General features: G+C 43.9%; 1 protein-coding gene and 1 non-coding gene across 2 annotated transcripts; both read right to left on the bottom strand.

Annotated features, from left to right (window-relative positions):
• Positions 1 to 9,664: 9,664 nt before the first annotated feature.
• TRNAK-UUU lies at positions 9,665 to 9,737 on the bottom strand. Its single transcript has one exon. It is a non-coding gene; the product is annotated as a tRNA-Lys (tRNA).
• Positions 9,738 to 32,253: 22,516 nt separating this feature from the next.
• C3H10orf71 (chromosome 3 C10orf71 homolog) lies at positions 32,254 to 41,203 on the bottom strand. The gene is made up of 2 exons (XM_038744142.1): positions 41,118 to 41,203; positions 32,254 to 36,955 (listed from the first exon to the last, which is right to left on the bottom strand). Exon 2 carries the CDS (start codon positions 36,793 to 36,795, stop codon positions 32,413 to 32,415), a length of 4,383 nt encoding a protein of 1,460 aa, XP_038600070.1. The 5' UTR covers positions 36,796 to 36,955; positions 41,118 to 41,203; the 3' UTR covers positions 32,254 to 32,412.
• Between the last annotated feature and the right edge of the window lie 30,886 nt (positions 41,204 to 72,089).

Here is a 72,089-nt window from a genome sequence, read left to right on the forward strand (position 1 = left end):
ACAGTGTAGAAAGCACGTGAGAGGTTGAGGAGGATTAGAATGGAGAAGAAGCCATTGGGTTTAGCTATAAGGAGATCATTTCGTGACTTTGAGGGCTGCTACCATGGAGTGAAGCAGGCAGAAGCCAGATTGGAGGGGATTCATTCATTCAATCGTATTTATTGAGCACTTACTGTGTGCAGAGCACTGTACTAAGTGCTTGGGAAGTACAAGCTGGTAAAATATAGAGACCTTCCCTACCCAGCAGTGGGCTCACAGTCTAGAAGGGGGAGACAGAGAACAAAACAAAACATATTAACAAAATAAAATAAATAGAATAAATATGTACAAATCAAATAGAGTAATAAATATGCACAAACATATATACATATATACAGGTGCTGTGGGGAGGGGAAGAAGGCACGGCGGGGGGGATGGGGAGGGGGAGGAAGGGGAGAGGAAGGAGGGGGCTCAGTCTGGGAAGGCCTCCTGGAGGAGGTGAGCTCTCAGTAGGGCTTTGAAGGGAGGAAGAGAGCTAGCTTGGCGGATGTGCGGAGGGAGGGCATTCCAGGCCAGGGGAAGGACGTGGGCCAGGGGTCGACGGCGGAACAGGAGAGAACGAGGCACAATGAGGGATCAGGGAGGGAATTGGAGGAGAGGAAATGGAAACAACGGGTGTGAACAAGTTTGGAGAGGAATGGTAGGAGGGAGATGGCGTGATAACTGGAAGGACCCCATGGGGTCCAGGGAGTATTTTAGGATAAAAGATGCAAAGCACGTTTGAAAGCAGTGGGGTAGAAGCCATTGGATAGTACACAGTTGAAGATGGTGGTCAGAGAGGGGCAAAGAGAGGGAGAACGTGTTTCAAACTGGTAGGAAGGGATGGGGTCAGAAGCACATGTGGAGAGGGTATATTCAGAGAGGAAGCAAGAGATCTCTTCTTTACTCAATCATATTTATTGAACGCTTACTGTGTGCAGAGCACTGTACTAAGCGCTTGGGAAGTACAAGTTGGCAACATATAGAGACAGTCCCTACCCAACAGTGGGCTCACAGTCTAAAAGGGGGAGACAGAGAACAAAACCAAACATACTAACAAAATAAAATAAATAGAATAGATATGTACAAGTAAAATAAATGTATGAATAAATAGAGTAATAAATATGTACAAACATATATACATATATACAGGTGCTGTGGGGAAGGGAAGGAGGTAAGGCGGGGGGGATGGAGAGGGGGACGAGGGGGAGTAACTCTTCTTGAGTTACTGCAGAGAATATAGGGAGAGTCATGTTGGGTAGGGAACATCTCTATATGTTGCCAACTTGTACTTCCCAAGTGTTTAGTACAGTGCTCTGCACACAGTAAGAGCTCAATAAATACGATTGATTGATTGATTGATTGGAGGAGTGGGGGATTGGAGAGGAGTAGAGGAGATTTTAGGAAGATCATGCTCATGGTTTCAATTTTGTTGTTGAAGTATGTAGCCAGGTCACTAGGGGAAAGTGATGATATAAATAATAATAATAATAATAATAATAATAATAATAATTGTGGTATTTGTTAGGCACTGTACTAAGTGCTGGGTGGGGGGATGCAAGCATATTGGGTTAATTCATTCATTCAATCATATTTATTGAGCGCTTACTGTGTGCAGAGCACTGTACTAAGTGCTTGGGAAGTACTAGTTGGCAACATATAGAGACGGTCCCTACCCAACAACGGGCTCACAGTCTAGAAGGGGGAGACAGACAACAAAACAAAATATGTGGACAGGTGTCAAATCATCAGAATAGAAATAAAGCTAGATGCACATCATTAGCAAAATGAATAGAATAGTAAATATGTACAAGTAAAATAAATAGAGTAATAAATCTGTACAAGCATATATACAGGTGTTGTGGGGAGGCGAAGGAAGTAGGGCGGGGGGGATGGGGAGGAGGAGAGGAAAAAGGGGGCTCAGTCTGGGAGCTTTTTCTACTAGCATCATATTTAGGTGAAAAAAGTAAAGTTTCCCCCATTGAATGAATGGGTTGTCTTTCTCGGGATGGTTATCAAGCCATGTGCAAGAAGACTTCAGGAGGCCTTTCCAGACTGAGCCCCCTCCTTCCTCGTCCCCTCCTCCCCCTCCCCATACCACCTGTATATTCATTCATTCAATCGTATTTATTGAGCGCTTACTGTGTGCAGAGCATATGTATATATGTTTGTACGTATTTATTACTCTATTTTATTTGTACATATTTATTCTATTCACTTTATTTTGTTAATGTGTTTTCTTTTGTTGTCTGTCTTCCCCTTCTAGACTGTGAGCCCGCTGTTGGGTAGGGACTGTCTCTATATGTTGCCAACTTGTACTTCCCAAGTGCTTAGTACGGTGCTCTGCACACAGTAAGAGCTCAATAAATACGATAATGAATGAAGGAATGAAGACAGTCCCTGTCCCACATCGGGTTTACAGTCTTAATCCCCATTTTACAGATGAGGATATTTAGGCACAGAGAAGTGAAGTGACTTACCCAAGGTCACACATCAGACAAATGGCAGAGTCAGGTTTTCTTACTCTTAGACCCATCCACTAGGGCTTGCTCCTTCTCTAGTTGGGGGGGGGGGGGGGGGGAACAGGATGTTTGAGGAGGGAATTAAATGCCTGGAACATCTGGTGGGATCCGTGGGTATGGGAGCGAATTAAGAAGGAGAAGTATTATTGTCGGGCAGAAGAGAGGGTCAAATTGAAGCAGATAAGAATTAATTTATATCTAACCTGGGTTTTACTGACCTCTCCTAACTTCTCCAGTCTCTGGTTGTGCTTTCTCCATCTCTTTCACCAGCTCTTCCTTTTTTTCCCACACCTAACTGTTGCAGTCCCTCACGTTTCAGTTTTAAGTCCCCTTCCGGATATCTCCACCCACTCCTGTAGAGAACTCATCTGCTCCCATGGCTTCAACTACCATCACTACGGATGATTCCCAAATCCACAACTGCAGCCCTGAACTCTCTCTCCTTCCCTCCAGTCTCACATTTCCTCTCTCCTTCAGGACATCTCTATTTTAGGGTGGCTCAGTGGAAAGAGCCCGGGCTTTGGAGTCAGAGGTCATGGGTTCTAATCCCGGCTCCGCCACATGTCTGCTGTGTGACCTTGGGCAAGTCACTTAACTTCTCTGAGCCTCAGTTACCTCATCTGTAAAATGGGGATTAAGACTGTGAGCCCCACATGGGACAACCTCATCACCTTGTATCGCCCCCCAGCGCTTAGAACAGTGCTTTGCACATAGTAAGCACTTAACAAATACCATTATTATTATTTTGATATCACACCGTTATCTCAAATTCAACATGTACCAACTGAACTTCTCATCTCCCCACCCAAACCCTGTCCTTCCCTATATCACCTTCCTTCTTATTTCACAAGCCCACAATCTTGGCGTTACCCTCCACTCATCTCTCTCATTCAAACTACACATTTTGTCTGTCATTATTATTTTTTCAGTTCTAACTACATGACGTCTCTTGAATCTTCATTTCCGTCCAATCTGCTATCACACTGGTTCAAACACTCATCATATCCTGCCTCAACTACCGCATCGGTCTCCTTGTTGACCTCCCTGTCTCCGACCTATTCTCTCTACAGGCCATACATTATTCATACTTCACATTTCTGTAACTCAGGGATCTTGTCGACCAGGCCTTCCCTAACTAAGCCCTCATTTCCTCTTCTCCTACTCCCTTCTGTGTCACCCTTGCATTTGGATTTGCACCATTTAATTCCCCCCTTCTTCAGCTCCACAGCACTTGTTTACATATCCATAATTTATTTATTCATATTAATGTCTGTCCCTCTAGATGTAATCTCAATTTGGGCATGGAACATGTCTTCCATCTCTGTTATATTGTGCACTTCCAAATGCTTAGTGCAGTACTTTGGACACAGTAAGCATTCAGTAAATGCAATTAATTGACTGATTCATTCATTCAATCATATTAATTGAGTGCTTACTGTGTGCAGAGCACCGTACTAAGCACTTGGGAAGTACAAGTCGGCAACATATAGAGACAGTCCCTATCCAACAGTGGGCTCACAGTCTAGTAGGGGGAGACAGACAGCAAAAAAAAACGTGTGGACAGGTGTCAAGTCGCCAGAACAAATAGAATGAAAGCTAAATGCATATCATTAACAAAATAAATAGAATAGCAAATATGTACAAGAAAAATAAATAGAGTTTTTGCTTGATGCGTAGGTTGACAGGCAGCCACTGGAGATTTTTGAGGAGGGGAGTAACCTGCCCAGACATATGCCCAGTAACATGACCAAATATATTGTTCTTTCCTAAGCACTTCATGCAGTGCTCTGCATGCAATGAGTGCTCAATAAATACCTTGATTGATTAACACTATCTTAGTATTCAATTCTGGAATTGAATTTGAACATTTGCCTTCAAATGTTCTCTCCACTATAATTGTTCTGATGGGAGTTTCTACTGGTGATGTAATAATAATAATGACAATAATAACAATAATAATAACAATTGTGGTATTTGTTAAGCATTTACTACATGCCAGTAACTGTACTAATCCCTATCCCACGTGGGGCTCAGAGTCTTAATCCCCACATTACAAATAATGTAAATGAGTCTCAAAGAAGTGAAGCGCCTTGCCTAGGGTCACACAGCAGACAAGTGGCAGAGGCAGGATTGGAACTCAGGTCCTTCTGACTCCCAAACCCATGCTGTAGCCATTAGGCCACTCTGTTTCTCTGAAATATTGTACTGAGGCTCTGTTTACCAGCTTTACTATTAGCTAATGTCATAATGGCACTGAGTTAAATCACTCTTTATTGTGAAGACTCACCATTCTTGGTTCAAAGAGAGGATTTCAGGAGTTAACAGTTTCTGTGCACTCACAGGTCCAAGCATCCATATTCAGTTCGCTTACATAAAGGGAAGGCCCATTGCTCAGATAGGGAAGCTGAGACATATAATGCTGAAGCAACTTTCCTAAAATGATACAGCTGAGCAAGTTTCGTTCCCAGTCCTGTGTGTTTGTCTTAAAACATACCCCCATTATCTCGATGCCCACAGGGAGACAGGAGTAGTGGGCATTTTTACTGGCCACAGATCTCTCTCTTTAGTTCTCTCTGTTGGCAAAAGGCAGGAGCTGCTTTTTTTCTAATTAAGTTGTATTTGCTTTGTCATCTGAATTTGATTCACTTTCAGTCCCACCGCTTAAGAATTATCCTTTATTAAACTTCTGCATTCACTTTCCCGGCAAGAGACAATCGTTCTCTAAATGCAAACAGTAGCAACTTTAGTAGTTCTCCCCCAGGTACCGGAGGGCTTATTCCTCCTTGAGGTGTTTTTTTTTTTTTCACGCAGCTCTTTCAAATCTGCACTGCACAAGGCTTGGCGCAACAGACGTTGAGAAGCAGTGTGGCTCAGTGGAAAGAGCCCGGGCTTTGGAGTCAGAGGTCGTGGGTTCAAATCCCAGTCTGCCACTTGTCAGCTGTGTGACTTTGGCCAAGTCACTTCACTTCTCTGAGCCTCAGTTAACTCATCTGTAAAATGCGGATGAAGACTGTGAGCCCCACGTGGGACAACCTGATCACCTTGTAACCTCCCCAGCGCTTAGAACAGTGCTTTGCACATAGTAAGTGCTTAGTAAATGCCATTATTATTATTATTATTATTATTATTATCAGACAATTACCTCTAAAACCATCCTTAATGAAAGATTCCAGCTAGGTGAGGCCCCCAGCCCTTAACCTCATAACTTCAGCCTTTTAGACCATTGTCCAGCCCACCTGGATAGTCCATGTGATCTGCCCTGATTGGCCATTTTCTGTGATGAAATCCCCCCCCCCCCCCACTAGGAGATAACAATAATAATAATTATGGTATTTATTAAGCGCTTACTATGCATCAGGCACTGTATTGAGTGCTAGGGTGCATACAAGTAAATCAGGTTGGACACAGTCCCTGTCATTCATTCATTCACTCGTGTTTATTGAGTGCTTAGTGTGTGCAGAGCCATCCCATGTGGTGCTCACAGTTTTGATCCCCATTTTACAGATGAAGTAACTGAGGCACAGAGAAGTGAAGTGATTTGCCCAAGGTCCCACAGGAAACAAATGGCAGAGCTGGGATTAAAACCCATGACCTTCTGACTCCCAGCCCTGTGCTATATCCACTAAACCAAACTGCTTCTTATGATGGCTGACTTCCTTTTCCAGACTTTTGGTCCCTTATTTTGTTGCCAGAACTGCTGATTTGATTAAAACACGTGTTGAAGCACCAGGAGAGGCTGTTTTTTTATGCAGAATGATATTGGGACTGTGTGTTTGGGCGGAGGTGGGGGTGGTTTCCACCAAGATTCAGGATTTTACTGTCTCTGTTGGAGTCCTATGTTCCTGTCTTCCTCAGGACAAAGAGGATTGCAGTAATTAGATAAGGTCCCTAAAACACACTATGCCCCCCTGAGAGAGGCCATTTATAAATCCCATTATTATATTGTCCCTTTCCCCTCTCAGAGTCCTTCTACAATATCCTGGGCTCAGGATTTCCCTCATTTAACTCCCATCCAGGACATGGAGGAAAACCACTTGGATTATCTATCTGTGTTTCGATCGATCTATATCTATCATCTATCTATCTATCTATCTATCTATCTATCTATCTATCTATCATCTTCTTAGAGAAGCAACGTGGCTCAGTGTAAAGAGCAAGGGCTTTGGAGTCAGAGATCATGGGTTCAAATCCCACCTCTGCCACTTGTCAGCTGTGTGACTTTGGGCAAGTCACTTCACTTCTCTGGGCCTCAGTTCCCTCATCTGTAAAATGGGGGTTAAGACTGTGAGCCCCCCGTGGGACAACCTGATCACCTTGTAACCTCCCCAGCGCTTAGAACAGTGCTTTGCACATCGTAAGCGCTTAATAAATGCCATTATTATCTATCATCTATCTATACATCTATCTATATATCTATCTCTACATTACCTATCTATCATCTATCTATCTGTACGTCTATCTACCTATACATATAGCTATCTTTCTATCTTTCTACCTATGTGTAATAATTGTGGTATTTGTTAAACACATACTGTGTGCCAGGCACTGTACCAAGTGCTGGGGTAGATATAAGGTAATCAGGGTGGACACAGTCCGTGTCCCACATAGGGCTCACATTCTTAATCCCCATTTTCCAGATGAGGTAACTGAGGCACGGAGAATTTAAGTGATTGCCTAAGGTCACACGGCAGACAAGTGGCGGAGCCAGGATTAGAACCCCGGGCTTTCTGACCCTCAGGCCTGTGCTCTACCAAACTAGGCCGTGCTGCTTCTCTAATCCGGGGCCTGTTTTAGGCCTGGCTGCAAATCATCAGAGGCAGAACAGACTAGTGAGCTGGAAGTGCTTATTTGGTTTAGGCCCAGGCTCGGGGGGAGGACATCTACCCTAGAAGCTCCGTGACAGCAGGGATTGTGCCTACAGACTCTGTTGTATTGGACTCTCCCAAGCCCTAGTACACCGCTCTGCATACAGTTAACACCCAATAAATACCCTCATTTTATTGAGTAATCGAACCAGTAAACCATCCAGAACAGGTCGGAGACCTCAAAGAAACAGACTCCACATTCTCCCTGAGGAACCTATTCCATGGTTTTATCCCTGTTCTATCACAGGGCCAATCAAACCCTTTTATGCTTTATGTTCATTTCCTCTCGTGTGGTCCTCCTTGGACGTGGAGAACTGCTGGTCAATATACAAGTCTTTGCCTTCTGGAAGACAGTTATTATTGCTTGCCACACGCAGGGCCCGGTTCTAAGCACTTGAAGCAGTGAAGAAGTATGGCTTCGTGAGCTTGGGAGTCAGAAGACCTGGTTCTAATCTCGGCTCTGCCAATTGCTTGCTGTGTGACCTTGGGAAACTCTTTTGTGCCCCAGTTTCCTCATCTGTAAGCACTGTAGTACAGTGCTAAGCACTTAGTACAGTGTTCTGCACACAGTAAGTGCTCAATAAATACAACTGAATGAATCTGTAAAATGGCATCACTTCACTTCTCTGTGCCTCAGTTCCCTCATCTGTTAAAGGGTGATTGAGACTGTGAGCCCCTTGTGGGACAGGGACTTGTCCAACCTGATTCATTCAATCGTATTTATTGAGCGCTTACTGTGTGCAGAGCACTGTACTAAGCGCTTGGGAAGTACAAGTCGGCAACATATAGAGACAGTCCCTACCCAACAGTGATTAACCTGGATCTTCTTAAACCCATAGTAAGTGTTAAGCAAATGCCATTATTATTATTATTGTGATTTTTCCTGGAGAGAAATACAAGAATTATTTAGGTCGTCGGACAGTATGACGTGTTACCACATGCTTTATTCTGGGCAAACAGTGAAAGTGAACAGCATCAGATGCACTTTTTCTCTGATGGACACCGAGTAGTAGTAGTTTTGTCTTGTCTTATGCTCTTGAGTCGTTTCAGACCCATAGCGACACCATGGATACAACTCTCCCAGAGCGCCCACCTCCATCGGCAGCCATTCTGATAGTGTGTCCATAGACTTTTTTTGGTATGGATAAGGAAGTGGCTTACCATTGTCTCCTTCTGTGCAGTAAACTAGAGTCTCCACCCTCCCTTCAAAGCCCTACTGAGAGCTCACCTCCTCCAGGAGGCCTACCCAGACTGAGCTCCCTCCTTCCTCTCCCCCTTCACCCCCTCCCCATCCCCCCGTCTTACCTCCTTCCCCTCCCCACATCACCTGTATCTATGTATATATGTTTGAACGTATTTATTACTCCATTTATTTGTTTTATTTGTACATATTTTTTCTATTTATTTTATTTTGTTAATAAGTTTTGTTTTGTTGTCTGTCTCCCCCTTCTAGACTGTGAGCCCGCTGTTGGGTAGGGACCATCTCTGTATGTTGCCAACCTGTACTTCCCAAGCACTTAGTACAGTGCTCTGCACACAGCAAGCGCTCAATAAATACGATTGAATGAATGAATGAATGACTCTCCTCCCATGCCACTGCTGCCCAGCATGGGTGAGTTTTGACTTGTAGCGGATGGCCTTCCACTCACTAGCCACTGCCCAAGCTAGGAATGCAATGGGTAGGCCTCTGCTTCACTCTTCCTCCTGTAGTCGAGACTGGTAGAGGACTGGAAACTCTCCGGGTGAGACCCTGAGAGGAGGTAGTAGTAGTAATAGTAATTATATTCATTCATTCAGTCAATCATATTTATTGAGCACTGTACTAAGCACTTGGGAAAGTACAATACAACAATAAACAGTGACATTCCCTACCCATAGTCTAGAGCTGGGGAGGCAGACATCAATACAAATAAATCAAATGATAGATATGTACATAAGTGTTCGGAGGCTGGGAGGGGGAAAGAGCAAAGGGATAAATAATAATAATAATAATAATGGCATTTATTAAGCGCTTACTATGTGCAAGGCACTGTTCTAAGCTCTGGGGAGGTTACAAGGTGGGTCGGGTTGTCCCACGTGGGGCTCACAGTCTTAATCCCCATTTTACAGATGAGGTAACTGAGGCCCAGAGAAGGGAAGTGACTTGCCCAAAGTCACACAGCTGACAAGTGGTGGAGCCTGGATTTGAACCCATGGCCTCTGACTCCAAAGCCCAGGCTCTTTCCACTGAGCCCCGCTGCTTCTCTTACAAACACATCACGCCCAAACAGGGACTTGAACCCTGGACCCTCAGATTAAAAGTCTGATGCTCTACCGACTGAGCTATCTGGGCTCTAATAAATAAATAAGTAAATAAATAAATAAATAAATAAATAAATAAGTAAAGTTACAGATATCTACCTAAGTGCTTATTATATGGAGAATGCTGTATTAAACATTTACCCAAGTGTCCAGCATTTCTCTTGGATGGGGTGGGGGCATCCTTGGCTCCTCTCTGGTCCCCCCCAGTTTCTCCAGAGCTGCTGCTGATTCTCCTCCCAGCTCCATGTGAACTCGGGGACGGCATAGGAGCTGCAGAATTGGGAAGCACACACTTAGGCAGAGCAGACCAGTTACTGAAAATAAAAACCGGATGGAAAGGTGTTCGGTGACATAACTGTGTTGGATGGGGCCAGACCAGTTGAAAGCTGGATAACTAATCACTGAAAGAGGGTACAGGCACAGCCGGTTAGAAAATGAAGGGTCAATTAAATCACAATTCAATAAGAGGTACAATAAAGGAAGCAGCTTCGAGAAGTGGATAGAGCGCGGGCCTGAGAGTCCGAAGGGTATGGTTTCTAATCCTGGCTCTGCTGTTTGTCTGCTGTATGACCTCGGGCAAGTCATTTCACTTCTCTGGGCTTCAGTTCCCTCATCTGTAAAATGGGGATTGAGGCTGTGAGCCCCACGTGGGACAGGGACTTGGTCCAATCCGATTTGCTCATATAATAATAATAATAATGATGGTATTTATTAAGCGCTTACTATGTGCAAAGCACTGTTCTGAGCGTGGGGGGATACAAGGTGATCAGGTTGTCCCATGGGGGGTTCACAATCTTAATCCCCATTTTACAGAAGAGGTAACTGAGGCACAGAGAAGTTAAGTGGCTTGCCCAAAGTCACGGAGCTGACAAGTGGTGGAGCCGGGATTCAAACCCATGACCTCTGACTCCCAAGCCCGTGCTTTTTCCACTGAGCCATGCTGCTTCTCGAGCCATGCTGCTTCTCATATCCACTCCAGCGCTTACTACAGTGCCTGGCACATACTAAGTGGTTAACAAGTGCCATAATTATTGTTATTAATTAGGATAGCAATAGCTGGAAGTGAGTAGAACTGGTCAAGTCAGTCTGCCCGAGGTCCACACCGCTCCAATTTACCCTCTTTCTAGTAGTTGTTCACTGTTTTTCTTTTGATTAAGGAGATAGGTGGACAGAGCCATGGTGGACAGAGTGCCATTAGAAGCAGCATGGTGTAGTGGATAGAGCACAGGCTGGGGGATCAGAAGGTCATGGGTTCTAGTCCCGGCTCCGCCTCTTGTTTGCTATGTGACCTTGGGCAATTCACTTAACTTCTCTGGGCCTAGGTTACCTCATCTGTAAAATGGGGATTAAGACCGCGAGCCCCGCATGGGACAACCTGATTACTGTGTATCTACCCTAGCACTTAGAACAGTGCTTGACTCATAGTAAGCACTTAACAAATGCCATCATCATCATCATCATCATTATTATTCTGTAGGTATCCATATATTATTTTACATCCTGTCTCCCTGTCAAAACTGGAAGATACTTTTGGTCAGGGAACACGTCTACGAACTTTGTTATATTGTAATCTCCCAAGTACTTAGTACAGGGCTCTGTACACAATCAGTGCATAATAAATATGATTGAATAATTGATCAATCTTAGATTGTGAGCCCCGTGTAGTACAGGGACTGTGTATAATTTCATTATCTTACATTTGCCCTAGTGTTTGGAACATATCGTACACTTTATTGTTATTAGTAGCAGTAGAATATTAGTGGTAGCAGGAACAATAGAAATAGTAGTGTCCAACTGAACTTTTTTAAAGAAAAATTATTTGGGCAACAGAATGAAGTACAATAATAATAATAATTATGGCATTTGTTAAGCGCTTACTATGTGCCAAGCACTTTTCAAAACACTGGGGTTTGTACAAGGTAATCAGGTTGGAAACAGTCCCTGTCCCACATGAGGCTCACCCTCTTAGTCCCCATTTTACAGATGAGGTAACTGAAGCATGGAGAAGTGAAGTGACTTGGCCAAGGTCACACAGCAAACAAGTGGTAAAGTCGGCCTCAAGACCCATGACCTCTGACTCCGAAGCCTGTGCTCTTGTCACCAGGCCATGCTGAGAAGCAGTCCAAGCATGGACTGGAATGGGGAGAGACAGGAGGCAAGGTGAGAGAGTCCAGTAAATATTGTCATATTTACTGAGCACTTACTGAGTGCAGAACAGTGTACTAAGCTGTTTGAATCATTTGTCAGCTTCAACAGAGAACCAGCCCATCGCTGTCAAGTCTTCCCACCTCCACAGCTCTCCTAATAAACTACCATTTTCTTGAGGAATTCCTAAGTTGGGTCACCTCATTTGTTCACTTCAGGAGCCCAATAACAAGAGGAGATTTAGAACTCACTGATCCTGGTCCTTCCCTCCACATTCCCCTGCAATTGACAGTGACAAACTCCCATGGGATGGGGGCTAATTAGTCCAAGGCCAGTTGCTACTTCCTCAGAAATAAACCAATGCTAAGTTGGAAATAATGGACCGCTCACAAAAGCATTAAGGTTCAATTTACTCCAGAGTTCCATGTTCTTTTACCTACTCTATGGCACTAAAGCAAATTTCTATAATAAAAATGAGTGATGCATTTGAAGGACTCCAAATTACCCATTTGCATGTATTTGCTAGAGCCTCTGTAGCCCATCATACACGATATCTCCCTCCTCAGATACAGTCTGCAACTCACAGGCTGGGGATTGTTCTACAGCTCCTGAGAGTTTTGCTGTTTATACAGTTAAGAAAGTTAAATTAGGAAAACACAATCTCCCAATGCAGATATGGAACTGATGGTTTCAGTAATTCATTAATGGTGTGCCAGGCTTAATTTGGTTTAGTTAAATGTCCAGATAGATTATTACCCTGGGTGTCACAGACAAGCTGGACTTGCATCAGAAACTGACTTAATGTTAATTGTCCTGGGCAGAATCAATCAATCAATCAATCGTATTTATTGAGCACTTACTGTGTACAGAGCACTGTACTAAGCGCTTGGGAAGTACAAGTTGGCAACATATAGAGACAGTCCCTACCCAACAGTGGGCTTACAGTCTAAAATGAGACAGAATGAGACATGGTAACCTCTCTCTGTCTCTCAAACAGGGATTCCTTAATTATGTCACATAGGTGAGCAACTGGAATCAAAGTTTTTCCTTAAGGGGCATTCCCTCTTCCCATTGCAACTCTTCCTTTCTTCCTGAGAAGTTGTTTTGCTTAGTAAGTAGTGTTGCTTAGTGGAAACAACACTGGCCTGGAAGTCGGAAGATGGATTCAAATCCCAGCCTCTGCCACTTTCCTGCTGGGTGAACTTGGGTTAGTCACATAACTCTTTATTTTAATGGCATTTAAGCACATACTAAGTGCCAGGCACTGTTCTGTGTGCTGGGTAGATATAAGGAAAGCAGGTTGGACACAGTCCCTGTCGCATATGGGGCTCACAGTCTTAACCCCCATTTTGTAGATGAGATCACTGAGGCACAAAGAAGTGACTTACCCAAGGTCACACAGCAGAAAAGTGGCAGAGCTGGGCTTCTCTGTTCCTGTTTCCTCATCTTTAGAAAGGGGATTCAATCCCTGTTCTCTCCTCAACTTGGACAGTGAGCCCCATGTGGGAGAGAGACTGTGTATGACCTGATTCATTCATTCATTCATTCAATCATATTTATTGATTACCTGATTATTTTGTGTCTATTGGCCTAGTGGATAGACCACGGGCCTGAGAGTCAGAAAGTCATGGGTTCTAATCCTGGCTCTGCCACATGTCTGCTGTGTAACCTTGGGAAAGTCACTGCACTTCTCTGGGCCTCAGTTACCTCACATCTGTAAAATGGGGCTACCAATCAATCTGCGCATCAGGCAGAAACTCCTCACCCTCAGCTTCAAGGCTGTCCATCACCTCACCCCCTCCTACCTCACCTCCCTTCTCTCCTTCTCCAGCCCAGCCCGCACCCTCCGCTCCTCTGCCACTAATCTCCTCACTGTGCCTCGTTCTCGCCTGTCCCGCCGTCGACCCCCGGCCCACATCATCCCCTTGGCCTGGAATGCCCTCCCTCTGCCCATCTGCCAAAATAGCTCTCTTCCTCCCTTCAAGGCCCTACTGAGAGCTCACCTCCTCCAGGAGGCCTTCCCACACTGAGCCCCCTACTTCCTCTCCCCCTCGTCCCCCTCCCCATCCCCCCGTCTTACCTCCTTCCCTTCCCCACAGCACCTGTATATATGTATATATGTTTGTACGTATTTATTACTCTATTTATTTATTTATTTATTCTACTTGTACAAATCTATTCTATTTATTTTATTTTGTTAGTATGTTTGGTTTTGTTCTCTGTCTCCCCCTTCTAGACTGTGAGCCCACGGTTGGGTAGGGACTGTCTCTATATGTTGCCAACTTGTACTTCCCAAGTGCTTAGTACAGTGCTTTGCACACAGTAAGCACTCAATAAATACGATTGATTGATTGATTGATTGATTGAGACTGTGAGCCGCACGTGGGACAGGGACTGTGTCTAACCCAATTTGCTCATATCCACCCCAGCGCAAAGCAGCATGGCTCAGTGGCTAGAGCACGAGCCTGAAAGTCAGAAGGTCATGGGTTCTAATCCCAGCCCTGCCACTTGTTTGCTGTGTGGCCTAGGGCAAGTCACCTGACTTCTCTGTGCCTCAGTTACCTCATCTGTAAAACGGGGATTAACACTGTAAGCCCTATGTGGGACAGGGACTGTGTCCAACCCGATTTGCTTGCATCCACCCCAATGCTAGTACATTGCCTGACACATAGTAAGCACTTAACAAATACCATTATTATTATTACAGTGCCTGGCACATAGTAAGTGCTTAATAAATACCATTATTATTATTATTACTACATAATAAGTACTTAAAAAATAGAGAAGCAGGGTCACCTTCATTCATTCAATCATATTTACTGAGCGCTTACTGTAGGCAAAGCACTGTACTGAGCGTTTGGGGAGCGTTTTATTGTTATTCATAACAATAAAAAGACACATTCCCCACCCACAGCAAACTCACAGTCTAAAGGGGGAGACAGTAATGTACATACATGAAAAAATAAATAAATTGCAGATATGTACATCAGTATTGTAGGGCTGGGAAGGGAGATTAAGGAAAAGAGCAAGTCAGGGCAATGCAGAAAGACGTGGGAAAAGAGCTGAGGAGGGCTTAGGAAGGTTTCTTGCAGGAGATGTGCCTTCAGTACTGCTTTGAAGCGGGGGCGAACAATTATCTGTGCCTAGTTGAATGAGCATGGGCTTGGGAGTCCGAGGTCATGGGTTCTAATTCTGGTTCTGCCACTTGTCTGCTGTGTGACCTTCGGCAAGTCACTTAGCTTCTCTGTGCCTCAGTTACCTCATCTGCAAAATGGGGATTAAGGCTGTGAGCCCTTTGTGGAACACGGACTGTATCCAACCTTATTAACCTTGAATCTACCCCAGTGCTTAGTACAGTGCCTGGAACATAGTAAATGCTTAACTGACACCATTAAAAAATATAACTGAATTTATTAACCCTAGCGGTGACAGAGTTACAGAGATTTTTCCATTACTTTTAATAATAATAATAATAGCATTTATTAAGCACTTACTATGTGCAAAGCACTGTTCTAAGTGCTGGGGTGGTTACAAGGTGATCAGGTTGTCCCACGGGGGGCTCACAGTCTTAATCCCCATTTTACAGATGAGGGAACTGAGGCCCAGAGAAGTGAAGTGACTTGCCCAAAGTCACACAGCTGGCACTTGGCAGAGTTGGGATTTGAACCCATGACCTTTGACTCCAAAGCCCGTGCTCTTTCCACTGAGCCAACTGCTTCTCTAATGATCCTTTTAATGATCCTTGAATTCAATCAAATCAGTCAATCAATCAGTAGTATTTTTTGAGTGCTTACTATGTGCAGACCATTCTTTTAAACTCTTACCACTTCAGTGGTCAAGAATAGCTTATTTCGTCTTGGAGTAGCTGGGAGTCAGAGGTCATGGGTTCTAATCCCGGCTCCGCCACTTGTCTGCTGTGTAACCTTGGGAAAGTCACCACACTTCTCTGGGCCTCAGTTACCTCACATCTGTAAATGGGGATGGAGACTGTGAGCCCCACGTGGGACAGGGACTATGTCTAACCCAATTTGCTTGTCTCCATGCCAGCGTTTTGTAGGGTGCCTCACATATAGTAAATGACATAATTATTGTAATTATTACCAAGTCTCCCTACTCTCCCTGTATCCACAAACCCTGCTCAAATCAATCAATCAATCAATCAATTGTATTTATTGAGTGCTTAGTGTGTGCAGAGCACTGTACTAAGCACTTAGGAAGTACAAGTTGGCAACATATAGAGACGGTCCCTACTCAACAGTGGGCTCACAGCCTAGAAGGGGGAGACAGACAACAAAACAAAACATATTAACAAAATAAAATAGAATAGATATGTACAAGTAAAATAAATAAATAAATAGAGTAATAAATATGTACAAACATATATACATATATACAGGTGCTTTGGGGAAGGGAAGGAGGTAAGGCGGGGGGGATGGTGCCACTGTAGTGAGGCAGAGTTGGAAATTCAGTAAATAGCAATGAGGAGCTCCAGTCTGAATGTGGAGGTGTAATAGATAGATTGCAATAAGACTGTGAGTCTTAAGTGGAATAGGGACTGTGTCCAACCTGATCATCTTGAATCAACCCCGGCGCTGAGAACAATGCTTGACAGAGTATAAGTTCCCAACAAATCCAATACTACCAATAATAATAGTTATGATTATTAAGACAGAGACTGTAGTGGCCCTTAAGGATGTTACTCCATCCTTAAGCAGTTGTGGGTTGGGGAAATGAGAGAGAGAGGAGAGTAGCTTAATTATTCCAAGAGGCCTTCCCTGATTAAACCCTCGTTTCCTCTTCTCCCACTCCCTTCTGTATTGTCCTGACTTGCTCCCTTGATTTATCCCCCCTTCCAGCCCCACAGCACTTACGTACATATCTGAAACTTTTTTCTATTAATGTCTGTTTCCCCCCCCTAGACTGTCACCTTGTTGTAGGCAGGGAGTGCATCTGTTTATTCTTATATTAATAATAATAATGATGGTATTTATTAAGTGCTTACTATGTGCAAAGCACTGTTCTAAGCGCTGGGGAGGTTACAAGGTGATCAAGTTGTCCCCTGGGGATCTCACAGTTTTAATCCCCATTTTACAGATGAGGGAACTGAGGCCCAGAGAAGTTAAGTGACTTGCCCAAAGTCACACAGCTAACAATTGGTGGAGCTGGGGTTTGAACCCATGACCTCTGACTCCAAAGCCCGTGCTCTTTCCACTGAGCCATGCTGCTTCTCTTATATTAGGAAGCAGAATGGCGTAGTGGATAGAGCATGTGCCTGGGGGTCAGAAGGTCATGGGTTGTAATCCTGGCTCTGCCACTTGTCTGCTGTGTGGCCTTGGGCAAGTCATTTCATTTATTTTATTTATTTTATTTTATTCATTATTTCACTTCTCTGTGCCTCAGTGACCTCATCTGTAAATTGGGGATTAAGATTGTGAGCCCCACACGGGACAAGGACTGTGTCTAACCCGATTTGCTTCTGTCCATCCCACCGCTTATAAAAATAAGACTGACTGACTGGTCACCTGGCCTAATTGCAATAGTAGACATATTCTGTCCTTTGGGCTCCCAAGAACTGTTCAAGCAGGCTGTGCGATTTTGCTTTTGGAGTGTCCTTCCTTTCATTTCACTCTTCTGGAAGTCCAAGGGAGCTCTGTCTGACGAAGGGCTGACTTTCTATGTCACCGTCGTTTTAGTCAGCCAAGGCTAGTGGGAAATGTTAGAAAATCTGAGTTCTGGAGCAGTGTGGTCTAGGGATAAGAATGTGAGTTTGGGAGTCAGAGAACCTAGCTTCTGATTCCAGCACTCCAAATTTCCTGTTGTGTGACCTTGGACAATCAGTTAAATTCTCTGTGTCTCAGTTTACTTATCTGTAAATGGAGATTCAATGCCTGTTCTTCTTCCCTCTTAGGCATATCTCCTCCAAGAGGACTTCCCTGATGGAGCCCTCCTCTCCTCTTCTCTCACTCCCTTCTGCACTGCTCACTTGCTCCTTCATTCATCCTCCCTCCCATCCCCATAGCACGCATGTATAAATCTGTATATTTCTGTAATTTATTTCTTTATTTATATTAATGTCTGTCTCCCCCTTTAGCCTGTCAGCTCATTGTGGGAAGGAATATGTTCGTTGTTGTATTGTACTCTCCCAAGTGCTTTAGTATAGTGCTTTGCACACAGTAAGCACCCAATAAATTTGATTGAATGAATGGACTATGATCCCCATGTGGCACAGGGATTGTGTCAGACCTGATTTTCTTGTATTTAGAACAATGCTTGGCACACAGTAAGTGCTTAACAATACCATAATTATTAATTATTATTGCTACTATCTCAGTTCTTGGTGTAATGTTTGGAATATAGCAAGCATTAATAATAATCATCATCATTATTGCTAATCATTAATTGTGTTGCTGTTGTTACTATGCTGGCCACCCCTCTTTGCCTCCATTTCTCATCTGTGAAATGGGGACAAAACCATGTCTCACTCTATTTTTTAGTAGTAGTAGAAGTTATGTACTTTAGTGAATGACTACAGTGTACCACATGCAGTACCAACTACTGGGGGAAATACAACAGAAGCAAAACCTATGCCCCTTGCCCACAGTGAGATGACAGTTTAATGGGGAAAATAATAATAATAATAATAATGGCATTTGTTAAGCACTTACTATGTGCAAAGCACTGTTCTAAGTGCTGGAAATGGTTGTACAAACTCATTTACAAGTAGTGAAAGCAAATAAAGAATGAGGATAATAATAGTCGTAATAATAATAATGATAATAATGGTATTTGTTAAGCATTTACTATGTGCCAAGCACTGTTCTAAGCTCTGGGGTAGATACAAGGTAATCAGGATGTCCCACGTGGGGCTTACAGTCTTCATCCCCATTTTACAGATGAGGTAACTGAGGCGCAGAGAAGTGAAGTAACTTGCCTAAAGTCACACAGCTGACAAGTGGCTTCCTCCCTTCAAGGCCCTGCTGAGAGCTCACCTCCTCCAGGAGGCCTTCCCAGACTGAGCCCCTTCCTTCCTCTCCCCCACGTCCCCCTCTCCATCCCCCCCATCTTACCTCCTTCCCTTCCCCACAGCACCTGTATATATGTATATATGTTTGTACATATTTATTACTCTATTTATTTATTTATTTATTTATTTTATTTGTACATATCTATTCTGTTTATTTTATTTTGTTAGTATGTTTGGTTTTGTTCTCTGTCTCCCCCTTTTAGACTGTGAGCCCACTGTTGGGTAGGGACTGTCTCTATATGTTGCCAAATTTGTACTTCCCAAGCACTTAGTACAGTGCTCTGCACATAGTAAGCGCTCAATAAATACGATTGATGATGATGAAGTGGCGGAACAGGGATTTGAACCCATGACTTCTGACTCCCAAGCCCGGGCTCTTTCCACTAAGCCATGCTGTGGCATTCGCAGGCACACTGTGAGGATCAGATGGAGATTGTTCCAGTATGAAATGTCACAATAAGTAATTGAATGTACATGTATGGATACGTGCTGAAGATGGGCATAAATACTTATGGCCGCTGGTGTCTGCTGGAATGATATGATTTAGAGTTCTGATAATTAATCTTAGTTTGTGAACTTCATGTGTCATATGAATATGTTTGATCTGATTGTCCTAGATTCACCCCAGGACTTAGCACAGGGCTTGGCATGGCTGTCCAGGGTCTTTCCTTCCACAGTAATGTTTTATAATAATAATGATGGCATTTATTAAGCGCTTACTATGTTCAAATCACTGTTCTAAGTGCTGGGTAGGTTACAAGGTGATCAGGTTGTCCTATGGAGGCGGGGGGGGTTACAATCTTAATCCCCATTTTACAGATGAGGTAACTGAGGCACAGAGAAGTTAAGTGACTTGCCCAAAGTCACACAGCTGACAATTGATGGAGCTGGGATTTGAACCCATGGCCTCTGACTCCAAAGCCGTGCTCATTCCACTGAGCCACACTGTTTCTCAATAATCTGTACAAAGTCACACAGCTGACAATTTGCAGAGTCAGGATTTGAACCCATGACCTCTGACTCCAAAGCCCGGGCTCTTTCCACTGAGATGCCATTAGATATTTTAAAATCAATCAATTAATCAATCAATTTGGTTGACTGTTGAGATACCCAATACTCCTATACCCTGATGTTGCCTCCTCAATGTGGTGATAATAGGGAGTTAACAAGCATCAGGACTAAGCCCATGAACCACACTTAGTTAATGCAATTTGTCTAATTTCCTTCACTTCATTTTAGCTAAATTAATCATTCAATTCTGATTCAGGTTTTTGGGCCTGTGGCTTGTTGGCGACAATCACACTTCTAGACTGTGAGCCTGTTGTTGCGTGGGGACCATCCCTCTGTGTTGCCAACTTGTACTTCCCAAGCACTTAGTACAGTGCTCTGCACATAGTAAGCGCTCAATAAATACGATTGAATGAATGACCTATGCCAGTTAAGAAAATAATTTCAGATCAGTCCATCAGTTAATTGTATTTATTGAGTGCTAACTCTGTGCAGAGCACTTTACTAGAGAAGCAGCATGGCTTAGTGAAAGGACCCCAGGCTTAGGAGTCGAGGCCATGGGTTCTAATCCCACCTCCGCCACTTGTCAGCTGTGTGATTTAGGGCAAGTCAGTTAGCTTCAAGGTGCCTCAGTTGCCTCATCTGTAAAATGGGAATTGAGACTGTGAGCCCCACGTGGGACAACCTGATTACCCTGTATATACCCCAGTGCTTCTTGGCACATAGTAAGCGCTTAACAAATACCAACATTATTATTATTACTAAGTCCTTGAGAGAGGACAATAGAGCAATTTAACAGACCCATTTGCCTACTCACAATGAGCTTACAGTCTAGAGGGGGAGAGAGACATTAACGTAAATAAAGTCATTCATTCAATCGTATTGAGCACTTACTGTGTACAGAGCACTGCACTAAGCACTTGGAAAGTACAATTTGTAATAAATAAATTATGGATGTGTGCATAAGTGCTGTAGGGTTGGGAATGAAGGGAGCAAGGCAGGGTGACACAGAAGGGAGAGGCAGAAGAGTAAAGGAGTAGAAATGACTTGATGTTTGTATTATGGAATAAGCTCTTCATAGAGAGTGCTCTGCACACAGTAAGCGCTCAATAAATACTATTGAATGAATGAATACTTTTCGGACTTAACGATTAGCTTAATCATTGGCTAAAGCAGTGTTTTGGGCAGCTTATAGAGGAATTAGAAGGTCTCCCCCTTCCTTCCCTCCCCTTGCTCCCGTGGTGGGCCTGGGAGAAACAGTCAGAAATGGGAAATAGCAAAGTATAAGGGTATGTTCCCAAGTGCTGTGAGACAGGTGGAGTGAGTATCAAAGTGCTTAAAGGGCACAGTGCCAAGGGAGGGTGGATAATTGGGGTTGAAGGGTTTGTCAGTTCATTCATTCATTCATTCAATCGTATTTATTGAGCGCTTACAGTGTGCTGAACACTGTACTAAGCGCTTGGGAAGTACAAGTTGGCAACATATAGAGAGGGTCCTGACCCAACAGCGGGCTCATAGTCTAGAAGGGGGAGACAGACAACAAAACAAAACATACTAACAAAATAAAATAAATAGAACATGTACAAGTAAAATAGAGTAATAAATATGTACAAACATATACATATATACAGGTGCTGTGAGGAGGGGAAAGAGGTAAGGCGGGGGGATGGGGAGGGGGAAGAGGAGAAGAAAGAGGGGGCTCAGTCTGGGAAGGCCTCCTGGAGGAGGTGAGCTCTCAGTAGGGCTGTGAAGGGAGGAAGCAAAGCCATTTTCACTCTGCAACGGGCCCAGCTGTTCCATCTCCAAGGGTGCCAAGCATAGACAGGAAACTAATAGTCCTGGTGCCTGTTAGGCGCTTTCAGCTCGAATGTAGAACCAGTTCTCCTCATAAGGCTCCAATTCTTTGTGTTTGGCTAGCTTGACTGTGTCCACCCATTCGGGGACCTTTAGCTTCCCTGGCTTTCTGAGGAAGGCAGCCAGGGCTCGGAAGAACTCCTGCAAGTTCACATCCTTCACAGTGACTCCTGGCATCATGCGGCCAGTGTAACAGGTTTTAAGAGTGATACCTGAAATTTAGAACAACTGCACCAAGCTGATGCCAGGTAAGACTTATTTATTTATTTATTATTTATTTATTTATTTGTTATTTTTATTTCTTTACTTATTCTGAAGTGGGAAGAATAGATGCCAGTCAGCAGAGGGAGACCCAAAGGCTCTGTGAAGAGGCAGCGGGGGGAGATCTGGCACTCAAAGGTCATTCATTCATTGAATCATATTTATTGAGCGCTTACTGTGTGCAGAGCACTGTGCTTTCTTCATTATTTAGTTAGTCATAGTATTTATTAAGTACTTGTCATATGCTGTTGACTCGTCTCTGACCCATAGCGACTCCGTGGACACATCTCTCCCAGAATGCCCCATCTCCTTCTTCACTAGTTCTGGTAATCATAGAGTTTTCTTGGTGGAAATATAGAAGTGGTTTACCATTGCCTTCTTCCACGTGGTATTCATTTATTCATTCAATCGTATTTAATGAGCACCTGCTGTGTGCATAGCACCATAGCAAGTGCTTGGGAAAGTACAATACAACAGTAAACTTGAGTCTCCGCCCTCGATTCTCTTCTGTGCTGCTGCTGCCCAGCACAGGTGAGTTTTGACCTGTAACAGATTGCCTTCCACTCGCTAACCACTGCCCAAGCTAGGAATGGAATGGGTAGGCCTCTGCTTGATTCTCCCTCCTTAGATGAGGCTGGTAGAGTACTGGAAATTCTCCCAGTGTGATCCTGAGAAGGGATAAAGTACTTATTATATGCCAAACACTGTGCAAAGCATTAGGGGTAGACTCAGGACACTCTTTCTTCATGAATAAATCACCATTGGGACTCTAGGTTATTCCTTCATGATTTTGCTAATTTTATAGACACAGGCACTTGAGCCATTTTAACCATTCATTCATTCAATCAATCGTATTTATTGAGCGCTTACTGTGTGCAGAACACTGTACTAAGTGCTTGGGAAGTACAAGCTGGCAACATATAGAGAGGGTCCCTACCGAACAGCTGGCTCACGGTCTCGAAGGGGGAGACAGACAACAAAACAAAACATTTTAACAAAATAAAATAAATAGAATATGTACAAGTAAAATAGAGTAATAAATATGTACAAACATATATACATATATGCAGGTGCTGTGGGGTGGGGAAGGAAGTAAGGCGGGGGGATGGGGAAGGGGAAGAGGAGGAGAAGAAAGAGGGGGCTCAGTCTGGGAAGGCCTCCTGGAGGAGGTGAGCTCTCAGTAGGGCTTTGAAGGGAGGAAGCAAAGCCATTTCCACTCTGCAATGGGCAAAGCTGTTCCATCTCCAAGGATGCCAAGTATAGACAGGAAACTAATAGTCCTGGTGCCTGTTAGGCCCTTTCAGCTCGAATGTAGAACCAGTTCTCCTCATAAGGCTCCAATTCTTTGTGTTTGGCTAGCTTGACTGTGTCCATCCATTCGGGGACCTTTAGCTTCCCTGGCTTTCCGAGGAAGGCAGCCAGGGCTCGGAAGAACTCCTGCAAGTTCACGTCCTTCACAGTGACTCCTGGCATTGTGTGGTCAGTGTAACAGGTTTTAAGAGTGATACCTGAAGTTTAGAACAACTGCACCAAGCTGATGCCAGGTAAGACTTATTTATTATTTATTTATTTATTTATTTATTTATTTATTATTTTTATTTATTTACTTATTCTGAAGTGGGAAAAATAGATGCCAGTCAGCAGAGGAAGACCCAAAGGCTCTGTGAAGAGGCAGCGGGGAGAGATCTGGCACTCAAAGGTCATTCATTCATTGAATCATATTTATTGAGTGCTTACTGTGTGCAGAGCACTGTGCTTTCTTCATTATTTAGTTAGCCATAGTATTTATTAAGTACTTGTCATATGCGGTTGACTCGTCTCCGACCCATAGCGACTCCGTGGACACATGTCTCCCAGAATGCCCCATCTCCTTCTTCACTAGTTCTGGTAATCATAGAGTTTTCTTGGTGGAAATATAGAAGTGGTTTACCATTGCCTTCTTCCACGTGGCATTCATTTATTCATTCAATCGTATTTAATGAGCACCTGCTGTGTGCATAGCACTATAGTAAGTGCTTGGGAAAGTACAACAGTAAACTTGAGTCTCTACCCTCGATTCTCTTCTGTGCTGCTGCAGCCCAGCACAGGTGAATTTTGACCTGTAGCAGATTGCCTTCCACTCGCTAACCACTGCCCAAGCTAGGAATGGAATGGGTAGGTCTCTGCTTGATTCTCCCTCCGTAGATGAGACTGGTAGAGTACTGGAAATTCTCCCGGTGTGATCCTGAGAAGGGATAAAGTACTTACTATATGCCAAACACTGTGCAAAGCATTAGGGGTAGACTCAGGACACTCTTTCTTCATGAATAAATCAGCACTGGGACTCTAGGTTATTCCTTCATGATTTTGCTAATTTTATAGACACAGGCATTTGAGGCATTTTAACCATTCATTCATTCAATCATATTTATTGAGCGCTTACTGTGTGAAGAGCACTGTACTAAGCGCTTGGGAAGTACAAGTCGGCAACATATAGAGACGGTCCCTACCCAACAACGGGCTCACAGTCTAGAAGGGGGAGCTACCCCAAACCAACCTTCTATCCCTCTGGTGGATAGGGGCCCAAGACTGCCAGAGAAACTTACTGAATTTCAGTGATTCCAGGTCACTCCTTTTTTTAAAAAAACTCATAATTGTTAAAAGCGCTTTCTATAATAATAATAATATTTGTCAAGCGCTTACTACGTGCAAAGCACCGTTCTAAGCGCTGGGGAGGATACAAGGTGATCAGGTTGTCCCACGTGGGGCTCACAGTCTTAATCCCCATTTTACAGATGAGGTAACTGAGGCACAGAGAAGTGACCTTACTAAGTGCTGAGGTAGTTTCCTTATCTGTAAAAATGAGATAAAATGCCTAGTCTTCTTGGATTATGAGCACTGTGGAACAGACTGGATTTAATTTGATTATCTTCTATCTGCCCCACTATTTAACACAGTGCTTGACATATAAATGCTTAATCCCACTGCTGAATTATCAGCCTCCCGATTTAACGTGGGATTTTTTAGAGGCCACAGTGAAAGCATCTTCCTAGGGATTGTCCCTAACCCATTGACAAATAGTATCTATTGATCACCTACTGGATACGGAACATTGTACCAAGGGTTTGGGAGAGTACAGTAGAGTTACTAGACACAATCCCTGCCATCATTGAGGGTTTTTTTTATTTAAATGGTATTTGTTAAGTGCTTTACTATGTGCCACGCCCTGTACTAAGCTCTGGGTTAGATACAAGATAATCCAACTGGTCACAGTCCCTGTCCCACATGGAGCTCCCAATCTCAATCCCCATTTTACAGATGAGGTCGCTAAAACACAGAGCAGTTAAGTGACTTGCCCGAAGTCACACAGCAGACAAGTGTGGAGCCAGGATTAGAATCCAGGCCCTCAGACTTCCAGATCCTTGGTCTTTCCACTAGAACACACTATTTCTCACTGCTCTGCTTTTAGATGAGGTCCTAAAGGCAGTCCCTGCTGTACAGCATCAGGGAATGAGCTTCTCGACCCAGGAAGGAGGGAAGGGGGAAGACTTTGGTTTGGGTAGAAAGGGTGGGGAGGGGAGAGGGCACCAGGGCCTCTGCCTACCACTGGTGGCTATAGTTGGGCATCTAACATACTTAAATAATGTTGTCTGTGATCCAGGAGGCCTTCCCAGACTGAGCCCCCTTTTTCCTCTCCTCCTCCCCATCTCCCCCACCCTACCTCCTTCCCTTCCCCTCCATACAGCACCTGTATATATGTTTGTACAGATTTATTACTCTACTTATTTTACTTGTGCATATTTACTATTCTATTTATTTTGTTAATGATGTGCATCTAGCTTTATTTCTATTTATTCTGATGACTTGACACCTGTCCACATGTTTTGTTTTGGTGTCTGTCTCCCCCTTCCAGACTGTGAGCCCGCTGTTGGGTAGGGACCGTATCTATATGTTGCCAACTTGTACTTCCCAATGCTTAGTACAGTGCTCTGCACACAGTAAGTGCTCAATAAATATGATTGAATGAATGAATGAATCACAATTTTTTTCCTGAGCCCTGGGTTGTGGGTGGTTTTCATTTATTCGACCAAATTTTTCAGCGCTTACTGTGTGCAGATCACTGTACTAAGCATATGGGTTTTCAGTATTTGACCCCAGAACTCCCAGTATCTCCAGAGATTTGTGATTTGGGTGAAAAGATGTTGGTTGCATGTGAGTGTGAACTTTGGGATTTCATACATATCGATTCTATTTATTTTATTTTGTTAATATGTTTTGTTTTGTTACCTGTCTCCCCTTTCTAGACTGTGATCCCGCTGTTGGGTAGGGACCATCTCTATATGTTGCCAACTTGTACTTCCCAAGCGCTTAGTACAGTTCTCTGCACACAGTAAGCACTCAATAAATACAATTGATTGATTGATTGACCCAGAAAGGCAATCAAAAATGACAGATGGGACAACGATACGAAACTGGTTCTCTGTTTTTGGTTGATCTTTTGCTGGGCTCTTAGCCTGTGGGTAGCAGCTTATCTTTTCACCAAATAAGATCCCAGGAATAATCCAGAGGTAAACTTTGAGTGAGCCATTTGACACTTTGAGTTAAGGGTCTTTTTTGGAAACATAGGAATGACAACCCACCAATATTGTGTATCCTACTGAACAGTCCTAACATGACACACTTTTTTGTTGCTTGCTTTTTTCTGGCAAGGTATTTGATCCAAAGAAAAAAAACATTTAATAACCCCCAAATGTCAATATAACGGGACAATAGCAATGGAGTTGTTGTAAACCAAATATATTTATTTTATTTGTGAATTTTATTTCACCTGTGCAATATGCCAATAGGACATTATCCAGAATGGCAAATGAGAAAAAGATCAAAAGCTCAAAGAACTGTTTAGAAAATTCATATTTTCCCAGTTACATCCAATTACATTCAGAATACCAAATGTTTTATACCACCTGGCGGATAAAAACGACCCAATGATTCAAGTTGGTTGTCCTACAAGCTTTAATTAATGCTGGTGTTTGGGGAATCCTAGATCATAATCAAACAATGGTATTTATCAAGCGCTAACAATGTGCAGAGTACTGTACTAAGTGCTTGGGAAAGTACAACAGAATTAGCAGTCACGTTCCTTGCTCTTAACGAGCTGGGGGAGAGGCGATGAGTGATGGACATCCCTGAAAGAGAAATGTAATTTGATCTTTCAGGGGAAGAGGTTGGCCATTTTCTGCCTGACAACTTGACCTGAAGTCTGGTCATCAGTAGTACTTATTGAGCACCTCCTGGGTGCTGAGAACAGTTTTAGGCATATGAGAATCCAATAGAAATAGGAGACCTGATTGCTGCTTTCCGAGGCACTTTGTCAATGGAGAGGAAAAAAAGGCTATTCATTGAGAGACAACTGTCGGCTCAATAAAGACCATTGATTGATTGATTAATTGGGAGAGATTCAAAGGGGAACGAAGGGTTTAGTCCCAGAATGAAGAATTAAGAAATCCTGCTCAGTGTCCCAATGGGTCCAACCTTGGCTTGAGGCCACACATCTGAAAAACATTCAAGCGAAGTCAACTTATAAGACAAAATCAGGCATTTCTTGTCATCTGGGTATCTGTGTTGGCAGCTCTAGAGTGCCTAATGCTTCTATGATGATGATGATGATGATGTTTGCTATGTGCTTACTACATGTCAAGCACTGTACTAAATACTGGGGTAGCTAAAAGTTAATCAGGTCAGACCCAGTCCCTGTCCCACATTGGCTTCACACTAGAATGCTTATTTTACAGCTGAGGAAACTGACACACAGTTAGTGACTTGCCCAAGGTCATAGAGTAGGCAACTCACAGAGTCGAGATTGATAATAATAATAATAATAATAATAATGGCATTTATTAAGCACTTACTATGTGCAATAAGCACTGGGGAGGTTACAAGGTGATCAGGTTGTCCCATGTGGGGTGCACAATCTTAACCCCATTATACAGATGAGGTAACTGAGGCACAGAGAAGTTAAGTGACTTACCCAAAGTCACACAGTTGACAAGTGGCAGAGTCGGGATTTGAACCCATGACCTCGGACTCCAAAGCCCGCGCTCTTTCCACTGAGCCACACTGCTTCTCTAAAACCCAGCTTCTCTAACTCCCAGGCCCAGGGTATTTCCAGAAGGCCAGGCTGCTCCTCTTCCATCTCTACAGTAGAGAGCTCTGCAATAGAGGTGGTTCCTGTCTTTATTCCCGAGTAGTCTGTTGTAAACACCCTCAACTTTATAAACAGTTACTTTTAGATGAGTGAGCTACATCCATCGGAAGCCTTAACCTGTTAAGTTTGATTGTTAGCTAAACTTTCCTCATTCCTACCCAACCCAGTAAATAAAAGTATTCAGGGTCATTTGGCACTGTGATTGGAGAGAAAGGGAATATCATTTAGAACACACGCAGTGCAACTGAAGTTGTCCATGTTGTTCAACTCCCGATGTTGTTATTCAGATTGTTTGGACTACCAGCTTGCCTCTCACTAAGAGAAAAATCCATTGTGTGCTTTTAATATTAGGAATCATCGTACTTACTGATCATTGGTGTTTCTGTGAGAAAACCTACCATTCATTGAGTGCAGTGCTACAGCCACTACTACATCAGCTGTGTGACTTTGGGCAAGTCACTTAACTTCTCTGTGCCTCAGTTACTTCATCTGTAAAATGGGGATTAAGACTGTGAGACAATCTGATCACCTTGTATTTATCCCAGCACTTAGAACACTGCTTAGCACATAGTAAGTGCTTAACAAATACCATCATCATTATTATTATTATTACTATGCCCACGCCTGAACTTTTGTTGAGCTTTTAAACCTTGAATGTGCTGCATTGATTTAAGTGATGATGGTAGATGAACTGCTCTTCAACAGTTTTGTCCATAGAACTTCTCAAAGGTCCTTACCACTTCTGTGACACAACGAGCCAAGTCCTTTATTTTCAAAGATGAAAAGATGACACCTATCCCACTGGCCAAAGTGCTCAAGGGTTCATTCATTCATTCAGTCATTTATTGAGTGCTTACTGTGTGCAGAGCACTGTACTAAGCGCTTGGGAAGTACAAGTTGGCAACATAAGGGTTCTGTTCATTAATACTGTACTTAGTTAAAATGTTTCATTTTTTTCCCTCCTGAACGGAATTGAATATTTCTCTGGGAAAGGAAAATAGGGTCTTCAAAGGGCAGTTTGGAAGTATAAAGGATCAAAAGACAGAGAGCAAATTTAAGATTGGATAATCTAATTGGAGAGAGGGCGGTTTTAATGAGCTTTCCAGCCCTACCCCCACCAATGGACACTTCCCAGTATCTAGCACCAGAATCATTGTGAAATCTATGCTCCCCAAGCCCCCTGAACCTCAGCTAGTCTTTGACTCAGTTGTAGAAAGTTCTGAAATCTGGTTGTGAAGGAAAAAAAAATCACTAGATTTGTGTAACGTGATTGTCTAGCCTATGATAAATTACTTAGTTGTAATTTCATCAAAAAAAAAAAAATATCAGCAGGCCTTTTGGTATTTGTTAAGGGTTTACTATGTGCCCAACACTATTCTAAGAGCTGGGATGGATATAAGCAAACATGGGGCTCCCAATCCTAATCCTCATTTTACAGATGTGGTAACTAAGGCACAGAGAAGCGAAGTGACTTGCCCAAGGTCACACTCCATTGCTGAGATTTAAGGGTTCATCACGTTATGTCTCCTTCGGAGGAGCATTATCTATAAAACTCCTTCAAAATACCCAGAGAATCTCCTAGGACCCTTCTCTACTTCCCTGGGATCATTTCAGAGCGGACAGGGGTAGTTCTGTTGTTGGATACAAAATTGGCCATTCGAGAGGAAAACTGTGAGCCCACACTAAATGAGTAGAAAACCAGTACTCCATTTGACAGTCCTCTCTGTAGAATCAGTTTTCTTGGCCCCATTACTGTCCCTAAAAAACATTCAGATTTGCAGTGTCCTTTGAATGCATTTTTAAAAGTATCCCAGGGCCCTGCTGAGAATTCAGGTTGGATGGTCTGGACTAGAATTGATGTTGGAAAGCGACACTGCATTTAATAGTAATTTTGCATTGTGCCATTCTTTTCCACAGTGTTGTTTTGTGGTTCATTAGACCCAGTAGTTAGGAAGGTCTATTGCTGACATGCTAATTAGCAAAAATTTTGCATTCTAAATTGGAAACTGCTAAAGGAAGTATGTGCTTTGACGGGGATGTTCTGAATGTATAACTATCTGGTTCCTATGAGTTGGGAAAATATCAAAGGTTGGAGGTTCAAATTGCATCCTGAATTGTGGATGATCCTGGAACAAATCTATCAGGGCTTGGCCATCCACCTGTTTCTTAGGAAAAGACTTCTGTAGGCCAACCATTTGATGTGGGCTTTCTTGAATCTAAGAGGACCCAGGCAAACTGAAAAAAAGGTCAAATAAAATTCTCTCAAACCAAGAAGCATTTTGGAAATGAGGGTTTGCAACTTCTTAAAAAAGGTACATTTCACTTTCAGAGAAACCATTGATATCAAGGGCCATTGCTTATGGCAACAAACATCTCAGAATGACTGAGAAAACAATTCTAAGAGAGTAGATCAAAAAGCTCTCAAGGAACCGTTTTGCTGTTTGCTAACTACTGGCTTTTGTATATGTATTCTATTAGTCCAAGTCTCTACGCAAAATCGATCATCCAGGGCCAGAACTAGAAAGCACCTCTTCTACAGTCAAAACATTTCACCTGTAAGAACAGGATAGGAAGTGACTGGCAGGCGATGGTACGCTTTCCTAGTGACACACAGAACTACAAAAAGCATAGGGTTTTCCACGTCACATGCATTCGGGTGTCTTGGTACAAAGGAAAGAGTCACAGACTACGGTCCCTTGTGTCCAGAACATTGTAATTTCATACAGTGCAAAAGTCATCAAAGCCTTTAAGGTGCAGGACACACTTTTTTTTACACTATTTGATTCAGATACTAACCAATAAACCCCACAACCCAAGGATGTCCAAATCTTCATCTTCAGTATTGAAATCAAGGCATAACTGCAGGTGACTCAAAACAAGTCAGGCTCCTCTTGCTTGAAGGCCAATAACCATCATGGTGTGAATCAAACTCTGAAAAGTGAATACCTGCACTCGGTTGTATACCTGAGATGCTTCTAGGCTGAGCTGCTCAGTTATCATTGTGCCATGCATAGCATGGAATACTGTTTATACAGTCAGACGAAAGGTACAAGGCAAAGATGGCAGAAATATTACGGAGTGTGACTGTAGGTGTTGCGGGAAAAAGTTTCCTTTTGAACATTCAAAAATGGCGATTTTATTTCACCCCGTTCCATAGAAAATGGTACCAGTCCGAAGATCGAAAAGCACCTGCAAACTCTCTTCACTCTGAAAAGTCGGCTTCTTCCTTTTATCGGAGCACAGCTTGTTGAAGAAAGTTTCCTCGAGAAAGGAAAACCCTTTCTAACCAAATAAGCACTTGAACAGATTTCCGTTGGGTTTGTCTCTTGCCGGGAGGGTTTGCCCAGCTAAGATTCATCCTGAGATGATGTGGCTGATGTCAGTTTTCTAGTACTATGTAGGTGGAATTTGAGTAAAACCTGTACCAGATATCTGGAAAAGTGTTGCTGTATCGTAATCTCATTTTGTGATGAAGATTGTGCTTTTACTGTATACCCAGTATACAGTCACAGAGTTCATAAGAAAATCTGGGTTCTCTTCAGTGTACGCCAATGCCTGCAGGTCTTTGGGGTTTACTGGGGTGTTTGAATCCAAACTCAATTAGAGCATTCCAGCCAAGTGCCTTAGCCATCTCAGGAAGCTTACTATCAGCAGAAGAGGGAGATGGGATGGTTCTAAATACAACAGTCTTAAAAGGGAGCCGGATGTCATCCTTTGTCACCTCAATCTCGAGCAAGATGGCCTCCTGGAAAGGAAATCCTCAGCACGTTGGTGGAAGCAGCGATGGCCACAACCAGTGAGGAGAGAAGTGGGAAGGAGAGGAGGGATAAGGCCTCTTTTAAGGGTCCACTGTCTTTCCCACAGATGGGCCATTTTTCATTCATCCAAACCAAAATGAACTTCCAGAACTGGACGGGGAATCTGTTCGCCTTCTGACCTCCCCTTCCCCGAGAGATGGAATCCTTTGGTTTCATTTCTCTCAGAAACCTGAGGGTCATCCTTGGTGATGGACTGGAAGCTCCTTGTGGACAGGGAACATATCTACCAATTCTTTCATACTGTACTCTCCCAAGCTCTTAGTACAGTGCTCTATGCACAGTAAGCGCTCAATAAATAGGATTGATTGATTGACAGGTCTCAGGTGAACATTTGCGGACTCTGAACATCTTTTAAAAGGGTTTTAAAATTCTAGAGGGGATGGGTGTTCTTGGCTTTAGTCATTTCAATTTTTCAGGAGATCCCTTCTGCAGCAAAGTCCTCTAAATTATCGGTGGAAATGATATCCAGACTCGGGGCTTCACGTGTGGTGGTTTCTGAGCTCTGGGGTGTCTCGTCAGTGGGGTGACTTTGCACGACATCCCCAGATGAGCCTAAGTGTCTTGAATCTCCGGGGCTTGGATACCTCTTCTCAGTCAGTTCCATTGCCTGAACGTTCTGCCTAAAAATAGGAGCGGAGAGTTCAGAAGCAGACCTCCGAGGGGCTAAAGAAGTCACCGATAGAGGCTGGAAGCCGGGGTACACCACGTGAGGAGAATTGAAATCTTCTGGAGAGGCTGGGTCAAGCGAGTCTTTCTCAGAGGAAGGGATGGAGACTTTGATGTACTTGCCCGTCTCTGGATCGTAAAAAGTCTTAATTTGCACTTGAACGGGTAGATCGAAGACAAAGTATTCTCCGGAATGGGGGTCTTGGAGGAGTTTCCGCTGAGTTGCTGGGTGGGAGGGCACGGGGGTGGCCGACTGGATGATCCGTTGCCTCCTCTGTATGGGCTCAGAGAGGGTGGAGATGGAGTGGTGGTGTGTGGAAGGCGGTAGGGGGTGGACCGTAGGGAAGGTGACTAGAGAAATCTCGCTGGGAGACAGAGGCCTTTCCCATACCATAGCTGGCTCATCTGCCCGGGGCTTTTCCTCCTGTACTCCGGTGTGCTTTTCTTGTTGCGGGCCAGGCTTTCTCCTCTTGTTTGCCAGTTTCTTGGCCCGGCGGAGGGCCTTTTCAGTCTTGGGTGGGACAGCGGGTGGCTTCCCCGCTGACCTTTCCACATGACCAGAGGATGGTGACTTCTCACAGGGAGATGTTGAGTTGGCGCTGTGCTCAGAAAGCAGCCCTCTCTGGGAGGAGTCTATCAGCCCTTCAGAATATGGATCGAGTGGGTTACATCCCATATTCCACCTCAGTAGACGTCCACCATCCTCCCTCCTTCTCATCTTAGTACTTGACTTTGCTTCTGGAACCGGACCGGTTAGGTGGGTGTCTATGCCTGACAGTGGGCTTGTTACTGTTGGGCAGGGAAAATTCCCCAGTAATGTATCCCGATCGTCAAAGCACTCCTCCAGAATTGTGCTGGTGGCAGGAGAATACATACTTCTCCCTACTAGAGAACTTGCCGTAGGAGAGCTCATCATCTCTTCTGGGCTTATGTGTCTCACCAAGGACCCTGCCCTAGGAGCCGACAATAAGTGACTTTTAAAACCCTCTGTCTGCTCTACCAAATGGGTGAGGGCTTGGTTTGGGGAAAGGTCTTCTTCAGAAGCCACACTTGATAAAACAATGGCTGGTTTTACTTTCTCTTTCTCTCTTGTCTTGCTCTTCTGATGGCTTCCCACAGTGCACTTTGGTACCTTCCTTGATGCGCCATCTTTCATCAGCAGGTCACCTGGCAAGTCGCCTTCATCTTCTGAAGGGATAACTCCTGTTCCAGGAAGAAAACGTCCCACTCCGGGTGAGATCTGCCTACTGTGGTTTGTAGTCCCGAAGGCTCCTTTTCTTGCCTCCGAGGGTTCCACGTTTGACCCAGAGGCCTGGCCCGATTGTTGACGATTGAGTGTGTCTCGGGCCTCCTGGTAAACATGGTTTTCCATCTCTGCCTGCTCTGCCATTGCCCTGGCAGTTTCCTTCTTACCACTGTTTGATGTCTCTTCAGAGGACTGAGTTCTCAGCAAGGGCAACAAGATGGGTTTGATCACAGGAGATGACTTGAAGGTGTTGTCTTTAATTGTAAACACAATGTGCTTGTGGGAACTTGAGGAAGGTGATAATTGGAGATCTTCTTTATGGGGAAGGAGGACAGCTGCATTTCTATCTGACCAAGCCCCCTTGCAATTGAATTCTTCTCTGGGGCCCATCATCGGTATATCTCCAGACGTGCTCTTTCTTTCCCTCTGCATCAAGCTCTCTTCATCTTCCTCTTCTACGATGGTCTCACCATTGACCAGAGCAGAGTATCTCAACTCCTCTTCTTCCTCTGTGTTCTCTTTCTTCTCTCTCTTTTGCCTCTCACCTGGGCCACTCTGCCTCTCTTCCCTTTGACTTTCTGGAAACCTTGCTTTCTGCCACGTTTCTCTCGGAGACTGTAGGTCCTCAAAGGAGGCGAATGATTGGTCAGATGAGCTAGTGCTAATTTTAGCTTTGTTTTTGAGGCTTGGGAAAAAATCCGATTGGCTATCACTATAAAATACATCTTCTTCCTCTGGGGACAGTGGGCCTGGTGATATTTTCTGGCTGAGATTTGCTTTCTGATTTCCAGCTTCTTTCTCTTGTTGATTCTCTTGCGAGATGGATCTTGGCATTACATTTTCAGGGTAGTGATTACTCAATTGATTTTCCTTTCCATCTGTGGCATCTGTACCATAAAGTTTCAGTGAGGGTAAATGCTGACCCTTCTTAAAATTGGGTTCATTTAACTGGTGCCCTAGGCCTGGAATCATTTTACTGCCCTTGGGGTCTCTAACGAGATCTTCAGCCTTGGAATTGTTTTGTTCTGGACCCTCTCCATTGATGTAGAAGGGAGGCTCAGTTAAGATCTGAGGTGAACTTAGAGGCAGATAATTATCCATGCATTGTCCGTTTATGTATTTTTTACTCTCCTCCTCGCTATTTACATAGGGCAAAGAGGGGAAGAGTTGTGGATTATCCTTAGCAAACATGTCCTGTGGGCTTTCTTCAAGCAGGTTCAAGATCCCATTGCTGACACTCTCTTGACTGGCATAATCCCTGCCTTTGATTTTCTCATCGAGATTTTTTAAGAGCGGTAAAGGACTGTAAGTGCTCTTTACACGTTTTCGAACATCCTTGAGGTTGAATAGCAAGCTAGGCAATTTGGACTTGTAACTGTCACGAGATTGATAATCGCTAAACCCCTGCCCCTCCTGTTCTCTACCTTCTGGTGGCTTTTCTGGGAGTGGGGGGGTTACCTGAACGGATTGATTTTCCAATGAATTTATGACTTGTTTGGTAGGTAGGACGGGAGTCAGTAGCTCACTAATGTTAAAGGGAGGGCTATAAGCTTCACTGGCATCCACCGAGTTTGCCCGTTCTCTTACCGCATCATTTTCAGTACGTGGCTCTATGGTATCTGGACTTTTACTCAGACAAGGGCATTGCCCATTGATCTTCATTTCGTTTGTTCCTTCCCGTCTTGTCTCCTTTCCCTTTCTGCCATTTCTTGGTCTCCGCCACGGGGGTTGGGTGCTCACCATCTCTGAGTCGGGTTCCGAATGAGAAGGCTTTTCCTTCCTGGCAAAGCCTGGGAATTCAGAAGCCGATGGATCGGAAGTGACTTGCGACCCGGAGGAGCAAGGAGCTATCTCTCTCTGAATGCTCTCTTCCTGATTTAAGGCTGCCCTGGTGTGGCTGGGAGACGTTTTATATTCAGATGTGTGGGGCTCTCTGAATAACGGCATGTCTTCATAATGAAGGGCGACCTTGGTTTCGGGTGGAATTTCGGTAACCTCCTGTCTCTCGAGCATCTTCTGACTGTGCGTATTCCATGACTCGAATGCGCTATTTTCACTGTGAAGGAAGCTCCCTTGGCTTGCCTGTTCTTTACTCTTTACGGTCTTACCTCTGCTAGGCTTTTGAGGAGGGTGGCCAAGACTTGCCTGAAATGAATCGGTGGGGTCTGGCCGTTCGGGGCTGAGGCCGTCGCAGTCGTACGCCAGATCCGAATGTTCAGATGAATCTTCCGGCACCTGCTTGGAACCGGGCCAGTGTTTAGTTTGGCTTGGGTCAGACGGTTCGGCAGGCACCTTCCTGACCTTTAGAAATGCTGAATCGAAGCAGAAATTAACTCCACTCCCGGGGCGAAGGGTGCATTTTGGAGAGCTTCTCTGGGCCGCTTGCTTGGGAGCCGGGGACGGGTTGTCTGGGCGCTGGCTTTCTGTCCTGTCAAAAGTCTTAATCAACGACGATACCTTGGAGACGGGTTTGCTGCTCCTCAACCCCGACACTGGCACCTCCAGTGCTTTCCTCGCTGGCGGGGGTAGGGGCGGGGTACTGCCCTTGGGATATCTCTCCTCCCCTTGAACATATTTTGGTAACTGTTGGAATGTTGAGGCCCAGGTTGCACGTTCATTTCTTTGGGGTGGTAATCTGTTATAGAGGTTGCTTTTCTTGAGCACATGGCTTCCGGTTCCCTGGTGAAATTTCCCAAAGAACTGGCGAGAGATATCTGGGGAGATGACGAGATTGGAGTCGTTGAAGGATGCCTCTTCAGCGATACACAAGCTCCTGAATGCCCGGTCTGTAAGACTGCTCACTTCTCGATCTGCATCATCCAAGACGCTCCCAATGCTCGAAGAGTCGCTCAGTCCATCAGAGCATTTCTTATTCCCCTGCATTGTCCATGTCAATCAGGAAAACCAACTTCCTCAGCAGTGGAGCGAGTGGCCTGCCGTCTTTTCTTTTTCCCACCCTCCTTTGTGGCTGTCCAATGAAAAATACTCCCTCCAAAATGGGAGCTTTAGTTCACCCCGGTGCGGTCACATGAGATCCTTTTTTCTGAAAAAGCAATAATAATAGGGTATAAATCATGAGATTTTATGTACTTGTTAAGCGCTTACCATATGCCAAGCACTGTTCTAAGCACTGGGATAGACACAGGTTAATCAGGTCAGACACAGTCCCTGTTCCACATGGGCTCACACTCTTAACCTCATTTTACAGAGGAGGTAACTGAGGCCCAGGGAACCAAAGTGACTTGCCCAAGGTCACACAACACATGGCAGAGCGGAGATTAGAACCCAGGTCCTTCCAACTCCCAGGCCTGTGCTCTATCCACTAAGCCTTGCTGCTTCTCAATCATCTCTATATCAATCAATCAATCAATTGTATTTATTGAGCACTTACTGTGTGCAGAGCACTGTACTAAGCACTTGGGAAGTACAAGTTAGCAACATATGGAGACAGTCCCTACCCAACAGTGGGCTCATAGTCTAGAAGGGGGCTATATAAAAAGCAAAACATAATGTGGGAGATTTATCAGGCCTAACGTTTTCCAGGACAGAAGATGGGAGCATTCTAACTGGTAAAATTCCCGAACGAGGGCCAACTACATGAAAAGCACTGAATGTCAGGGAAGCATCAGACACTCCACTCCGATCAATCAATGGTATTTATTGAGCACTTACTGTGCGGAGAGTACCTTACTAAGCACTTGGAAGAGTACAGTGGAATAGAATTTGTAGACATGTTCCCTGTCCACATGTGTTTATAGTCTAGAGGACAGCAAGTGTCCGCCCTCTCAATTCAGAAGAACAATAGCTGATGGTTTGCTCATCTGGGGTTTGGAACAATAAACATTTGAAGAAATATCTTGAATTCTTCCCCAAAATGGTAGAGGATAAAGGTAAAATAACCACAGCAGTCATCATTAGACTGTAAGCTCCTTGTGGGCAGGGAAGGTGTCTACAAACTCTGTAATATTGTATTCTCCCAAGTGTTTAGTAGAGTGCTCTGCACACAGTAAGCACTCAATAAACACGATTGTTTGAATGATCGCTAAGTAAGTTGTCAGAAGCACCAATTCCAAGGCATTACCTCACACTGGTGACATGCTCAGAGGGCTTTGTGGTGAAGGGAAAAAATCCTGGAAAAGGTATCTTGCTGATGACCTCAAGGAATGGGGAGTTGGGGGTCAGAGTAATTCATTCAATTGTATTTACTGAGTACTTACAGTGTGCAGAGCACTGCATTAAGTGCTTGGAAAAGTACAATACAACAATAAACAGTGACATTCCCTGTCCACAACGAGCTCATCTGGAGTTGGGAACAATAAAACATTTGATGAAATATCTTAAACTCCTCCACATAAAGGACAGAGCATAAAAGTAAAATAACTACAGCAGTTTTTTCTCTCTTTCCTTCTCCCTCTTCCCACTCTCACCTGCCAACTACCTCCTTTTTGTCTAAAGGTAACAGATCTGAGATCAGACCCAACACTGGGGCTTATTTTTCCTTTGTTTATTATTGTTGGTTTGTTTTTAAATGATATTTGTTAAGCACTTACTATGTGCCAGGCACTGTACTAAGTTCTGGGGTAGATAAAAGATAATCTCGTTGGGCAGAGTCCATGTTTCCATAGGACTCATGGTCTTTATCCCCATTCCACAGATGAGGTAACTGAGGCACAGAGAAGTTAAGTTAAGAGAGGAGAGAGGGCAAGATTAAAGAGAGAGAGGGAAGGGTAAGGACTTGCTAAGCCATTACTCTCCACGGCTCCAGGGTTGCTTGCCCTACATTAGCCACATTGGCCTCTGCCATAGTTTACCCAGTATAGGATTTGACTGCCTCCACAGTTGTCTACTAAATGGAAACAGCATGGCCTAGTGGAAAGAGCACGGGCCTGGGAGCAGATGATCTGGGTTCGAATTCAGCTATGCTACTCATCTGCTGTGTGACCTTGGGCAAGTCACTTCACTTCTCTGGGTCTCAGTTATCTGATCTGTAAAATTGGGATGAAGACCAAGAGCCTCATGTGGGACATGACTATGTCCAACCTGTCTAGCTTGTATCAACTCCAGCACTAAATACATTGCCTGGCACATAGTAAGGACTTAACAAATACCATTAAAAAAACACCACCACAAAAACAGCCCAGGAGTCTGGTGATTGAGAACAGGAGGTGCTCTCCTCCTCCTGTTCCTCTTTCTCCTCCTCCTTCTCTTTCTCTTCCAACTCCTTCTCCTCCTCTTCCTCCTCCTCTTCCAGTTCCTCCTCCTCCCACTCCTCTTCCTCTTCCTCCTCCTTCTCCTCTCCCTCCTTTTCCTCCTCCTCCAGGTCCTCCTCCTCTTCCTCCTTCTCCTCCTCCTCCTCCTCCTCCCACTTCTCCTCCTCCCAACTCCTCCTCCTCCCCCTTGTCCTCTTCATCTTGTTCCTCTTTCTTCTTCTTCTCCTCCTCCTCCTCCTTCTTCCCCCTTCCAGTTCCTCCTCCTTCTCCTCCTCTGGTTCCTCCTTCTTCTCCTCCTCCTGTTTCTTCTCTCCTCCTCCTCTTCCTCCTTCTCCTCCTCCTCCCACTTCTCCTCCTCCCCCTTGTTCTCTTCTTCTTTTTCCTCCTCCTTCTCCTACTCCCATTCCTCCTCCTCCTCCCCCCCACTTCCAGTTCCTCCTCCAATTCCTCCTTCTGCTCCAACTCCTCTTCTTCCTCCTGTTTCTTCTCCTCCCCCTTTCTCATCCTCTTCCTGCTTCTCCTCTTCCTCCTTCCCCATTCTCCTTCCCCTCCTCCCATTCTCCTCCTTCTCCTCCTCCTCCTCCTCCTTCTCCCCCTCCTCTTTTTCCTTCTGTAAGGCACTGTAAACCACATAAGATGTAGATATCAGTTCTGTTGCTCCCCTCACATCCCCATCCAGGGACCTTTCCATCTTGGCACATTTCTGGGGCCAGGTGCAAGGAAGCAAGGCCCACTTCTATTTAGGGTGGTGCCAGTGGTCACGAGTGATCATAGAAGCAGTACAAGGAGGAGGCTGCTAGCTACTGGGGAATGGTTTCTTCTTGAGATAGGTTTAAACTTGGCTTAGTGGTGGTATTTTTTAAGTGCTTACTGTGTGCCAAGCATCATACTATGCGCTGGGATCGATACTAACAAATAGGGTTGGTTTATGCAGAAAATCCAGGCATTTCTTCTAGAAAAATTTATACTACCTAAGTATAATAGAGAATTGAGGGAATTTCTCCAATTATAACTTGAACACCACTGAAATCATTGAAAATAATGATTGGAATAACTGCTTCATTCAACCAAATTCCCTCCTAGGCAGCGAGAGAAAATCCCTGATAATAATGATGATGATGATGATGATAACAACTGTGGTATTTGTTAAGCACTTACTATGTGCCAAGCAGTTTACTAAACAGTGGATCATCAGGCATGGGGCTTACAGTCTAAACAGAAGGGAGAACAAATATTCAATCCCCATTTTTCATCTGAAGGGACTGAGGCCCAGAGAAGTGAAGTGACTTGCACAAGGTCACTGAGCAGACAAGAGGCAAAACTGCGATTAGAACCCAGGTTCGCTGGCTCCCAGGCTCATGCTCTTTCCATTAGGCCAAGCATTCTTGGGTTCTAAATTATCAGGATAATTGGCTCAATTTTCTACTTCACACTCCTCACGAGCCTCAGACACATGTGGCTATAATATGAGTTAGTGAGCCCCCCGACCCTGAGGGGCAGGGACCATAGCTAATTCCCACCTGTGCATTCTCTCCCAGGGTTTAGTGCAGTGTTCTGCACACGGAAACCACTTACTAAATATTATTTAGTTTTATCCAAGTTATCCAAGTTTTAGATAAGCCACTTGCCTGCCAAAGGGCAAGTTACCTAGTGCTCAATTTCCTCATGTGAAAAATGGGGTTAAAATACCTGTTCTCCCTTTCCCTTAGACTGCAAGCCCCGTGTGGGACAGGGATTTGTGTCTAATAGGATTATTATGTATCTATCCCAGGATTTGGCAAATACTAAGTGCTTAATGAATACTATCATTGCAATTATTATCATTAGCATCATCGATGATATTTATTGAGCACTTATTGTGTGCAGAGCACTGTTCTAAGTGCTTGAGAGACTATTACTATTATATCATTGCTCTAAATGTGCAAATTTCATGAAGTTCAGCAGTGAAACTGGAAACGAGAGGAATCTCAGTTAGATCCTTCTCAGGAACCTTACCTTTTATGTGAATGTACACTGCAAGGGCACACCTTTTAGAGACTTTTGCCTGTGCCTCTGGATATTTAGAAATTCCGCTCATGCTTCGATTACGATTCGTTACTGCCCATCTATAATGAGGAGTTAAAAATAGTTCATTGGAACAGAGTTAAGCAAGAATTGTCAATCTAAATATTTCAATCATATTCATTCCAATTTCAATCATATTTATTGAGCACTTTATGTGTGCAAAGCACTGTACTAAATGCTAGGGAGCATGCAATAGAACAATAAATGGACGCATTCCCTGCCCACAATGAGCTTACAGTCTAGGGGGGAGAGACAGACATTAAGAGAAATAAATAGTAGATATGTACATAAGTGCTGTGGGGCTGGGAGGGGGGATTCATTCATTCATTCAATCATATTTATTGAGCGCTTACTTTGTGCAGAGCACTGTACTAAGTGCTTGGGAAGTACGAGTTGGCAACATATAGAGACAGTCCCTACCCAGCAGTGGGCTCACAGTCTAGAAGGGGGAGGCAGACAACAAAACAAAACATATTAACAAAATAAATTAAATAGAATAAGTACGTACAAGTAAAATAAATAAATAGAGCACCTGTATATATGTATATATGTTTGAACGTATTTATTACTCTATATAAATAAATAAATATATGTATTTATTTATGTATATATAGGCGCTGTGAGGAGGGGAAGGAGGTAAGGCGGGGGGATGGGGAGAGGGAGGAGGGGGAAAGGAAGGAGAGGGCTCAGTGTGGGAAGGCCTCCTGGAGGAGGTGAGCTCTCAGTAGGGCTTTGAAGGGAGGAAGAGAGCTAGCTTGGTGGATGTGCGGAGGGAGGGCATTCCAAGCCAGGGGGAGGATGTGGGCCGGGGGTCGATGGCGGGACAGGCGAGAACGAGGCACAATGAGGAGGTTAGCGGCAGAGGAGTGGAGGGATGAATAAAGAAAGCAAGCCAGGGCAATGAAGAAAGGAGTGGAAGAAGATGACAGGGGGGTTATGAGGGATGGGCTTTTGAAGGAAATGTGCCTTCGATCAGGCTTTGAAGCTGGGGAGAGTAATTGTTGGATTTGAGAAGAGAGGGTGTCCCAGGTCAGAGGCAGGATGTGGGCGAGGGGTCAGTGGCGAGATAGACAAAATTGAGGTACAGTGAGAAGGATGGTGTTAGAGGAGTAAAGAGCTGGGTTGTAATAGGAAAGTAGCAAGGTGAGGTAGGAGGGGGCAAGGTGATGGATGGCTTTTAAGTCAACAGTGTGAAGTTTTTGTTTGGTGCAGCAGTGGATGGGCAACCACTGGAGTTTCTTGAGGAGTGAGGAAACAGGTCCTGAACATTTTTATAGAAAAATGACCCTGGCAGCAGAGTGAAGTATGGACTGGAGTGGGGAGATACAGGAGGCTGAGAGGTCAGCAAGCAGAATGATATAGTAATCAAGGTGGGATAGGATAGTTACTGTATTAACTTAGTAGCAGTGATACACTTGATCTCCAGATCTTTGGAGTTTAAGTGATTCTGCCACTTTCAAAATAATAATAATAATAATGATGGCATTTATGAAGTGCTTACTATATGTGAAGCACTGTTCTAAGCACTGGGGAGGTTACAAGGTGATCAGGTTGTCCCGGGGGGGCTTACAGTCTTAATGCCCATTTTACAGATGAGGTAACTGAGGCCCAGAGAAGTGAAGTGACTTTCCCAAAGTCACATAGCTGACAAGTGGCGGAGCAGGGATTTGAACCCATCATCATCATCATCATCATCGTCAATCCTATTTATTGAGCGCTTACTGTGTGCAGAGCACTGTACTAAGCGCTTGGGAAGTACAAGTTGGCAACATATAACCCATGACCTCTGACTCCAAAGCCCGAGCTCTTTCCATCAAAACAAAGGCAGTTGTTACTGTAGATTGAAATAGGTGTCAAATTTTCACCCTCAGACATGTCAGTTGCTCTCAGTTCAGCAGTCATTTAGGAAACAGTTGAAGATGTCTTGATTTCTTAATCCTGACATTATTTCAGATGCAGCCAACACAGTCTAAGTTCCCAACAGTCGATTTTCACATGCTTAGACCATTTAACGTCTTTGGTTAAAGTAAGGAAAGTCAGTTCAGTCAAACACAAGTCCACTTAAAAAGCAATAGTGTATAACAGTATATCATTTATTGTTGGCAGAAGAACCTAGTAACCACTTTGACAGCTAAGAGTACCCAAAACTGCCCAAGAGAATTTGAAGAGTGCTCAGAATGAAGTGTAAACTAATTAAAAGGAAACCACCGTGTAGATTTTAAATACAGAGAGTATCAGGGGACTTGATATCCAAGGTCTTTCCTACGTGGACGTTACTGTCTTGGCTCTAGCTCAGGTCAGTGAAATAAAAAAAAATTATAAAATTAATTCTAACCGCATCTCACGATAACATCCTTCCCCTCCCCTCCCCTCCCCTTCCCCTCCACAGAATCTTTCTATGGATGAGCCCAGAGAACCTAATCTCTCTGTTCCCCATGTGCCTCCTGGGACCTTGGTAAGGGTGCAGGCAAAAATCTTTTTGAGGAATGAAAATGGGCCCTTTTCTACCCCAATCCTGGTCCAAGAGGAGAATCCTTCCCTGCAGAGATGGTGGCTTTCACAACTGGTGGCAGCAACTCTTATTTCATGTATCTCACTGCTGATCTCTGGCCCATGTCATGCCTCTGGCCTGGAATGCCCTCCCTCTTCATATCAATCAATCAATCAATCAATTGTATTTATTGAGCGCTTACTGTGTGCAGAGCACTGTACTAAGCGCTTGGGAAGTACAAGTTGGCAACATATAGAGACAGTCCCTACCCAACAGTGGGCTTACAGTCTAAAAGGGGGAGACAGAGAACAAAACCAAACATACTAACAAAATAAAATAAATAGAATAGATATGTACAAGTAAAGTAAATAGAGTAATAAATATGTACAGACATATATACATATATACAGGTGCTGTGGGGAAGCGAAGGAGGTAAGATGAGGGGGATGGAGAGGGGGACGAGGGGGAGAGGAAGGAAGGGGCTATGTAGACCATGTAGATGATCACTCTACCTTATTAAACCTTATTAAAAACCTTATTAAAGCACACCTCCACCAAGAGGTCTTCCCTAACTCAGCCCTCATTTCTTCTCCCATGCATTTCCTTCTGCATTGCCCTTGAACTCGGGTTTGTACAATATTTATTCACCCCTTCCTCAGCTCCACAGCACATATGTACCTAGAGAAGCAGAGTGGTCTACTGGATAGAGCATGGGACTGGGGGTCAGAAGGACCTGGGGTTCTAATTCCAGCTCCACCACTTGTCTGTGTTGTGACTTTAGACAAGTCACTTCATTTCTCTGTGTCTCAGTTACCTCATCTTTAAAATGGGGATTAAGACTGTGAGCCCCAGGTGAGACAGGGACTATGTCCTACCTGATTACCTTGTATCTACCACAGCACTTAGTACAGTCCCAGCACATAATAAGTGCTTAACAAATACCATTTTTAAAAATCGATAATTTATTTATATTATCTCAACTGTAAAACTGGGGATTGAGACTGTGAGCCCCACATGGGACAGGGTCTGTGTCCAACCTAATTTGGTCATATCCACCCCAGCACTTAGTACAGTGCTTGGCACATAGTGAGTGCTATTATTCATAATATCAATGATCGAAGTAATCAATCAATCCTATTTATCGAGTGCTTAATGTTTGCAGAGCAAGAGCTTGGGAGAGGACAATACAGTACAGTTGGTAGACATGGGTACACGAGAAAGATAGGCGTCACTAAGGAACGATCAACTACAAAATAATGGGTTCCTGGGGAGACCGTCTTTGATTTGTAGGCTATCAGTTGAAAACATTACTTTCCAGTGTCACTTTATGTGTTGCTTCCTCTGATTGGTTTACCCTGATAGGATCTTGATTAGCTTGTAGCTACCCCAGTGCATAGAACAGTGCTTGACATATAGTAAGCCCTTAACAAATATCATCTATATTGTTACATTATTATTATTGGGATCTGGTTGGCGGAATGGGGGAAAGAAAATGGGAGTGACCCTTGCAGCTTTGCCAGGTATTTCATGTTTTGTCATTTAAGATGTCCTAAAATTCCCGAAGAAAACTAGATCAGGGTATTGTTTTAAAACGTACATAGGGAAAGCTTTTACAGTCTGGGTGTGGGGCAGGGTAAGAGATGGGCAGGGAGAGAAGGTTCCTAGTGCAGTTCAGATTCAAAGCTCGCTCCTGCGGTGGCGAGGTGGCTACAGCTAAAGCATCAGCAAAATTTGCTGGGAATTTCGTATTTAATAATTTTAAAAAAGTTCTAGAGACCCTGAAGAACACAAGATCAGGTTTCTGTTTCAAAACGTACAGAATGAAAACTGTGTAGCCTAACTTGGTCCAGGTAGAAAGGTGGGGAAACTGTGGGGGAACAGAACAGGAGCAGAGAGTCTTCCCTAGCACAGAACGGATTCAAAGCTTGCTCCCGGGAGGTGAGGCGGTGGCCACGTATGCCAGGCCAGGGAGTGAGGATGGCAAGAGGAAGGCCCGACACTGCTTGCTTCCCAGCACCCTCCCTGTCTTCGCTACTACTGTCAGAAGTGAAATTTACAAGAGTTGGTAAAACCCTGAGTCATCCCCATGTGCTGGCCTCATGGCAGGGAACGTGTCTGTTTCTTGTTGTATTGTACTCTTCCAACTGCTTAGTACAGTGCTCTGCACACAGTAAGCGCTCAATAAATACGGTTGAATTAAAGGATTCGCCATATAGCGGCATCGCTGTCCATAATGGCGTAGTTCCTCTGTAGACCCCACCCGATCTCTCTCACCGTTGTTCCTTCTTGTAGAGACACTTGCTGAAATCTCTAGAATGTGACAATGCGGAATTTGAACAGCTCCACTTAACAAAGCTCCTTACTCAATAAAATAGGACACTCAATGCCTAAAGGACCTCCTTATTATATATAAATGTATAAAAACAAATGGGTTTCCATTTGGGTGGTCAGTTCCAAACATTCACTGGATTAGAGAATGTTTCCAGGGAATGGGATTGGCTGAGAGGGACTGGGGTATGGGTTGGGAAGAGGGGAAAGGGAGAGAAGTGTGGCTTAGTGGAAAAATCACAGGGCCGGGGAATCAGAAACCCTGGGTTTTAATCCTGGCTCTGCCACCTACCTTCTGTGTAACCTTCGGTAAGTCACTTAACTTCTCTGTGCCTCAGTTCCCTCATCTGCAAAATGGGGCTTCAATATCTATTCTCCCTCTTTCTTAGACCACGTGCCCCATGTGGGACCTGATTATCTTGTATCTATCCCAGTGCTCTGTATAGTGCTTGGCACATATTAAGAATTTGACAAATACCACAGTCATCATCTCCAACATCATCAGGGAAGGAGGATGTGAGGTATGTAAATACCTAGAACTAAAGCAGCGTGAGAGAAGCAGTGCAGCCTTGTGGAAACCTCCTTCCCCTCCCCACAGCACCTGTAAATATATATGTATGTTTGTATGTATTTATTACTCTATTTTATTTGTACATATGTATTCTATTTATTTTATTTTGTTAATATGTTTTGTTTTGTTCTCTGTCTCCCCCTTCTAGACTGTGAGCCCACCTTTGGGTAGGGACTGTCTCTATATGTTGCCAACTTGTACTTCCCAAGCACTTAGTACAGTGCTCTGCACACAGTAAGCGCTCAATAAGTATGACTGAATGAATGAATGTGGGGGTTAGAGGACCTGGGTTCTAATTCCCATTCTGCTCCATATCTGCTGTGTGACCCTGGGCAAGTCATTTAACCTCTCTGTGCTTCAGATACCTTATCTGTAAAACGGGGACCAGCACTGTGAGCCTGATATGGGGCAGGGACTGTGTCCAACCTGATTACCTTGAATCTACCTCAGAGCTTAGAACAGTGCTGGCCTAAAAAATACAAGAGTATTATTATTATTATTATTATTATTATTATTGTTATTATTATTATTATTATTATTACCCAGAATCTAAGGGCAGATACGGAATTCCAGGTCTGAATGCAGATTACAGGGCTGCACATCACTCCTCTCCTAGAACTCCCTGTCCAAGGCAACTTCTCTGTTCTTCTCCCAGTGAAGTAGAAACAGAGTCAGAAGCAGCATGGCCTAGTAGACAGAGCAGTCAGGGGATATGAGTCATAATCCTCAGTCTGCCACTTCTTAGAGAAGCAGCGGGGCTCAGTGGAAAGAGCAGGGGAGTCAGAAGTCATGGGTTTGAATCCCAGCTCTGCCAATTGTCAGCTGTGTGACTTTGGGCAAGTCACTTAACCTCTCTGGGCCTCAGTTGCCTCATCTGTAAAATGGGGATTAAGACTGTGAGCCCCCCATGGGACAACCTGATCTCCTTGTATCCTCCCCAGTGCTTAGAACAGTGCATTGCACATAGTAAGTGTTTAATAAATGCCATCGTTATTATTATTATTATTGATGTGTGACCTTGTCACTTTAGTTCACTGTGTGTCCATTTCCTTATCTATAAAATGTGGCTTTAATACCTGATCTTCCTCCCTAGATTGTGAGCCCATTGTGGGCAGGGATTTTATCTCATCTGATTATTCATTCATTCATTCATTCAATCGTATTTATTATCATCATCATCATCAATCGTATTTATTGAGCGCTTACTGTGTGCAGAGCACTGTACTAAGTGCTTGGGAAGTACAAATTGGCAACATATACAGTCCCTACCCAACAGTGGGCTCACAGTCTAAAAGGGGGAGACAAAACCAAACATACTAACAAAATAAAATAAATAGAATAGGTATGTACAAGTAAAATAAATAAATAAATAAATAAATAAATAGAGTAATAAATATGTACAACCATATATACATATATACAGGTGCTGTGGGGAAGGGAAGGAGGTAAGATGGGGGGATGGAGAGGGGGACGAGGGGGAGAGGAAGGAAGGGGCTCAGTCTGGGAAGGCCTCCTGGAGGAGGTGAGCTCTCAGCAGGGCCTTGAAGGGAGGAAGAGAGCTAGCTTGGCGGAGGGGCAGAGGGAGGGCATTCCAGGCCTGGGGAATGACACGGGCCAGGGGTCGATGGCGGGACAGGTGAGAACTAGGTACAGTGAGGAGATTAGCAGCAGAGGAGTGGAGGGTGCGGGGTGGGCTGTAGAAGGAGCGAAGGGAGGTGAGGTAGGAGGGGGGCAAGGTGATGGACAGCCTTGAGCACTTACTGTGTGCAGAGCACTGTACTAAGCACTTGGGAAGTACAAGTTGGCTTATCCTCTATCTATAACAGCTCTTGGCCCATAGTAAGAATGGAAGAAATGCCACAGTTATCATTCAGCAAGTTAGTGTGTGTGGAGGTAGGAAGCAGTGTGGCTCAGTGGAAAGAGCATGGGCTTTGGAGTCAGAGGTCATGGGTTCAAATCCTTTCTCCACCAATTGTCAGCTGTGTGACTTTGGGCAAGTCACTTAACTGCTCTGGGCCTCAGTTACCCCATGGGACAACCTGATCACCTTGTAACCTTCCCAGTGCTTAGAACAGTGCTTTGCACATAGTAAGCACTTAATAAATGCCTTCATTATTATTATTATTAAGGGTGCATATGCATGTGTGTGTCTGAGTTGGGGCATTGTAAATACAAAGGATATTGAGGAAATTGAATGCAAAGGATATTGAAGGTGAGTTTACAGAGGAGTGAAGCTGAGTGAGGGAGGTTATAATAATAATGGCATTTGTTAAGAGCTTACTTTGTGCGAAGCACTGTTGTAAGAGCTAGGGGGGATGCAAGCTAATCAGGTTGTCCCACGTGGGGCTCACAGTCTTAATTCCCATTTTACAGATGAGGTAACTGAGTCTCAGAGAAGTGAAGTGACTTGTCCAAAGTCACACAGCAGACAAGTGGCGGAGTCAGGATTAGAACCCATGACCTCTGACACCCAAGCTCGTGCTCTTTCCACTGAGCCACGCTGCTTCCCGTGGCATTAATAGGAAAGATTTGGGGAGGAGAGTCAAGGAGCTAAGAAAGAATGTGGGATAGTGGAGGGGGAAGAGCGAGAACCCGGGCTGTAGAGAGGCCATTGGAAGCATGAGTGGAGAAACTTTTTATTTTTGAGAAAGTCATTCTCCCCTTTAAGGGTGAATGCAAATCTGTTTCAATGCAAATCTTTTGTTGGACCCAGCTTAGTGTTGATATTTTGAGATTTCCAGCCCTGGAAGTGAAAGTTTACTTGGAATAGGGGAGTACCTTGTACTCTCATGGGGCATTCTACTTTCTCTGTCTCACCGAAGGGCTGGGTTCAACTTCTCTGATTTGTGCTTCGGTGGAAATCAGTGAGTAAATCGAAAAGTATAATAAAAACTGGGATTGAAAATTACAGGCTGCAGGCCTCTCATTTACTTGGACAAGTGCAGTTTAGTTGAAATTGCTTTTGATAACACAATCAGTGTGCCAACAGATAATTTATCAAGCCCCCAAGTCTTAGTCATTCTAGGTCTTCCTGCAGTTTCTTATTTTAATCCTCGTTGTGAGGCTGCTTGGGATTTGAGAAGAATTAATGGGTTTGTGGATTAGTGAAGTAATGATGTGGACCATTCTACTGTAGCAGTAGAAACATGCTTTATCACTAAGGATTCTAAAGTGGTCTTTGAAGTACACACATATACACATATGTTATTATTATTATATTTATTATATTTGCTAAAATGTATACATATAATCATAATGGTATTTGTTAAGCACTTCCTATGAGTCAAGTACCATTCTAAGCACTGGGGTAGATACAAGTTAATCAGGTTGGACATAGTCCCTATCTAACATGGGCTTCCAAATCAAAGTAGGAGAGAGAACAGGGATTGGATCTCCATTTGTAACCTCTGCAGTGCTTAGAACAGTGCTTTGCACATAGTAAGCGCTTAATAAATGCCATCATCCTCATCATTTGAGAGGTGAGGAAACTAAGGCCCAGAGAAGTGAAGTGCCTTTTCCAAGGTCACACAGCAGATGAGGGACAGAGCTGGGATTGGACCCAGGTCCTCTTGACTGCCTGGTTCAAGTTCTTTCCACTAGACCTTTCTGCTTCTCTAAAACATGGGTTTTTGTGTGTTATGTGTACGGTTTATGCTGCAAACTGTGTATCGCTATCAGTGATATTTATTGAGCATTTACTGAGCACTGCACTTAGAGTTTGGAAAAGTACAATACAACCAAGTTGGTCAACACATTCCCTGTCCACAGCAAAGTTACTAGAGTCTATAGTCTAGAACATATAAGGATTAATTATTATTAATTAATTATTAATTATTATTAGTAAATTATTTATTTATTTATTTATTTATTTTACTTGTACATATCTATTCTATTTATTTTATTTTGTTAGTATGTTTGGTTTTGTTCTCTGTCTTCCCCTTATAGACTGTGAGTCCACTGTTGGGTAGGGACTGTCTCTATATGTTTCCAATTTGTACTTCCCAAGGGCTTAGTACAGTGCTCTGCACATAGTAAGCGCTCAATAAATACGATTGATGATGATGATGATGATGATGATGATTAACTTTACCCATCTGGACAGTTTACATGGACAGCAGTTGTTATGCAATTAAGTAAAAAAAAAATGGCTACAGTACCAATAGGAAGGACGTGAATGAATATTAAACTGCCATAAAGAAAATTCCAGTTACAAGACAATTTTTTTCCCCACTCCCCTTACCCAAGTAGAATTTTTTCTCAATGGAGACTTGGCTATTTGCCTCATTTGATGTCTGTATAACAATTGTCACGTGGATTCCAGGTTAACAGCTTGAAAAGTATTTTTCAAATCCCTTTTCGATTCCATTAAAAGAAATAATAATAATAATGGCATTTATTAAGCGCTTACTACATGCAAAGCACTGTTCTAAGCACTGGGGAGGTTACAAGGTGATCAGGTTGTCCCACAGGGGGCTCACAGTCTTAATCCCCATTTTACAGATGAGGGAACTGAGGCACAGAGAAGTGAAGTGACTTGCCCAAAGTCACACAGCTGACAATTGGCGGAGCTGGGATTTGAACCCATGACCTCTGACTCTCAAGACCGGGCTCTTTTTTACTGAGCCACGCTGCTTCCCCACTTAAATGTATAAATGTATAGCTTTATATAAGAGCATGAACATGGAAGTCAGGGAACCTGGGTTCTAATCCTGGCTCTGCCAATGGGTTTTTGTGTGACCTTGGGCAAGTCACTTCACTTTTTTGAGAAGCAGCATGGCTCAGTGGAAAGAGCATGGATTTGGGAGTCAGAGGTCTTAGGTTGTAATCTTGGCTCTGCCACTTAGCTGTGTGACTTCGGGCAAGTCAGTTAACATCTCTGTGCCTCAGTTACCTCATCTGTAAAATGGGGATGAAGACTGTGAGCCCCACATGGGACAACCTGATTACCTTGTATCTCTCCTAGCACTTAGGACAGTGCTTGGCCCATAGTAAGCATTTAACACACAACATTATTGTTATTATTTGTGCCTCCGTTTCCTCAACTGTAAAATGGGGATTCGATGCCCCTTGTCCCCCCTACTTAAAATTGTGAGTCCCCATGTGGAACAGGGACTGTGTCGAACATAATTAACTTGTACCTTCGCCCAGAGCTTAGAACGGTGCTTGACACATAGTAAGCACTCAACAAGTACCATAAAACAAGCAAAAAAGGTTGCAATAACTCTAATTGTAAAATTAATTTTTTCCTACTGACTGTATTTATAGGTAACCTGAAATTTCGGTGTCATTCTGGTTTACTGATTGTCACTGTGGAAAGTCCAAAATGAAAAGAACCAGGGTTATATAGTAATAATAACAATAATAATAACAATGGTATTTGTTAAGTTCTTACTATGTGCCAGGCACTGCATTAAGCACTGGGGTGAATACAAGCAAATGAGGTTGGACACAGTCCCTGCCCCTGTGGGGCTCACAGTTTCAATCCCCATTTAACAGATGAGGTAGCTGAGGCACAGAGAAGTGAAGTGAGTTGCCCAAGGTCACACAGAAATGAAGGGAGAGATTGTTTCAGGACAGAGGGAGAATGTGGGCCAGGGGTCAGCAATGCCACCAAATGTATGTGGAGTCAAGGGAATTCGGGCATGATATTTTATAATGATAATAATAATAATAATAACAATAATAATAATAATAATGGTATTTGTTAAGTGCTTACTATGTGCCAAGCACTGTTCTAAGCGTGGGATAGATATAAGGTAATCAGATTGTCCCACATGGGGCTCACAGTCTTAATCCCCATTTTACAGATGAGGTCACTGAGGCACAGAGAAGTTAAGCAACTTGCCCAAGGTCACACAGCAGACAAGTGGCGGAGTCGGAATTAGAACCCACATCCTCTGACTTCCAAGCTTGTGCTCTTTCCACTAAGCCATGCTGCTAAAGACCAATGATGGGTCTTTCTGAGGGCTCCCTCATTTTCAGGTGGATCAAGGGGTAGGGACTGTCTCTGTTGCCAAATTGTACTTTCCAAGCACTTAGTAAAGTGCTCTGCACCCAGTAAGCACTCAATAAATACGACTAAATCAACGAATGAATGATGCAGTGTCCCTTCAGTTTGAAAACAGGGGAAGTTACAGCCTTGGTGAAATCACTGGTATTATCCAAACTCCAACCTATGCGGCCTATGGAAATAAAGAGTTGGAAATTGGAGATGGAGATGCTGAAAATGGTTTTCATTTCTTTTTGGTCTCAAGCCCAGCTCTGACTATCATTCTGAGGTCAGACTTAACTTCAGCAATATCATACTGTATTATCATTTTAATTGACAAGGGAGGATAACTCAGTTGAAGAATAAAAGGAAAAAAGGATTAATTCAATTGAAAATTAAATGGAAAAATGTTCTTTGGAGAAGGTGGAAACAAATTCTAATATGCTGGAACTCCCTGCCCCTCTATGGATGCCAGACTACAACTCTTCCAACCTTCAAAATCTTATCGAGTTCACATCTCCTCCAAGAGGCTGTCCCTGATTAAGCTCTCTTTTCCCCTGCTCTCTCTCCCTTCTGCATCTTCTATGCACTTGGATTCATTCAATCGTATTTATTGAGCACTTACTGTGTGCAGAGCACTGTACTAAGCGCTTGGGAAGTACAAGTTGGCAAAATATAGAGACGGTCCCTACCCCACAGCGGGCTCACAGTCTAGAAGGGGGAGACAGAGAACAAAACAAAACATACAAACCAAGTAAAATAAATAGAATAAATATGTACAAATAAAATAAATAGAGTAATAAATCCATACAAATATATATACATATATACAGGTGCTGTGGGGAGGGGAAGGAGGTAAAGTGGGGGGGATGGGGAGGGGGAGGAGGGGGAGAGGAAGGAGGGGGTCCCATCCCACCTCTGCCCCTTCTCTGCTGCATGATCTTGCTCAAACCACTTAAGTTCACTGTGCCTCAGTTCCCTCATCTGCAAAATGAGGGTTCAACACCTGCTCTTCCCCCTACTTTAATAATAATAATAATGATAGCATTTATTAAGCACTTACTATGTGCAAAGCACTGTTCTCAGCACTGGGGAGGTTACAAGGTGATCAGGTTGTCCCATGGGGGGCTTACAGTCTTAATCCCCATTTTACAGATGAGGTAACTGAGGCACAGAGAAGCGACTTGCCCAAAGTCAAACAGCTGACAATTGGCAGAGCTGGGATTTGAACCCAAGCCCAGGCTCTTTCCACTGAGCCACGCTGCTTCTACTTTGCCTGAGAGACCTGATTATCTTGTATCCACCCCAGCGCTCAGTATTCACTCAATCGTATTTATTGAGTGCTTACTGTGTGCAAATCACTGTACTAAGCGCTTGGGAAGTACAAGTTGGCAACATATAGAGACGGTCCCTACCCAACAGATCCCATAGATCCCACAGATCCCAACTTGGATCTGTGACCATTGGACATTTTATATTCACCCCACTCTCAACTCCACAGAACCTATGTAAATATGGACATGAATATTGTATGCTATTTGTTTATATTAACATCTGTCTCGCCTTCTAGACTGTAAGCTCATTGTAGGCAGAGAACGTGCCTATCAACTCTGTTGTATTATACTCAAGCGCTTAGCACAGCAGTCTCCAAACAGTAAGTGCTCAATAAATAATATTAATTGAGGTATTTGTTAAGTGCTTACTATGTGCCAGGTACTGTACTAAGCACTGGGGTGGATACAAGCAAATAGGGTTGGGCAGAGCTCCTGTCCCATTTGGGGCTCACAGTCTCAATCCCCATTTTACAGATGGGGTAACTGAGGCCCAGAGAAGTAAAGTGACTTGCCCAAGGTCACACAGCAGACAAGTGGTGGAGCGGAGATTAGAACCCATGACCTTCTGATTCCCAGGCCTGTGCCCTATCCACTATACCATGCTGCTTCTCTACCATTGATTGATTGATTCATTCATTCATTCATTCAATCGTATTTATTGAGTGCTTACTGTGTGCAGAGCACTGTACTAAGGGCTTGCGAAGTACAAGTTGGCAACGTATAGAGACGGTCCCTACCCAACAATGGGCTCACAGTCTAGAAGGAGGAGACAGACAACAAAACAGAACTTCTTAAAAGGTGTCAAGTCAACAGAATAAATAGAAGTAAAGCTAGATGCACATCATTAACAAAATAAATAGAATAGTAAATATGTACAAGTAAAATAAATAGAGTAATAAATCTGTACAAACATATATACAGGTGCTGTGGGGAGGGGAAGGAGGTAAGGTGGAGGGGATGGGGAGGGGGAGAGGAAGGAGGGGGCTCAGTCTGGGAAGGTCTCCTGGAGGCCGTCATTGATGATGATGATGATGATGATGATGATAATGATGAGGGAGGAAGACCTGTCATTATGGTCAGAGAGGAAATTGTCTTTAATAATAATAATTATGGTATTTGTTAAACACTTACTATGTGCCAAGCACTGTTCTAAACACTGGGGTATATACAAGGTAATCAGGTTGTCCCACGTGGGCCTCACAGTCATAATCCCCATTTGACAGAGGAGCGAACTGAGACACAGAGAAGTTAAGTGTCTTGCTCAAAGTCACACAGCAGACAAGTGGCAGAGCCAAGATTAAAACCCACGTCCTCTGACTCTCAAGTCTGTGCTCTTTGCACTAAGCCATGCTGCTTTCTCTACCATCAGTCAATCCATTAATTAGTGATATTTATTGAGGGCCTAGCATGTGTAGAGCACTTTACTGGGCGTTAAGGACAGTACAGTGCAATAGAGTTGGTAGACCTGACCTCTGTCCACAAGGAACATACAGTATACAGGGGAAGACAGACATTAATTTAGATTAGTGATAGGAGAAATGGTTGAGTATAAGAATATTTACATAAGTATTGTGGGGCTGGGGTGGGTAACCAAGATCTGAAGGGGTAAACAGCCAAGTTCACAGTTGAGGTAGCAGGGAAAGCAGAGAGGAGAAATAAAAGGCTTAGTCTGGGAAGGTGTCTTGGAGGAGTTGTGATTTTAGGAGGGTTTTTGAAGGTGGGAAAAGTGGGGAAAAACATCTTGGTTCTTCCTCAATTTCTCTTCTGCTTCATTCATTCTCCTTCTAGCCCTTGCCAACTTGGTCCTCAGGAAGCCATCTGAGGTTGCTATGCTTGAGTCTGATAAAGCTTCTTCAGTGTGGTTTTCATAAGCCTAAGATGGGGTAGATTTAATTGTTTTAATTGAACGGTTTTTCCACTTCTCGGTTAAACGGAAACATAAAAAGTGGTTTAAGGCAGGCAGGATGACAGAGGTTTTTCTTGATCACACCCAGAAGGCCCTGGAGTATTGGAGTTGATCTCACTTGTTTCTGAATTTGCTATCAAGACAGCTAGGTGAGCTTGGGTTGGGGAAGAATTCAATCATATTTATTGAGAGATTACTGTGTACAGAGCACTGTAAGAAGAGCTTGGGAAAGTACAATACAACAATAAACAGACACATTCATTCATTCATTCAATCATATTGAGCGCTTACTGTGTGCAGAGCACTGTACTAAGCGCTTGGGAAGTACAAGTTGGCAACATATAGAGATGGTCCCTACCCAACAGTGGGCTCACAGTCTAGAAGGGGGTGACAGACAACAAAACAAAACATATTAACAAAATAAAATAAATAGAATAAGTATGTACAAGTAAAATAAATAAATAAATAGAGTAATAAATATGTACAAACATATATACATAAATACAGGTGTTGTGGGGAGGGAAAGGAGGTAAGGTGGGGGGATGGGGAGGGGGAGGAGGGGGAGAGGAAGGAGGGGGCTCAGTCTGGGAAGGCCTCCTGGAGGAGGTGAGCTCTCAGTAGGGCTTTGAAGGGAGGAAGAGAGCTAACATTCCCTACCCACAATGAACTTACAGTCTAGAGGAGGGAGGAGAGACGTTAATATGAATAAATAAATTACAAAGATGAAGGTAAGTGCTGTGGGGCTGGAAGGCAGGGAAGAACAAAGGGAGCAAATCAGGACAATGCTAAGGGGGTGGGAGAAGAAGGAAAGGGGGGCTTAAGTCAGGGGAAGCCTCCTGGAAGAAATGTGGCTTCAGTAATGCTCTGAAAGGGGGAAAGTAATTGTCTGTCAGATTTAGGCTTTGAAGCAGGAAGAGTAATTGTCAGATTTGAGGAGGGAGGGCCTTCCAGGCCAGAAGCAGGATGTGGGAGGGGGGGTCAAAGGTAAGATAGATGAGCTGGAGACACAGTGAGAGGGGAGGAATTAGAGGAGCCAAGTGTGCAGGCTGGGTTGTAGTAGAGAGTAGCGAGGTGAGGTAGGAGGGGGCAAGGTGATTGAGTGTTTTAAAGCCAATGGTGAGGAATTTTTGTCTGGTGTGGTAGTGGATAGGCAACCACTGGAGTATTTTGAGGAGCGGGGTGACATGTCCTCAACGCTTTTGTAGAAAAATGATCTGGGCAACAGAGTGAAGTATGGCTTGGAGTGGGGAGAGAGAGGAGGCTGGGAGGTCAGCAAGGAGGCCAGTGCAGTAATCCAGGAGGGATAGGATGAGTGATTGTATTAACATGGTAGCAGTTCGGATGGAGAGAAAAGGGCAGATTTTAATAATAATAATAATAATGATGATGATGGTATTTGTTAAGCACTTACTATGTGCCAAGCAGTGTTCTAAGTGCTGGGGTAGATACAAGATGATCACGTTGTCCACATGGGGCTCGCAGTCTTAATCCCCATTTTACAGATGAGGTAACTGAGGCACAGAGAAGTGAAGTGACTTGCCCATAGTCACACAGCTGTCAAGTGGCAGAGCAGGGATTTGAACCCACGACCTTTGACTCCCAAGCCCATGTTCTTTCCACTGTGGAAGTGGGACCGACAAGATTTAGTGATGGCTCGAATATGTGAGTTGAATGAAAGAGAGGAGTCAAGGATAATGCCAAGGCTACAGGCTCGGGAGACAGAAAAGACGTTAAAAGCAAACTGCAGTGAAACAAAACTACCTGAGTAGACGTGATGTCACAGTGCAGTCCATGAACACACACTGCAATCTATCAGCCAATCAATCAATGGCATTTATCAATCAATCAATCAATCAATCGTATTTATTGAGCGCTTACTGTGTGCAGAGCACTGTACTAAGAACTTGGGAAGTACATGTTGGCAACATATATATTTCTCAAGTGCTCACTGTGTGCAGAGTGAAATACTAAGCATTGGGAAATGGTACTACAATAAGGTTGGTAGACATGACCCCTGTACAGAAGGAGCTTACAGTCTAAAGCAGAAGATAGATTATAGATAGATAAATAGATTATAGGTAGGAAAAATAGGGGAAATGCAGATAGGCTCTCCTCCACCATGCAAAAGCCTGTTTTCAGTGAGCAAGAATCCTGTATCCAGATCCTCCCTCCATCTCTGACGTGTTGTGGAGTCTAGAGCGAAGCAGTTCTTCTCTGGGCTCCAGGTTTTATGGAAAGCAGCATGGTCTGGCAGAAAGAGGACCTGGGTTCTAATCCCGGCTCTGCTAGCTGTCTGTTGGAATATGGTGGGCAGATCACTCAACTTCTCTGTACCTCAGTTTCCTCAGATGTAGAAAGGGGATTCAATAGCTGTTCTTCGTCCTAGACTATGAGCCACAGGGGGGACAGGGGCTGTGTCCAATCTGATTAACTTGCATCTACTCAGAGTTTAGAACAGGGATTGACACATAATAAGTACTTCATAAATGCAGTAATACCCATAATAATATTAGAAATAATTCTAAATCTTAAAACGGGGGTTACATTTACCGTAGGAGGGCTGGACTGTATAATGGCTATCTTGGCAGAAGGCTGTGAGCTTCTTAGATAGAAAGTGATGGGAAAACAAAGTATTACTACCTCAAGTGAAGGTTGAAACCTTTTAAGGTGCCTGCCTTACTGATAACACCATACTGGAGGAGCAGCGTGGCTCAGTGGAAAGATCCCGGGCTTTGGAGGTAGAGGTCATGGGTTCAAATCCCGGCTCCGCCAATTGTCAGCTGGGTGACTTTGGGCAAGTCGCTTCACTTCTCTGGACCTCAGTTACCTCATCTGTAAAATGGGGATGAAGACTGTGAGCCCCCCGTGGGACAACCTGATCACCTTTTAACCTCCCCAGCGCTTAGAACAGTGCTTTGCACATAGTAAGTGCTTAATAAATGTTATCATTATTATTATTATTATCATTGTACTGGAACACCTGCCACACTGAGGGAAAAGTAATCTCTTCAAACCTGACTCATTTCTGCTGCCCATATGTCAAAGGGAGTTTGGACAGCGGAGATGCCAAGGATCATCAGTTAATGTTCTTTATAGCCTTGGGCAAGTCACTTAACCTCTCAGTATCTGTTTTCACATCTGTAATGGAAATAAGGATAATTGTAAGGAGATTATAATTTGTTAACATGAAGCCAGGATTTATTTCCGTAAACTGGATTTTGGAATCTACATGGTGTGTTATATAGTAGCCACCCCTCCACATCTCAGCTGCCCCGCTGATTCCCTATTTCAGTGGGCCTCCACTATTGATCTCATTGGTTCCTGAACAGTAGAAACAACTTTTTCTTCCTTTCAATTCCCCAGTATATTCACTTCCCTTCCCCCGGCCTCCCCACCCATACACACAAATTTAGGGGTGATGAGGCAATTTATCTGGGTTGGAAGTCTAAAAGCCAGAGCGGGTTTGGGGAAATCCTGTGACAGTTTTAGGATGACTTCGTGAGTGGGGACTCACTCCACCACCATTTTGCTGACTGATGAAAGGTAAGTTATTTTTAGTCACGTCAGCTGTAACACAGTTCAGTTACTGTGTCGACTACGTGATTATTTTAAGCACAAATGCAGAAATGATTTTCCTTGAGGAGGAGGAGCAGTCTGGACCCAGGAATTCAGTAGTAGTAATGTTCATGGTGTTTGTTAGGCACTTACTATGTGCCAAACACTGTACTACAGTACAGTACACTGTATTGTATTGAGAAGCAGCGTGGCTCAGTGGAAAGAGTCTGGGATTTGGAGTCAGAAGTCATGGGTTCAAATCTCAGCTCTGTCAATTAGCTGTGTGACTTCGGGCAAGTCACTTAATTTCTCTGGTCCTCAGTTACCTCATCTGTAAAATGGGGATTAGGACTGTGAGCCCCCCGTGGGACAACCTGATCACCTTGTAACCTCCCCAACACTTAGAAAGTGCTTTGCACATGGTAAGCGCTTAATAAATGTCATTATTATTATTATTATTATTACTAAGCACTGGGTTAGATAAAAGATAACGGGATCCTACATAGGGCTCACAATCTAAGTAGGAGAGAGAAGAGATGGTGACTCCCCATTTTACAGATGAGGAATCTGAAGCACAGAGAAGTTAAATGACTTGCCTAAGATTGTTCAGCAAGCGACAGCTAGGATTAAAACTCAGAACACCTGTCCCCTGGGCCCATACTCTTGGGTGGTGGTGGTAGTACTAATAGTAGTAGTAGTAGTAGTAGTAATGGTAGTATACTCTGCACTGCATACTACACTGCACTGTAGTTAGCACTAAGAGAGGTACAGCAGAATGAAGAAACATGTTCTCTCCAAATAAGAAATAGAATCAAATGGAAAAAAAAAGCAGACTGAAAAATGTTTACAAATAAAGGAATCAGCATAAAAATGGAAAAAACAGTTGAATAACATTCATACTCAAACAGACATACACACATGCCTAAGATGAGACTAACTACGGAATGTCTAGAGGTGATTGGTGAGGTAAATATGATTTGGAGATTATTTAGGGAAGGCCAGTTGGAGGAGATGGGATTTTAGGTGGCCTTTGAACACGGGGAGAGCGTTTGTGGAGGACAGAAGGGGCAGCATGAGTGAGGGAACAGGTGTGGGAGAGATGAGAGCGAGGTATAAACTGCACTGGAGATCAGAAAGCCCCAGTGCTCTCCCTGCCTCTATCAAACCCTTATGGAGTGACCTTGTGCAGATATTTTCTTCTAGACTGTGAGCCCTTTGTTGGGTAGGGACTGTCTCTATATGTTGCCGACTTGTACTTCCCAAGCGCTTAGTACAGTGCTCTGCACGTAGTAAGTGCTTAATAAATATGATTGAACGAATGAATGAACATTTTCTCCTTTTTGAGCATTAGCTCCATCCCCTGCTCCCTTTTCTATATTTGGGAGGATCTTTCTACCTTTCACATGGCCTACAGCCCCAATTCTGAAATGGTGCCCCCAGTAGATAATGAGGGAATATTTACAAATTCCTAGAGTCTTTAAAAAGTCCCAATATTCTGTCTTCCTCATGCTACGGAGAGCAGGAACCATGCCCACTGTTGGGTGGGGACTGTCTCTATATGTCACCAACTTGTACTTCCCAAGCGCTTAGTGCAGTGCTCTGCACACAGTAAGCGCTCAATAAATATGATTGATTGATTGATTAACCCTGGGCAGAGCAAAGCCCAAATTCTACATCTCCCATTGATCCAGACCCCGGGCAGACCAATTAGGGGCCCGGAGGTGGGTGACATGGCTTACTGAGCCAGCTCTTTTTCTCTGAGATGCAGGTTGGCAGCCCCTGTCATAACTCACTCTGGCATTTGGCAGTGATACGCTGGGTTACATTACGATCTGTAAGTCTTAAGTGCAGCCTCTTCCTTGCGGGTGGGAAGCCTTTTATTTTTACTTGTTGATCTCCCTCGGTGACCAAATGCAGGCCCGGGCTACGCCATCTTCATTAACAAGCTATCCCAGAACAGAGCCCATTAGTGGAAGCTGGCAGAAGGCGAGGTCTGGAAAAGGGATCATCCGGTTGAGCATAGGTCCCTGGGCAGGGAAAGTACCGTTGGTTGATTGATTGACTGATTGATTGAGTTAGGGAACCTCTCCATTAGGCTTTTTCATCATCCCATTTTGTAAATTTGGATCATTCATTGATTCCCTGTGCCCAGTGAGGGGCTACAGGTCTACTTGGGGAAGGAATTGAGACTTCAGTTGAATTCCAGGATGATTAACTCTGCCCTAAAACTGCAGTGGGCTGGCTAATTTTGTCCTAAAATTACCCTTTGATCTCAATTTCTTAGCTGTTTGGGATCACGATTAAAGGCTGGATGGTAGAGGCCAAATTTTCATTTTGAACAGACGCGTGGGTGTTGAAGCTTGAGAAGGTGGGGAAAGAGGAAGAGAGAGGCAAAGTTGGGAAGAAGGAGGAAATAATGATGATGGTATTTGTTAAGCGCTTACTATGTGTCAGGCACTGTTCTAAGTTCTGGGGATAGATAGAATGTAATCAGGTTGTCCCAAGTGAGGCTCACAGTCTTAATCTGCATTTTAGAGATGAGGCAACTGAGGCACAGAGAAGTGAAGTGACTTGCCCAAGGTCACACAGTGGACCAGTGGTGGAACCGGGATTAGAACCCATGTCCTGAAGAAAAAAATTGCATAAGAGGGAAAGAGAGAAGGAAGAGGGAGGGAGAAAAGCAAGGGGAGAGAAAGGAAGAGGGAGGAAAAGAGGAGAAGGTGGGAGGGGAGAAGTGGGAGGAAGAGAAGGGGCTATTTATTTACTTTTCATAGCTGAATTCTTTCCTCCATCAATGCCATCATTCACTACTGCCAAGAAACAGTGTCCCCATGGATTTCACCCCAATGGTTTTGGAACCCTAACCCTTGTCAATCAATTAATCAATTATGTCCATTGTAGGCAGAGCACTGTGCTAAGCGGTTAGGAGCATACAATATAACAGAGTTGGTCAAAACTTTCCCAGCCCATAAAGAGCTTACAGTCTAGAGAGGGAGAGATTAATTAAAATGAATTGCAGATAAGTACGTAAGTGCTGTGAGGCTGAGTGTTGGGTGAATAAAGGGTACAAATCCAGATGCAGGGACTACAAAGGAGGGAGATGGAAAAGAGGAAAGGAGTGCTTAGTTGGGGAAGCACTCTGTACTTCAGTTACCTCATTTGTAAAATGGGGAATAAGATCAGAAGGCCCATTTGGGACACGGACTGTGTCTAACCTGATTACCCTGTAGCGTTTAGAACAGTTCCTAGCATGTAATAAGTGCTTTAACAAATGCCATAAAAAAAAGGAGGCAAAGCATTAGAGGACAGTGTCAGTGAAGCCGAGGTTGGATAATGATTCCAGGAGAAGGAGTTGTCCACAGTATCAAAGGCAGCTGAAAGGCTGAAGAGAATTAGGATGTCTTGCCCTACAACATCCCCAAAGGTATCTGCAAACACTGGAGTCGACTGGTTCCTCTTCTTGCCTCTTTCCTGCTCACAGGGCCTGGGAGAGCTGGCTGCCCAGGACCAAAATACTCTGCGGGTGAAGCTATTAATAATAATAATAATAATAATGATGGTATTTGTTAAGCACTTAACTATATGCCAAGCACTGTTCTAAGCACCTTCTCACACCCAGGGCTATACCCCTGAAGCAGTGGTCACCTTTCCCTCAAGGAGCCCTGAGTAAATGCATTTTTAGACTTGAATAATCTGGATTGACACAGACCAGACTTTAGCATAGTTTAGCCCTGAAATGTTTGAACCAATATGCCAAAGTAGATGCTGTCATAATACCTGAAAGTTCCAGTTTGAAAGTGAAGATTTAAGTAAACATAGAATGGTTTGTTAGCTAGCTTTACTGCTGGCCTGTGTGAAAAGTGGGATTTCTTTTCAATTCCATTTACTTGTGATCCTTCATATCATTTCCTGAGTCTGAGGAAATGAAGCACTTCTTTATTCCCTTGATAGTTCAGTTAAATAAAAATCCTGGGTGGTCATGACTTCATCCAGAGGGCCTCCAACAGGTCTTTAGAAAAGCAAAATTAGATTGGCTACATCTCTATGCACTGCCCCTGGAGCTCAAGAATCCTGTTTTTAGTTGTTTTTGTCGCCAATAGGTTAAGACCATCAAGGGACTGAGGGAAGAAGGTAATTGTGAAGGAGTGTGGCCTAGTAGAAACAGCACAGTCCTGGCAGTCAGAACATCTTCGTTCTAATCCCAGCTCTGTCATTTTTCTGCTGTGGGACCTTGGGCAAGTCACTTAACTTCTCTGTTCCACAGTTACCTCATCTGTAAAATGGGGATTATGACTGTGAGACCCACATGGGACACTGAGTGTGTCCAACCTGATTAGCTTAGATCTACCCCAGTGTTTAGCACCATCCCTGGCACATAGTAAGCACTTACCAAACACCACAAAAAGTTACACAGACCAGTACAATTTTGCCTCATGGAAGGAGCAAGAGATTGACAATTAGGGTAGCTAGGTTCTTTTCCCAACTTGGCCACTAACCTTGGTTCTCAGATTCATCATCTGTAAAATAGGAATGAGATGCCTGTTCTTCCTCCCACGTTAAATTATGAATCTCATGTGGGTCAGGGACTGTCTAGACTGTAGTGTGTAGACTCTCTAGAACATAGACTGCATAGACTATAAGCTTGTCTCTAGACTGTAAACTCACTGTGGCCAGGGAGCCTGTCTGTTTATTGGTAGTTTATACTCTCCCAAGTGCTTAGTACAGTGCTCTGAACACAGTAAACACTCAATAAATATGACTGAATGAATTGAATGAAAGTCTGATCTAATTATATTTTATGGACCCCAGTGTTCAATTCAGTGTTTGACAACTAGTAAGTGTGTAATAAAGACAGTAATTCCATTATCTCAGCATGAAGCTCCTCTTGTTATTTCAAGGCAAAATGAAATCAAGCATCCATCCATCCATCCACCAACCACCCGTCATTCCAACCAGACATTCCTCCATTTAATAAGGACAAATTCAAGTCTTGAAAGGGCAGATTCTCTGGGTTTTCTCAGGTCTATTTCAGCAGTAATGGGGAAATCCATAAGACTCATTGTGGACATACAAGAAGATATTACATTTCTTCAGAGGGCTATTTTGCGAGGCAGAAAAGCTTATCCAGTAGAAGATGTTCTACACTTTAACTGAAAGGAAACCATCCAGCTGGACATAGGAATGAACAGTGATGGCAAATGTAAAGTGTTGAGAGAGATCGGGGCTGTAACAACATCTACTTGAGCAATAATAATGGATGACTTCAGCTACCCAATTTAAACTGTCCCTTTGGGACACGATTTGGAGAAGCAATTTCTCAACTGCATAAATGATTGCTTCATGGAACAGCTTGTGCTGAAGGATCAAAGAGGTAAAGTTACTCAGAGCACACAAGAGTGTATTCAGAAAGGGAGTGTGATTGACCCCCTACTGCTAAGTGCTACAGATCATACTACATTATTTTTAAATGCAGATCCAAATCTGACTCCATTTTCTTCCTCACACTGCCAAAGCTGCAGTCTCAGAGTTCTCTGCACATGCTGTAGTAGTCGTAGTAGTAGTTATTAAAAACTTATTGGGTGCAGGGCATTGTGATAAGTACTGGGAAAAAGTATGCAGGTGGGTATTAAACAGGGACTCTGTTCCTTGAGGTGCTTATCATCTGTAGTCATGAGTTGAGGAAAATTGCTCCCACTGTCCAATGACAAGTCAGGAGAATCTTTCAATAAATTTCATTCCACACCTTCTGTGTGTCTACCACTGCATTATGACCTTGGGAGAGGGCAATAGACTTAGAAGACATGATTCATTCATTCAATCGTATTTACTGAGTGCTTACTGTGTGCAGAGCACTGTATTAAGAGCTTGGGAAGTACAAATCGACAACATATAGAGATGGTCTCTACACAACAGCGGTCTCATGTGATCCCTGCCCTCAAGAAGCTTAGAATCTAGTAGGGTAGATGTTGAATTCTATTATCAATCAATCATATTTATTGAGCGCTTACTGTGTGCAGAACACTGTACTAAGTGCTTGGGAAGTACAAGTTGGCAACGTATAGAGACAGTCCCTACCCAACAGTGGGCTCACACTCTAAAAGGGGGAGACAGAGAACAAAACCAAACATACTAACAAAATAAAATAAATAGAATAGATATGTACAAGTAAAATAAATAGAGTAATAAATATGTACAAACATATATACATATATACAGGTGCTGTGGGGAAGGGAAGGAGGTAAAATGGGGGGGATGGAAAGGCAGACGAGGGGGAGAAGAAGGAAGGGGCTCAGTCTGGGAAGGCCTCCTGGAGGAGGTGAGCTCTCAGTAGGGCCTTGAAGGGAGGAAGAGAGCTAGCTTGGCGGATGGGCAGAGGGAGGGCATTCCAGGCCCGGGGGATGACGTGGGCCGGGGGTCGATGGCGGGACAGGCGAGAACGAGGCATGGTGAGGAGATTAGCGGCAGAGGAGCGGAGGGTACAGGGTGGGCTGGAGAAGGAGAGAAGGAAGGTGAGGTAGGAGGGAGCAAGGTGATGGAGAGCCTTGAAGCCCAGGGTGAGGAGTTTCTGCCTGATGCGCAGATTGATTGGTAGCCACTGGAGATTTTTGAGGAGGGGAGTAACATGCCCAGAGTGTTTCTGGACAAAGACAATCCAGGCAGCAGCATGAAGTACGGATTGAAGTGGGGAGAGACATGAGGATGGGAGATCAGAGAGAAGGCTGATACAGTAGTCCAGACAGGATAGGATGAGAGCTTGAACGAGCAGGGTAGCGGTTTGGATGGAGAGGAAAGGGCGGAGCTTGGCAATGTTGCAGAGCTGAGACCGGCAGGTTTTGGTGACGGCTTGGATGTGAGGGGTGAATGAGAGAGCGGAGTCGAGGATGACACCAAGGTTGTGGGCTTGTGAGACGGGAAGAATGGTAGTGCCGTCAACAGAGAGTAGTGCTGTCAACAGAGAGTAGTGCCGTCAACAGAGAGCATTATCTTCCCATCCTTTGGAGGAGATGTTTAGTGTCTTAATCCTCCCCGACCTCTCAGCTGCCTTTGACACTGGACCATCACCTTCTCTTCGATACGTTATCCAACCTTGGCTTCACTGACTCTGTCCTCTCCTGGTTCTCCTCTTACCTTTCTGATCTTCCATTCCCAGTATCCTTTGCTCCTCCTCCCCTTCCCATCCCCTAACTGTGGAGGTCCCTTAAGGTTCAGTTCTTGGTCCCCTTCTATTCTCCATCTACACTTACTCCCTTGGAGAACTCATTCAGTCCCATGGCTTCAACTGCCATTTATATGCAGATGACACCCAAATGTATATCTCCTCTCCTGTTCTCCCTCCTTCCCTCCCTCCAGGCTCACATCTCCTTCTGCCTTCAGGACATCTCCACCTGGATGTCCTCATGTCACCTCAAACTAAATATGTCCAAGACAGAGTTTCTTATCTTCCCTCCCAAACCCTGTCCTCTCCCTAACTTTCCTGCCACAGTAGACTGCACAACCATCCTTCCCATCTCACAAGTTCGTAAACTTGGTGTGATCCTTGACTCCGTTCTCTCATTCACTCCACAAATCCAGCCTGTCACCAAATCCTGTTGGTCTTAGCTTCACAATGTTGCCAAGATCCATCCTTTCCTCTACAACCAAACCACTACTTCATTAGTACAATCGCTCACCCTATCCTGATTGGATTACTGCATCAGCCTCCTTTCTGACCTCCTAACCTCCTGCCTCTCCTCTCCCCATTTCAGCCCATACTTCACCCCACTGCCCAGATTCAGTTTCTACAGAAATATTGCCTCAGGGCATGTCACCCTCCTCCTAAAAAATCTCCAGTGGTTGCCTATCAACCTCCATATCAAACAAAAACTCCTCACTCTTGGCATCAAAGTTCTCCATCACCTTGCCCCTCCTACCTCACCTCCCTTCTCTCCTTCTCCAACCCAGCCCACTCACTCTGTTCCTCTGGTACTAACCTTCTCACTGTGCCTCCATCTCTCTTGTATCACCACCGACTCCTAGCCCACATCCTACCTCTGTCCTGGAACGCCCTCCCTTCTCAAATCCTCCAAAAAATCACTCTTTCCCCCTTCAAGACCCTACAGAAGGCATACCTCTTCTAGGAGGCCTTCCCAGACTAAGTCCCCTTGTCCTCAGCTCTCCCTCCTTGCCATGTCACCTCAACTCTCTCCTTGTGCTCTTCCCTGCCTTTCCCTGCCCCACAGCACTCATGCATATATGTATATATCTATAATTCTGGTATTTACATTGATGCCTATTTACTTGCATTGATGTCTGTCTCCCCGACTCTAGACTGTAAGCTCGATGTGGGTAGGGATCATCTCTCTTCATTGCTGTATTTTACTCTCCAAGCACTTAGTACAGTGTTCCGCACACAGCGAGTGCTCAATAAATATGATACATTGAATGAATGAACAAAGATGCCATGTATAATTATAATGAGAAAAAGAATAATTATGGTTTTTGTTAACCCCTTGCTATGTGCTGAGAACTGTACTAAGCACTGACTGGGGTGGATATTAGAACCAAGAAGGGCTCCCAAGAGAAGTGGGAGGGAGACAGGTATACCCCCCGCCACTTCAAAGTCTTACTCAAGGAACATCTCCTCTTAGAGGCCTTCCCAGATTAAACCCCACTTTTCCTCATCTCCCAATGCCTTCTGCCTCAATGTGCCCTCCTTCTCTTCTGGCCTGGCATTCCCTCCCCCTCCATATCCTACCCCAGACTACCACTCTCCCCATGTTCAAGGCCTTATTGAGATTACCTCTCCTCTAAGAGGCCTTCCCCAATTAAGACCTCTTTTCCCCACCTGCCTCTCCCACAGCGTCAAATATGCACATGGATCTGTACTCTTTGGACAGCTGGTATTCACCCCACCCTCAATCCCACAGCACTTATGTACATATCTATAAAGTATTAATTATATATTAATATCTGTCTCCTCCCCTAGACTGAGCTCATTGTGGTCAGGAAACATATCTACCAACTCTGCTATACTGTAATCTAAATGCTTAGTGTAGTGCTTTGCACACAGGAGGAGCTCAATAAATGTCACTGCTTGATTGACTGATCGAAGGCAGTTAATTGAGCCTGAAATTTTCCAGCTTTTAAAAATATATTTCTGTGTCTTGGAGTCTGCATATTTTTAATGGTACCCATTAAGAGCTTATTATATGTCAGGCACTATACTAAGCGCTGGGGTAGATACAAGATACTTAGGTTGAACTGAATCTCCGTCCCACCTGGGGCTCACAGTCTAAGTCGGAGGGAGGAGGATTTAATCCCCGTTTTACAGATGAGGTAACTGAGGCACAGGGAAGTCAAATGACTTGCTCTAGGTCACACAGCAGACAACTGGAAGAGCCAGATTTAGAACCCAGGTCCTCTGACTCCTGGTTCTGTGCCCACTTGGCCCTCTCTTTCAACATTTGGTTGATCTGTGAGCTTTTGGTATCATTACTATTACTGTTATTAATGTTAACATTCTAGAATCAATTAGTAATAACTTCATCATTCTAATTTAACTTTTGATTTATTTAACCCGGTGTTATGCCTCAGTATATCCAACGTTTTGCACCTGTAACAGAGAAGGCCCAGAGAAGTGAAGTGACTTGCCCAAAGTCACACAGCTGACAATTGGCAGAGCCGGGATTTGAACCCATGACCTCTGACTCCAAAGCCCGTGCTCTTTCCACTAAGCCACGCTGTTCCATTGTACTCTCCCAAGTGTTTAGTGCAGTGCTGTGCACATAGTAAGCGCTGTATAAATACGATTGGTTGATTGAAGTGTGGATAGGATAGAGATTCTGAACAATTTGGAAGGGTCAGTGGGAAATAGAACTGTTGCAGATAAGTGATTTTTTTTGCGTACCCATAAATAAACAAATTGATTAAGAGTTCTAATGCACTTTATATACATCAGTTCTCAGAAACAGCTTTGTTAGGGCCAGAGGACAATTTCACTTAAGATCATGCCATTCCCTGGTCCTGAGGGTCTTCCTCTGCACCGGTCCTTCTGAATGAAGTTTTTATTAATTAAGCTCCTATATGAGCATGAAGCTCTTCCAAAGTTAAACAGTTATGGACCTGATCTATGACTTGCTGTGGATAGAAAGTCACCAAGTACTTACACACGCACATCAAAGAGAAGAATTAAAACATGTCTCTAAGTCTCCCCCAACCCTCCCCAAATGTCACAGATCTTGTATTAAATGCAAATGAACTTTCTGAGTCAGTAACAAACAGGGGAATCTAATAATTGTGGCATCTGTTAGTGCTTCATTCATTCATTCAATCATATTTATTGAGTGCTTACTGTGTGCAGAGCACTGTACTAAGCGCTTGGGAAGTACAAGTTGGCAACATATAGAGACAGTCCCTACCCAACAGCGGGCTCACAGTCTAGAAGGGGGAGACAGAGAACAAAACAAAACATATTAACAAAATAAAATAAATAGAATAAATATGTACAAATAAAATAGAGTAATAAATACGTACAAACATATATACATACATACAGGTGCTGTGGGGAGGGGAAGGAGGTAAGGCGGGGGAGATGGGGAGGGGGAGGAGGGAGAGAGGAAGGAGGGGGCTGTGCCCATAGTGTTTACTATGGGCCCAGCATTGTTCTAAAACCTGGTGTAGATACAAGCTAATCAGGTTAGACACAGTCCCTGTCAGACAGGGGCTCACAGTGTAATCCCCACTTTACAGATGAAGTAACTGAGGCATAGAGAAGTGAAGTAACTTTCCCAGGGTCTCACACGACAGACATATTGCAGAGCCGGAATTAGAACCCATATTCCCAGACTTCTGGGTCTGTGCTCTTTCCACTAGCCCAACTGGTTCCCTAATCTAGAGAGACTAAATCAGAAATGGTGTTATTTATTGAGTGCTTACTGTGTGCAGAGCACTGTACTAAGTGCTTGGGAGAACTCTGTCGTATTGTACACTTTGCCTTGCCTTGCTCCCTCTCACTTGACTTCACTGCTCTCCTACTACAACCTAGAGAAGCATTTTGCTACTCTGATGCCCGCCTACTTTCTGCCCTTTTATCTCATCTATCTTGCCACCAACCTCTTGCCCACATCCTGCCTCTAGCCCGCAATGCCATTCCTCTTCATATCTGACAGACAGTGACTCTCCCCACCTTCAAAACCTTATGAAAGGCCCATCTCCTCCAAGAGGCCTTTCCTGACCAAACCCTCATTTCCTCTTCTCCCACTCCCTTCTGTGTCTTCCTGATTTGTTCTCCTTTATTCACTGCCCTCTAAATCCCCAGCACTTAAATACACATCAATAATTTATTTATCTTAATGTCTGTCTCCCCCTCTAGACTGTAAGTTCATTGTGGCAGAGTACATGTCTGCCAGCTCTGTTATATCGTACTCTCCCAAGTGCTTAGTACAGTGCTCTGAACACAGTGCTCAATGAACACGATAGTTTGATCGATTGAGTTGGTAGACACATTCCTTCCCCACAACGTGCTAGCAGTCTATACTACACATTGGCTCTCTTCTTCCTACCTATCTTTGCTTCTCTCCATCAAATCGTTGTGTGTCTTTCTTTTTTCTCTCTCCATCTACCCCTCACTCAGACCCTCCCTCATTCAGGGAACTCCCTCCTCTTCATATCCTACAAATTGCCTTTCTTGCTGTCTTCAAAATCCTATTAAAATCATATGGTAATAAAAACTGTGGTATTTAAGTACTTAAGCACTGTACTAACCACTGGGAGAGATGCATGCTAATCAGGTCAGAAACAGTCCCTGTCTCACATGGGGCTCACTGGGATAGATACAAGATAATTGTCAGATGCAATCCCGGCCCTACCCGGGGCTCACAGTCTAAGGCGGAAGGAGGACCCGCCTTGAATCTGCATTTTATAGATGAGGAAAATGAGGCCGAGAGAAGAGGTGACTTGCCCAAGGTCACACAGTAGGCCAATGACAGAGCCAGGATATCTTCCAGGAAGATTGCTTGACTAATCGCTCATCTGCCCATCCAATTCTCCCTTCCTTTTGCATTGCATTGTATGTCGGCACTCACTAAACACTTTGTTACTAAGTGCCCCGTACCCCAGAGCACTTATGTATGAATCTTATGCTCTGTGGCTTCTCTATCTGTAATTTATTTTATTGTCTGTCTCCCCTACTAGAATATAAGATCTTTGTGGGCAGGGTTTGTGTCTACCCTACTCAAGAACTTCCAGTAACTGTCCAACCACCTCTGCATCGATCAGAAACTCCTTACTATTGGCTTTAAAGCTCTCAATCACCCTGTCCCTCTCCTATTTTACCTCACTGATTTCCCACTACAACCCAGCCATTTCACCTTGCTCCGCTAATGCCAACGCAGTTGCTGTACTCTCATCTATCTCAGCACTGACACCTCCCCACACCCTGCCAGTCTTCTGAAATGCCCTTCCCTTTCAAAACTTGCAGATCATAGTTCTCTCCACCTTCCCAGCCTTATTAAAATTACATCTCTTTCAAAAGGCCTTCCCCTATTAAGTCCTCATTCCCCCTACTCTCCTTCCCTTCTGTGTTTATCGTCGCACTTGAATCTGTCCCATTTACTCACCCCATCCCTAGCCTCACAGCACTAATGTTCATATCTATAATTTATTTTAATATCCATGTCCCCTTCTAGCTTGCCAGCTCATGGTAGACAGGGATATACCTCCAAATTTTGTTATATTCTACTCTCCCAAATG

Source organism: Tachyglossus aculeatus, chromosome 3 (genome assembly GCF_015852505.1).
Source record: "Tachyglossus aculeatus isolate mTacAcu1 chromosome 3, mTacAcu1.pri, whole genome shotgun sequence".
In the NCBI taxonomy this organism is placed as follows: Eukaryota; Metazoa; Chordata; class Mammalia; order Monotremata; family Tachyglossidae; genus Tachyglossus; species Tachyglossus aculeatus.

What these genes read in the sequence shown, in the direction of transcription:
- C3H10orf71 (XM_038744142.1), bottom strand. Translation starts at nt 36,795, where the DNA reads ATGCAGGGGAATAAGAAATGCTCTGATGGACTGAGCGACTCTTCGAGC.